The 72,089-nt window shown below is 35.5% G+C and overlaps 1 protein-coding gene and 1 pseudogene across 1 annotated transcript; one reads left to right on the forward strand and one right to left on the reverse strand.

The window, feature by feature from the left end:
• Positions 1-866: 866 nt before the first annotated feature.
• DGL1 (dolichyl-diphosphooligosaccharide-protein glycosyltransferase 48kDa subunit family protein) lies at positions 867-36,894 on the reverse strand. The gene is made up of 13 exons (XM_089827016.1): positions 36,480-36,894; positions 36,255-36,391; positions 35,461-35,586; positions 6,004-6,057; positions 5,763-5,876; positions 5,553-5,608; positions 5,414-5,455; positions 4,013-4,088; positions 3,770-3,841; positions 3,490-3,615; positions 3,214-3,318; positions 1,426-1,509; positions 867-1,306 (listed from the first exon to the last, which is right to left on the reverse strand). Exons 1-13 carry the CDS (start codon positions 36,745-36,747, stop codon positions 1,259-1,261), a joined length of 1,308 nt encoding a protein of 435 aa, XP_089683142.1. The 5' UTR covers positions 36,748-36,894; the 3' UTR covers positions 867-1,258.
• On the forward strand, positions 18,238-33,793 carry LOC149563901 (glyceraldehyde-3-phosphate dehydrogenase, cytosolic-like; annotated as a pseudogene).
• Positions 36,895-72,089: the final 35,195 nt, after the last annotated feature.

Genomic DNA, 72,089 nt, shown 5'->3' on the forward strand with positions numbered 1-72,089 from the left:
TTAATATCAGGGGTAACGATGCATTGGTATCATGCGAGAGGAGAATAATGACAGTAAAAACTATTGGAAAAGCGGGTAAATTAGTCACCAATTATTTTTCTTGAAGTTAAGACCCTAAACATGGAATGGAATGGAATTAGTACCCGGCCTGTCAACTGAGCCTAATAAGAGTACTAGTGCGGAGGAATACCTGTGAAATAGAACCAGCAAGTTTCCTAAAATATTTTGAACCTGCTGTCAGGAGAATATTTTACCTGTTCGGTGTATCTGACTAAAGTTGCCTAGGCTGCTTGTTTTACAACTGTATACTGAAATGCATGCATACTCTCTCAGATAACATTATTAAGTTAATTTACTCATCTTCAATATCTCTGCTTCTGATTATTACCATAAAAAGCAGCCAAATCACTAGTCTTCCAAGTTTGTCATTGTTTGTGTACTCTTTAACTTGTGAAGCTTCAATAGCATATTCAAAAATAATTTTGAAGTGCAATGCTTTTCAGTTTAGAGATTTGTGCATTATGCTATTCGATTAGGATCAAACATAGCAAATTGATTTGGATAACTAGATAGTTGTGCTTTAAATGTATTCTATGCAAAAACCAGAACTCCCAACATGCCAAATTTTTATTAAAAATTGTCTACTGCAGAGTTGAGTAACGGAACCATCTATGGGGTTAAAAGAGGTAAGTTAAAATATCAGAAAATTTATTAGGATCAAACATAGCAAATGTATTTGGATAACTAGCTAGTTGTGCTTTCAATGTATTCTGTGCAAAAACCAGAACTCCCAACACTCCAAATTCTTATTAAGAAATGTCTACTGCAGAGTTGAGTAACAGAACCATCTATGGGCTTAAAAGAGGTAAGTTAAAATATCTGAAAATTTATTTGCATATGTATGCATTTTTGTTTTGCTTTTTCGTTTTTGGTTAAGCAAGAAGACAATATCTGAAAATTAAACAGAGGAAAATGCAACTATCAGTTCGCTTTGACTTGAATTCTTCCCACCTTAATAGATGACTTTGCAAATTAGCAAAATTTGGAGTAATTACAGTGATCTAACCAAATTCAGACGAAATTACAATGACCAGAAATTCATTGTAGGGAAGCAGAATTAAATTGTACATTTCGAAGTGGCCATTCATAGCCAGTATTCCTATTGACAATTTAAATTTTACTTAACCACCTAAGCAATTGCCATGAGAAATTTATTTGTCATTGGCACTCCAGCGCAGGCATCTCACCTGATTCTTTTTCATTTATGATATAAGAAAACCAGACCAAAAATAAAGAAACCTGTCATCTGTGAAGAGGATAGGTAGAAAAAAAATCATTAATTGCTTGAGTTACCAGCAAACATAAATAAATTCGACCAATAAAGAACATGAGGTGTTGAGCTAGAGAACACGCAAGATCTTTTACCATGGAAAATGCACCCCCGTAGTATGGATATGCAGATATGATAAACCTTTCATATTCGTTGTGTCTGAAAGGCCTTACAGGAATCTGTAAATTAGAAGAAAATTAAACACTTTAGTCCAAGCCACACTCTGGTTTCCTAAATGAAAGCCCAGAAAGCCACACAGTTCTTGACATGGTAAGGCCTGTCAGTTGGGCGTATCATATTTCAGACAGATATAATCAGCCTTTTCATGATTTTAGGTATGCGCAAAAAAGGTTTAACTTTAAGGGAAGACAGCAAAAAAAAATCTGAATTTTAGGGATGGTGGGAAGATGACCACTAAAGGAAAATATAATTTTAAAAAACAAAACAAAAAAACCTTGAAAAATTAAATATCTTAAAATAAACTGAATGAAACTAAATTTTAATCATCCTTGAAATTTCTTTTCCTAATCGCTCAGACAATAGTGCACTATTATATTCTAAAAAGGAAGTTGTTACGAAAGGCAAGAACTTGCCACGTGCAGTTCTTTCTCATTGACACAACATCATATTAAATAAGTAGGAAACATATCCTTCAAAATATTATCTCTCTACCATGTACTAAGAAAGACAAGCTTGTCCAAGAGGTTGACCTCAATTGTTAAAGAATTAAGTTCTCACTGTGGAAATCCAAGTTCAAATCTCAATGAAACATTAAAATGAAATTCTATGTTATGGCTGTCTTCCGTAGTTTGAAGTTGTGACTCTTGGTCTTCCATAGGTGGTTTCTAGTGTGGTTTCTCTAAAGGAGCTAATATTAGTCTCATGGTTGTGCTCGCAAGAGCTTGTTATAGTCTCGTGTGGATACTCATAAGAGCAGAATATTTGTAAACAATAAGCGCTACAAAAAAGGAAGACAAGCTTCAATGGACAGTTAAGTTTTCTTATCATACAACTCAACTGTAACAACTGCCATTATCAAAAGAAAATCTACATGCCATTCTGGCATGAACAAAGGATTGATTTTTGCAGTGTGCATGACTACTACCAGAGAGAATTTATTGACAAAATGTTTCTTTACTAATTGCTTGCCATTTCAAAGCTCCTGCAAGAAGCTCCATAAGATTTTGACAGCAGAATTCTACCAAATCTGAAGTTCTTTAAGAGTTTCTCTGAAACTCAACAATGGGATTTATGTGATTTACTTTAGAATTTTATTTGACTTTATTTCAAGGGCCTTTTCCTCCCTTAACAAAATGCAGCTTGGGGGGCAACCTGACATCCCTGGAACAGTTAAGTGGTGGCAGGAGAGAAAACCCATTCTCAAAATAGTGTTAAAAGGGGGGAATTGGGAGATGTCCCCAAGAACGTCCCCCAAACTGTCCAATATTTTGGGGACAGGAGAGGGACATTTCATCCCCATCCCCAAGTCCTCTGAACACATCTAAATGGAGGATGTGCCAATACTTCTGGGGGCACATCAATGAAAAACACTTGATATGATATTATAAAACATGATAAGTTACAACAAACAGATGTTTGAAGTTTACAGTGTCTAACAATCAAACTAGCATATTCTACTCTTAAATTACGAGTTTAAATTTTCTTTTTAAGTATAATGGCAGTTGTGTCCATGTTGGTTCATGGTTATCCAGCAGAGACAAATTGCAAGATACATTACTAGACAATACTAAGCAATCCAGTTTTCTCTTTTTTAAATGTGATATGAGGGCAGGAATCCAGGAGGGGGCAAAAGTGGGGGAAAGAGAAGAGACGAGAGCATTCCTACAATTTACACAACACAAATTAAGCTGATAATGCCATACCTGCTTGCTAAGAGATAAACTTGTGTAACCGAGCCTTTGGTACTCAATTTTAAATTGGAAAACGCCATACACGTCAGGAACTTGGAACGAAGTAGAATATAAACCCTGCAACAATAAAGATCACAACATATCAAATGGTTTCTCCAAAAACATGGGAAACAATTGGAGTTAATTTTCCTAGAGTGAGAAATAATTTCTTTACTGCAAGGAAATTTCTGGCTATGGCAATAATTTTCCATCTATAATAATGTTATAATTTATCTATTCATTCCTAACCTTGTTGTTGTGAGACAGAGTCTTCAGAACATAGGGACTCATCATGTAAAACTGAACTTGAACATCATCTGCAACATAAGGCCTCCAATCCTTCCCAGTCCACTCATGGATTTCCACGGAGTATTCCTGTCAACAAAAGCAGCAATAGACATTCTATATTTCTTAACTATACCAAAAGTGGTAATAAATCAAGCATCACTCTATGATATAGAAATCCTTCAAATGGTTTGTAATTTGGCAAAATCAACAAACATATATACAAAAATATTATTTTACGAACCAGGTTATCAGTGATTCGATACATAGCAGGTTCAACATTCTCCCCAATTTTATGGTGCTTGACACTCACAGCCTGCTACATCAATAATAATTTACATTTACAGCAGAAGTAACAGTTGACATTTAAATGTGGCCAAAAGGAATCCATTAATATATTATAGAGCAACAAAATAGTGACTATTAATGGTGTTAATCCTCTCAGGTAGCATTACATCATTTAAAATATGACGCCCTATAAGCCCACCTTAAGATGCCCCCTTTCATGGAAGACCCACTTGCACAATTCAGATACAAACTGCTCATTACCACTTTTTGCATATCTGCAAGCATAAAATTTAAATGATCAACTTTTAATTGAAAGGCTAAAGAGGAAGTTTTCAAATATTTGTTAAAACTTATTAGTTTATAACATAACAAGAACCACACTCCTCTTCAAAAATGATGGTGCTTCTGCTACTGTGAAATATGCAGACAGATATGGAAATAGTATAATACCCTATTCATATTAATCAGTCAACTTTATACTACTTTTCACTTATGAAATAGTAGAATACCCTATTCGAATTAATCAGGTGACTTTATAAAACTTTTCACTTACATGAATGTTTAAATAATATTGGCATTGATCATACTAAAATTTAGTAAATCTTGACACAGTGACAGTATTGTTTGAAGGTAAAAGAACAAAAACACACAATCAAAAATCATTGACAGCCATGCTTCTATTTCTGATGCCTAAATGCTTTCAAAACAATCATAATACTTATGACTTTGGCCCACATCCATGCTTGTTAACTTGGAATCCTAACTAAAGTAAGTTACACAAAGGATAGTCACCAGACTACCTAGCATGACTTTCAATGCTGATTTCACAACCAATAGTTATCTTTCTTCTTTGTATTTTATATTTTAAGATACATCAACATAAACATACTGATTTGGCACTGTATTTGATAATGTGGACCTCAAAACCTAAGTTACCATATTCGGTCAGTTACCACAGAATTCGAAAGTTGATTCACCAGCCAGGATACCAAGCCAAGGAGACCATCCCAAGTAATTAATTCATCCTAAGATCATTTTCAATAATATTGTGACAGTAATATCTATCAATCAATATTTTACACCGTTAGTGCTGCCATCTATTACCAAGGTAGAAGTAATTATATACAACATAATAGTTGTTCCTGCAAAGGAGACAACAAACCCAATGGCACAGTACAGAGTCCCAGGACTATCTAGACACTAAATATATAAGCCAAACACTTAAATAATATAGACATGTAAGTGTGTCCTACTGAGATGTCTAAAGACCAAATGGCTGAAGCAACTGGACACAGATACCAAATGGCAAGCTTGGCTAAATTTGATCCCACATGTCATGACATAATTGGTTGACACTATCTTTTGCATCAAATCTTTATGAACCGATACAATGTTACAAACTTACAACCAATGTTGTACGTCAAATGTCAAAACAGGTTAGCATATATTATGATATGATGAAAACAAAGAACAGAAAACTGTAGGGATAAAATTAGTAAAATTTCACTAATTTTAATTAGCATGAGTTATCATTGAAGATTCAATGAATAAAAATACCATCACATTCAAACTGTAAAAATCGGTAGACTTAAATACTCACTCAGTTGAACTGCCAAATCTTTTAACTTTGGATTTCATATACCTGCATGAGAATTAACTCAGTGTCATTCAAGTAATTCCAAACCAGATGGAGGGAAAATAAAATGAGAGGCATATTAGTTATAGGTCAGAAAACATACTTATTGCTAAACAAATCTAAGGAACCAGAAATAAGAATCCGGGCATTATTTCTTGCCTGCAGGAAACAGTGAATAAAATTAAGATATCAGAGAATAAAATAAAACAAGGAGAAATAAAATAGTATTTGACTTATAATTAGAACATCAATCAACTAATATATGCAAAACGCTAAATGAGTTCTAGCTCAGAGTGAATAAATCTTTACAAACCTGCACAACTGAGACCAAAGAAATAGAAGATCCTATCAGGACCGGAGGACTAGACAAATCAGCTTTAGGATTTGCAGAATATGCAGAAGGTGAAGCAGATAAAACTTTCAGCACCTGACAAAAGCAGCACATATGACACAGATAATGCCTCTGGATAGAGAACTCGTGTCTTTTTCTGAATTGACATTAAACAGGTATCCAAATATAAATGCTATTTGGCACATTAATTGAAAAAGCTCACCAAGCTGTTAGAAGGATTCAATGAATGAGCAATGCCTCGAAAAAGAACAGGGGCCTGAATGGAAAAAACAAATAGATTAACCATTTAAGCTTGAAATATCCTCTCATATACACTCATTAATGCCAACAGACTAAAATTATATTTATTAAAGAAGTTGGACCGCGGCACCTTAAACATAAGTACCAGGTTACATAATAGCAAGGGTTAAAACCAAGTTGCTGATTCGGGTTCAGGTTCGTATTCGTGGTTTCCGGTAAAAAAAACATTCCATTTGGGATTGTGGGGGGATTCATGAGTGTGTGTGTGTGTACAAAACCAATAAGAGAAACATACATAATTGCAAAACTAAATCATTTCATAGTATAAATATATGTTGCTTGGTCATTGATCAATGCCAAATGTCAAAGATAAACATTAAATACTCACTCATTAATCTATGTTCACAATTCTAAAGAAAATCATACATTGAATTACTTAATTACAAAATGGAATTTCAAAACATAGACTAGTTCATCAAATATTAAAGTTTGAAACATAGTGATAATAGTGACAAGTGTTTTAATATCTCTACTCTACGAATATGGTGAAAAAGACAAATTCACGTGCAGTCTCAAATCACCCCAAATCGCTCCAATTCGCATTCCAGCAGCTAAAGAAACCGTCCACCATCCTGAACACAAGCAATAAATTTGATGCCCTTTCATCTCCAAACAAAGGTCGAGAAAACAAGAAAGCACAGGCACGAGCAAGTTCGAAAACCTAGTCAGGCAACACAAACAACGAAATGCAGAAATCCTCGAAAGAAAAATTGCAGAGACGAAAAAGGGTGGCAGATCGTGCAAAAAAAGAAGAAAAGATCGCAATTTCGGCAAAAACAAGAAGAAAGCTCAGCAAAACTCCAAATCCAAAAGGATTTCTTCAAGAAAACGAAGTACGCTCCAATAACAGAGCAAAACCCTAGCCCTAAGAGGTGCATATTACCTAACCATGTCCCTTTAGGGCCGGCATCAAAGAGTATGCCCAAAACAAAGGGTACCATAGATTCATTAAAGAAAACCCGCAACGTCAAACCGTGACAGGAATTATCCTACCAAGCAAAAGAAGTTTACATTCCACCACATCAAAAGAACTATCGAGCAACAGCAAATCAAGGACAGACTAGAAACCCTAAGCAAAGATTCCCAATCAAGAACCAAGACTGCGAAGAAATAATCATCAGCAATCCACATAGTGAAGGAAGATGGAAGGATTGCGAAGAAAAGGGCATCTATATGTATTGGAACAGTCTGCCAAGCAAAAGAAACAAGCTGGTACGCATCATATCAAAAAAAATGGAGCAAGAAAGTAAGTAACTTAACCCCCTTTGCAGATAAATATTGGTTTATTCTATGTCAGAATTCAAAGGATAAAGATGAAATTCTGAATTCTGATAATTACTTTTACAAAGGACACCATATTACTTTTTCAGCATGGAAACCTAACTTTAATAAAAACCATATTAAAAACATAAAATCTGTCAAGTGGATGGAAAGCTCAGAAATTCCATCAGAATTAATGGAGAATAACATCATTAAGAAAATTGGTGAATCATTAGGATCTTTGATAGGTTTTGAAGATAACACAGATAAAGCAAACAAAATTAGGATCTTGGTAAAATCAGATCTAAGCAACACAGTTAGTAAGAAAATTATCACTAACAGATCCATTTACAGTTTATCATTTAGAGAATATTCAAAAAATATAAACAAAATTAAGGATTCAAACTTAACTAAATTACATATCAAAAATAACATCAAAGACAGCATAATCTCAAAAAGGAACAAAGGTGAAAGGAAAGTACGAGAAGAAGAGGTAACCTCAGCATCGAATAATATCAAAGGAGGCTAGAGAGGAGTAGAAGAGATCAAAAACTCTGACAAAGGAAATCCAGAAAATGGCAAAGCAATAACACAAGAGGAAACGGATATGGTTGGTCAATATAAGTTACCAGCACGCTCTGAACAAATTCAAAAGGTGTAAGGATTGCCAAATGGAAAAAGAAACAATTGAAGAAATGGATTTCAATATCAAAAAGTTAAACAAGCTTTCCCATGAAATCCTTTTGATTCAAAATGATCTAATAGATCAAAGCTTATTGGCAGAAGAAGTTCACAAGGAACATAAAGGGAAAAGAATAAAAACTACAAAAACAGGGGAAACATCAAAAAAGGGAAATTATCAGAAAGAGGAACCAAGGAAAGATTAGGCAAGAGAGCAAGATGAAAATGCAGAAATCGGGCAGTTGAACAAAGAACAGATAAAGGAAATGAACAGACAATTGACAGCTTACAAGGAAAACCCCTCCAAAGAGAAAATGCAAAGCAGGAGGCTATTATCCCACCAGCAAACTCAGCCCAACGGAGCAACATAAGCATCAGGAAAAGAGGGAGAAAGAAAAGTTACAAATTCTAGCAAACTCCCAATGATGGAAAGGATATGTTCGCACTAACCACAGAAGGATCAAAATCAAAGTCAAAAATGAGAGGACCATCTTCAGAATCGTCAAATACATTAAACGAAGAGCAAATCATGTGGAATGAATCAAAGGATAGCCCTAATGAAGGAAAGAATAGTACAGAGGACAAGGATGCGGGGAAAGACCAAGACTCTGTAAGCAAGGAGGACCATATTAATAAACTGATAATCAAAGAAATTGTCACAGAAGATATACAAGAAAGAGAGAATTCAGTAATAGCAGAAAAAGTAATAAAAGAACAAAATCTAGAAAGAATAGGCATTTTAGTGAACCAGGAAGGAATGAAGGCTCCAAACTGTGGAAAAACAAAGCAAAAATGAGGAAGGAAATTGCTAAGAGAACTCAGAGAGGCAGCAGGGCAGGTAAAGGAACAAACTAAGATTTTCGATATTCTACAAAGTGGGAAGGGGAAGATCCTTCCCAAGGAACAATGAGAATCACAACTTGGAATGCTAGGGGCCTAAATGCCCCTAGTAAAAAACGCTTATTAAAGCATAACCTCACTTTGTTTAAATCAGATATATCACTATTATAAGAAACAAAATTAAACAAAGAAGAAGGAATAAAGTTAAGTCAGAAATTGGGGAAATGGAAATCAAAATTCAATCAATCACAGGGAGCCTCAGGAGGACTTGGGATTATCTGGAACCCTCGGCAAATTAATATTGAAGTAATCACCTCCCGGGCTAACTGGATGGGATGTAGAGCTGTCAGCAAAAAATCAAACTTGCAACCAATCATAACTAATGTTTATGGACCTACCCAATCAGCAGACAAACTAGCGGTTTGGAACGATATTAGTAATTTTATCAACTCAAAACCTCAAGAGATACTCATCTTAGGGGGAGATTTTAATGTTGTCTTAAGAAAGGAGGAAAAACACAGAGGATGCAATCCAATATCTAGAACCATGGAAGATTTTTAAAACTGGATCCAGAATGACTCCCTCATGGATATCTCCACCAAGAATGGAATATATACTCGAAACAACAGAAGGAAAGGATTCTGTTCCATAGCAGAACGTTTGGACAGATTTCTTATAAAAGGTGAGCTCAGTTTAATGGACAGTATAGTAAATGCTGAAATCCTACCAATGGCAGGTTCAGATCACTTCCCAGTAAAATTGGAAATCAAAGAGCAACATAAACCAAGCAGGAACCCCTTCAAATGTGAGAAAATGTGGTTCATGGATAAATCATTTATGAAGCAGATAAGAGGATGGTGGCAGGAGGAACAGTTCCAAGGATCCAAAATGTTATGCTTTGTATCCAACTTAAAAAGTGTGAAAGAAAAAATCTTAAAGTGGAACAATACACATTTTAAAAATATTTTTTTAAAAAAATTAGAAATTGAAGAAAAAATCAGTAATCTAAATAAAGAAATCATAACGAAAGGTATGAATAATGAAGCTTATCCACTAGAAAAAGAGTACCTATTAAAACATGAAGAGATACTAGTTAAAGAAGAGATCTTTTGGAGACAAAAATCCAAGGAAAAATGGCTACTAAAAGGTGACGGTAACGCAAAATTCTTTCATAACAGCACTATTCATAACAGAAACCATATTAACATATCCAAGATCAAGAATCCGAAGGGAGGGCAAATTGAAAACCCAGAAGAAATAGCAGATATTTTTGTTAAGTATTTCAACAATACCCTTAACAATTACGACTCGTCAAAAAAAATTGCTCAAGAGGAAATGCTAAAGTATATTCCCAGCTGATTTCAGAAGAGGATAACAAATTCTTAAACGAATCCTTCACTCTTCAAGAAGTTAAAACTGCACTTTTTAATATCAATCCAAATAAATCACCAGGACCCGATGGCTTCTAGGCATTCTTCTTCTAGCAATGCTAGGACATATTAGGAGAAGAACTATGGAAAGCTCTGGAAGCAACTCGAAATGGAGGGTCAATATTAACAAAAATCAATCACACTTTTCTTACACTTATTCCAAAAAAAAATGAAAGTGTAGTGTTGGGGGATTTTAGACCAATTGCCTTATGCAATACCATTTATAAAGTTTTCTCAAAAGTCTTGTCTAATTGCCTCAAAAGGTTCCTCCCAAAGCTTATTTTGGAAGAACAAATGGGCTTTGTCCCAGCTAGATCTATATTAGACGGTATATCTATTGTTCAAGAAACTATACACTCTGCAATTAAAAATAAAGAAGCTTGTATGTTACTAAAACTAGACATTCAAAAAGCATATGACAAAGTAGACTGGAGATTCCTATGTAAAACCTTGGAGGCCTTTGGTTTCTCTAAACAATGGATAAACATCATCTTCCAATGTATCTCTAACCCCAAAATTTCTCTTCTCATCAATGGTACCCCAGAAGGATTCTTCAGTATATCTAGAGGCATTAGACAAGGAGACCCGATATCTCCATTTTTGTTCATCATCGTGGCAGAATCATTTGGAAGGGCAATCAAAGCAGCGCAAGCAGAAAACAAGATTAAAGGTGTTAAAGTCAATAAAGACATAGAAAACACGACTCATCAACAATTTGTTGATGATACTATACTAGCAAGAATCAGCACCTTGGATGAGGCAGATCAAATGCAACATATCTTAGAAACATATACCAAAGCTTCAGGGCAAATTATCAACACCAACAAATCAGAAATCTTCTTCTTAAACACACCCAAAGAACTAGAGGATCAAACTTGCAATAAATTTGGGTTCAAAAAAAGTACTCTATTTAAGTACCTAGGAATATACCTGGACAAAAGTAACAAATCCAATCCGGATTGGGAACACACTCTCAGAAAAATCGATAATCAAACAAAATCATGGAAAGGAAGATGGTTGACCAAGGCTGGGAAAACTACAAAAATCAAAGCAGTCTTATCAGCAATTCCCACCTACCAACTCGCCTACTCACAATTACCCTAGAATATAAACCTTAAAATGGAAAAGAAACTGTGTGATTTTTTTTGGAATGGATTAAAGGACAAGAAAAAAGCGACCTTAATCAGCTGGAGCAACATTTGCAAACCTAAAGACTCTGGGGGCCTAGGAATCAAAAATCTAGAATGGCAGAACGAAGCACTAGGTGCCAAACAAGTATGGAGATTGTATTACGAAAGGGATAGGAAATGGGCTAGAATCCTATTCAATAAACCCCTCAAACAGTACATCTTTATTTAGAATCAGAGAACCCCCCAAAGGTTCTGCGGGATGGAATTTCCTAATTAATAGCCGAAATCTAATATCCAAATACCTTACTTGGGATATAGGGAAAGGTGACAAAGCTTTATTTTGGGAAGACTCATGGAACGGATATCCCCCCCTAAATTGTTCAGACTTAACTCCAAAAGCAATATCTCATCTCAAGGAAATATGGGGGACAGAAGTGGAAAATTATATAGAGGAGTCCAACTCTGACTCAGGCAAGATATGGAAATGGAAATCTATTTCCAATTGTGGATTAAACTAGACGGACAGGGAGAAACTTGAAATCATCCTAAAAAGCCGACCAATTTCAATCAAAAATAGGGAGGACAAACTAATTTGGGCAGCCTCTAAAGATGGAATTTATAAAGTCAAAGAAGGGTACAGATTGATTACAAATTCACAAAGATGAGAAGCTAGCACCCTCCCACTTAATCTATGTTGGGACCCAACAAGACTCCCCAAAGCAAGCATTTTTCTATGGGCTGCCATGCAAATGAGAATACTAACAGCAGATAGAATTTTAAAAAAGGGCTTTGAAGGACCTTCAAGATGCATATTATGCAAAGATAATGAAGAAAATGCAAAACATCTCCTATATGATTGTAAATTTACTCAGGAATGCTAGAGGTGGCTCCAATGTAAACTGAAATGGACTGCCCCACTAACTGGCAAATGGTTAGATCACCTATTGGGCTGGCCTAAAGACACTTCAAATAAAGAACAATTCTAACATGGGAGATTTGGAAAGAAATCGCCACATCTTCCAAAACCAAAGTCTCGATGAGCAAGCTCTCATTGCAAAGTTAGAAGTGGCTATCACGGAAGTTATGAACAGTGGTCTTAGGAAGAGACCTAGAGAAGAAGGAACATTTTCTGATTGGGATGCAGAGATCAAAAAATCATGGCCACTGCTAATTAATCCCGCCCTATATTATAAAAAGAAAAACAACCTAGCTAGACAAACCTGCAAATGGGAACCTCCACCGCCTGGATGGAAGAAACTGAATTTCAACGAGGCTTCAAGAGGAAATCTTGGTAAGGCAGGCATAGGATGCATCATAAGGGATGAATCTAGTAACTGGTTAGCAGAAAGATCTAAATCTCTGGAAATGTCAACTAATAATGTAGCAGAACTCGAAGCAGTAGAAGAAGTAATTAAACTATGCATTAGCCTTAATATTAAAAGGATTATGATTGAAGGGGACTTTCAAATCATAATTAATGCCCTCAAAAAATTAGAAACCCCTAACTGGATCCTACACACTAAATTAGAAATGATCACCAAACAATTAAAAAAAACATTTGAAGAAGTAAGATTCTCGCATATATACAAAGAAGGCAACAAGGAAGCAGATAGGCTAGCTAATAAAGGAACAGATGGAATAAATTCATTAAAGTATAACCAAAGTATATTAACTCCATAGTTTTTGGCTTTTATGCATTGCCACTATATTCCCCTCATGAGAAATCATAAAACATCAATCGGGCCTTGTACCGATGATGAGGAATATCTTTCTCCCATGTTAATTTACCTTCGCCATTATGATTTTGAGAGGCATCCCCGCGCTCATTAGGGCATTATAGTCGATATTCGAGCGTCTAGAGCTTTCTGCCTTTTATCTATATATAACAGTACCGAAGTTCATTTCGCATCTTAGTTTAAGCCCATGGTCTACAATTCCAATCCCCCATGAATTCTAACATTTGCCTCTTTCATGCTTTTGAAAATCGAACTATGGCTTTCTGCGGCCCGATTAAGCAAGAAAGGTGGAATAGGTTGTTTCGGCCAATTGATGATATGAGCCGATTTGCAATCAATCGAGCACTGGGAGAAGGGGTATTTAACTATGAATATGCATGGAGGACCAATAGTGATATCATAGGGCTCTGGGTAGGATGCCTAGCAAGGGCAGGGGTGGAGAAATGGGACACTATAAGGCTGACCTATAATGTTTTCGATCCCTACTGGTTAATAGGGCTGGAAATTGTGGTAGCCAACATCGACGCTAGGCTTCGGATTCCCCTCCCGGAGGCATACATGGAACTCGAGCTAGACAATCAAGAACTTGCTAGAAGCCTAAGGCGTCCTTGTCTGGTTATTAGGGATAACATTCAGTTCTTTAACAAGTGGCCTAAAATGGAAACGAGCATCAATTTCCTGCCTAAATGGAGAGGTATTATTGAAGACCCGAGTAGAGATTGGCTCATAAATTACTTAAGGGCCTTTAATGCATACATTCACCTGGATGCTGATCTTTCCAATTTGGAAAATGTGGAATACTGTTTACCTAATTATGATAAATCTAGCTGAGGAAGGATGGCTTATGAGTTTCCTCCAGGCTAAAATGCCACTAATCTGCAGGAGGCTTCGGAGATAATCATGGTTTTTAAGAAAACAAATTGACAAATGTAGTATTTGGTCATTTTGGTAGTAAAAACGATCCAATTACAATAGGCTCTAGTATTCGCAATAGGTATGGGTAATCACATACTGTAATTAGTTGGATGTATCGGCATATCTCTCAAATAGCTGGTAGTAAGGACACATTTTACAAGCTGTCCTCATCTCAAATCGAATGCAGCATGTAAATGTTTTAAAATGTACATATTTAAACCAGCATATATGAAGATAATATTAACCTACATTTCAGCTTCTCTATCTGGTTTTTTATCTCAGTATTTGGATGCGTAATTCATTTCTGTCATCTATTTGGGGTTCCCGTTGTTTGCTTTTTGGTTTCCTCGTTTTTTACTCCCTAACACGTGAATTCGACATAAATTATTTTTCAATCACTTTAAAAATGTGGAAGAGATACGAATTCAGTTGTTTTTGCCCACGTTCCCTTTCATGATTACTCAATTTAATGTCACAATTTACAAGTACCTGGAAATCTTTCAAGTATCTGTGTTTTTATGGAATTTGCTCCCTCCGGATTCCACTTAATGATATTATTAATCCACTTTAATTTTTCACTAACCCCTAACAAACCTTGCTGTTTATTATGTAATGCTGCCAGATACTAAAATTGATAAACAAGTACTTAGCTGCCAGATACTCAAATTGATTTATAGAGATATCAAAAGCTCTGTTGATGTAACAATTTTGACATGATATAAGATTTATTGAAACTGGGGTATGCCCCTTTTATAAATGTATAATATAGGACTATGGTCCCGGGTAAGACTGGAGGTTTTCTTTACCCGTTCTTTCCTTACCAGTGCCCGTCATAACGGTGGAATTCTTGTACTCTAAAATTTTTATTAATAAAATAAATCAAGGCTACGGCTGTTTACCGATCAAAAAAAAAATAGTGACAAGTGTTTTAATTGTTTTATCATTGTATCAAGGCCCTTTAAAGGTTAAATGGGTCATCAAAATATGAGGGATAAAATTATATTATTTAATGTGGTTTTTAAGTTGCTTTTTGGCCCCAAGGGCCATGGGTTCTTGCAGGTTCCTAGGGGTCTGCGTGGTGTCTGCCTGGCTCCCTGCCAAAAAACCCCAGGTCCGTGGCAGGTAAACACAGGATCTGCACAGAGCAGACCCTGCACAGACCCGCCACTGACGCAGCTCAAATCCAGACAGCGATGAACCCGGATCCGGCTGGCAGGAAACAAATGCTGCAACTTAGGTTAATGACTAACAACTATTCATGCTGGCAACAGGCTAGCATTAACTTTTTAATGACCTCTCAAAACCAGCCAAATATTGTAGAATCTTTGATTATGCTTATAGCATGCACAGTGGTAAAATCATATCGATAATTGGATTGTTCTTTTAAAAAATTCTATAGGAGCTAAACTTTATTGCATAAATCATGAAAAATACATTGATTAAATTTATCAAAGGCCAGTTTTAATAACGGAAATCCAGAAAATCTACTTACATGTATGTCTCACTCTTTCTAATTTTCCAAAATTAAAGTTTGCAAAGAGGTTCAGGCATTACACGTACTGTGAACCAACAGCCATTGCAGAAAACTTAAGGAAGGTACTAAAGGTAATGTTGGGGTTGGTGAGGCCGGTACAGTAAAAGTATTTTCATATGAGGATATAAGAAATCCTGTTTCTTTTTCTTTAGGGGTAATACCTCTCAATCCTGCTGCTAATCCCTCTGAAATGATCCTCTTGACTAGGTGTGTTATTGATCAACTTGAGACTACTTATGAGAAAGGAGATAGATCACTTATTTGCTAATTTGAATACTCTTAAACTAAAATGTCTGAGCAGAGTTCCTAGGGGATGCAGAGTTGACTACCAAAAAAAGGGTAACCTGTGAAGACACTGTGTGGTGGACAGTAGAACCATGGATATTTGATTACACACTGAAACACTGGTTTTTGGCGAGCATGTTACAAGATTCAAGAAGAATTGGTAGATTAACGGATTTCCGGATGATTCATTGATTAACAGAAGAACAAATGTGTTCCTTATAAAGAATTACAAGGACGTTGTTTCTAAAAGAAACAACGTAGACTGAAGACGGAATTAGAAACAAAACTAGAGACAGGATAGGAAACATTCCTATCTGGACTGAAGAAAAAAGAGACGGGATAGGAAACATTCCTATCTAGACTGAAAGACGGACTACAAACAAGTAATTGACTATTATAGAAAGTATAAGATATTATCTTAATACCCTCCCTTAATGGTCAACGTACGGATGTCGGAACATTCTGTGATAACTGAGACCCTCCCTGGATCTACAGAATGCTGAAACCAAGAAGCTTTGCCAGAAGAGTGCTATGACTCAAAATAAGTTGCATTTACAAAACTTCGTTTTTGTGGAAAAAACGGTAAAACCCAGAATCTCACGCAACATTGCGTATTATAGACAACTTGAAATGATTTTTGAGGAGAAAATCAACAAACCCAAAATCTCACACAACCTTGCGTATTACAGACAACTTGAAATGATTTTTGAGGAGAAAATCAACAAACCCAGAATCTCACGCAACCTTGCGTATTACAGACAACTTGAAATGATTTTTGAGGAGAAAATCAACAAACCCAGAATCTCATGCAACCTTGCATATTACAGACAACTTGAAATGATTTTTGAGGAGAAAATCAACAAACCCGGAATCTCACGCAACCTTGCGTATTACAGACAACTTGAAATGATTTTTGAGGAGAAAATCAACAAACCCATGAAAAACAGAAACAGATTCAGAAGGCGAAAAATGCAACTTCACCTTGATCAGGAAGCTCGACAACTTGTGTTGTTGGCTAGGAAGCATTTTGCCTTGCTTGGGCAGCCAAACGTTTCCGGCACTCGAACTTCATATGGCCGAACTTGTGACAATAATTACACTGCACATTTTGCTTCGTAGAGCCATCCAGGGATTGAGCAGAAGGTTGATGCTAGAAAGGCTGAGAAGACTGATGGTTGCTGATGTTCTGTTGAAAGGATTTTGCAGCAAATGCCTGCTCTGAGGAGGCTGTAGAAGCACTGCTGCCAAACTGTTGTTTCCAACGATCTTGCTGCAGAAGTTTGGTGCATAATTCTGGAAACTTCAGATCAACATTAGTTGACGTAATGTTGAGTGTTTCTATGAAGTGCTCATAGGATGATGGTAGACTTTTCAGAGTGATGACTACCATATCCTCTTCCTCCATTTTCCGACCAATAGCTTCGAGCTGATCACGGATGTCCTTAATCTTTGTCAGATGCTCTTGTAAGGACATACGGTCATCCATCATAATGGAGAACAACTGATTCTTTAGAAAGAATACCTGACTTTTGTCAGATGTTTCATGCAGCTCCTTCAGATATTTCCAGATTTCTGCAGCTGACTTGCCTGAAGGAATCTGTGGTAGCTGATCATCGATAACAGAGAGCTTAAGAAGCATAACAGCCTCTCGATTGCGATCATCAAACTTGTCTTGTTCTGCTTGGTCAGAGGTCGGACGAGTCTTTGTGCCTAGAACAAGCTCATCCAAACGACGATATTCGAAGATGGTTAACATGCGCTGCTTCCAATGATTATAATTGTGGCCATTGAATCGTACACTGCCCTCCAACATCAGATTAGTCAAAGATGCCATTTGCACGAAGTTCGAGGCAATGTTGAGGCTGACCCAGAAAAAAAATGACAAGTGCCCAGAAGAGTAGACAGAAAACCCAGAAGGAATCTACAGTCGCAATGTAAATCCGCCGGCTTGAAAATCGAGGCACGAAAAATGAGGTGCCCAGAAAATTCTGACGAAGACCCAGATGAGGTCTCGAAAAACCCACCAAGAATCTACAAACAAAAAAAATTTCCGACCCCAAAAATTAGGGTTTCAGAAAAAAAGGCCCTGGCTGAAAAATGCTTGAAAAATCTTCAGATTTCTTGATAAAAATGGTCGATTCTGCTTCCCAAGCACGATTATAGACTGAGTATGCAAAAAAAAGACTCCAAATATGAAGCAAACAGTGGCCAAAAAGACAGAGGACTTTCCAAAAACAGTCGCAAATTTAGGAAAATCGCAGAGGCCGGATTGAGAGCCATTTTGTTTTAAAAAACGTCAGAAAAAAAAAACAAGAGCTGAGAAGCATGGCAAAAACACCATTTCGCTGTTACAAGCGCATGAAAGCTAAAGCCCGGCTGCAAGAAAAACGGCAATAAAAAACGGCCAAAAAACGCACGACTTCAGGCCTTGTAGACTGCGGCCGAAAGTTGGCACATTCGAACCACGAACCAGGCAGAACACAAGCCGACCAGAGAAAATGTAGAGCCGTGATTTGCAGAAAAAACACCCTTTACTAGTCTCACAAGCCCTAGCCAAAAACCAGGAGTTCTATGACTTTCTCACAGAAAACGGAAACCCTGCTCTCGATTTACAGTGAGATTTCTCCGAATGGAAAAACCCAGTTTAAAGCAAAATATCACGGATACTTAATTTCGAAAATAGCTACTGATAATTTCTGAAAAGAAATTATTATTTTCAAAAAAAACTTCGCTCTGATACCATGTTACAAGATTCAAGAAGAATTGGTAGATTAACGGATTTCCGGATGATTCATTGATTAACAGAAGAACAAATGTGTTCCTTATAAAGAATTACAAGGACGTTGTTTCTAAAAGAAACAACGTAGACTGAAGACGGAATTAGAAACAAAACTATAGACAGGATAGGAAACATTCCTATCTGGACTGAAGAAAAAAGAGACGGGATAGGAAACATTCCTATCTAGACTGAAAGACGGACTACAAACAGGTAATCGACTATTATAGAAAGTATAAGATATTATCTTAATAGAGCATTGGGTTCACCCTTGGACCATGCTGAGGATCTCCATTCTTCAGTGTAGGACTTGTTGCAGAGTTCAGACGCTTTGATATATCGGGATTGGATCACTAATTCTGATGGTGATAGAGTTAAAGAGAGAGAGAGAGAGAGAGAGAGAGAGACAGAGCATAGTTTGCTTCTTCAGGAGCTCCACTCGGAACAGGGTGTTCTGGATTGCTTGGAAGGACTTGCCTCTATGGAGAAGCCTTTACCTACCAATAAACCCAAGACACAGCAAAGTAAAATTGGAAGTGGAGAGACTTCAGGTAGAAGCCAGGAAACTCTTCTCCTGGAGAGCAGGAAGGCCAAGAGTATGTAGACGTGTTGTTTAGGGGTTTGCTACCTTTATTAGCCGATAGGCTTTCCTCCTGGAGTTGCCTCCAGCCAAAAATTGTCTCACACTTAAAAACAGCTGCCTAAAAATGGTTTTTGAGTATGGTTTCCAATCATGTTTTTTTACCTCATATTTTGAGTGACTCACAAGTTGAAGGTGCCCCACATCTTCCGATGTATTTTCTTTTCAATGTAGCCTTCCCATGGCTTGCTTTCTGCAATGCAAGAATAAAGCTGTGTGTACTTTCAGCCCTAGCCAAGTTTTTATTTTTGTTCGGAAGCTCAATTTTTGTATTTGACAATGGAAGAGTTTATGATCTTTGGTCTTGACTGGTTTTGTTTTGTGTTTTGGAAGAATGGAAAGGAATTTTTGTTGAATTTCTCTGTGTGTTTTGTTGTTTTTGTGCAGGTTCTACTGGAAAGATCAAGATCAGCATCAGTGGTAATCACTTGTTTAAAATCTTGTCGATATTGTAATCAATGCATCAAATATAGCTTTTCATCTGGACATGCAAGTATTTTTGCGAAATTCGTGTCTGTTTTTTATATAGGCGTTCTGGATTATTAGAATTTGTGATATTTTTCAACAATATCGATGTAAAAATTCATATACACATTTTATTTTAAATCTATTTTTCAAAGTAGGCCGCCTCACTTACACTAGATCATGGGGACAGAGGATTCTGGTATTCTCTTTTTGACTTAAGCAAAACTTTCGTTGATTATTTATTCATTTGTTTGTTTGTCCAGGGTTTGGGCAAATTGGGAAATTCATAGCCCGTGTAGCTCTGCAGCGCGGTGATGTTGAGCTCATTGCAGTGAATGATCCTTTCATTACAACCAAGTACATGGTATGTGACTCAGGGATTGATAATATGTCGATTTAATTCAGGGTTTCTGTAGTCCAGATTATTTGTTTTATGAGCTTCATCCGTGCATTGAATTGAATAAATTTTACGTTTTTCTTTCTTCGATCGAGGGATCAGAAACAGCTGAAAAATGATGAAGAAAGTTTTGTAGGGAGAAAGTGGATTTTTTGGCGACAAAAGTTCTTCTGAAAAAGCTGTGTTTTTTCTTTTGTGTGATAATATTATAGATTGTTTGGCCCCAAAAGCCTTTATGATCAAGCTCTTTTTTCTCATGATTTTATTCTTAATAATATGATTATAGGAATTGGAGGAATTTTTAAACTAATCAAAGTGCTGATAGTGGGTACATTCTGACATGGAGAATATTTCTTTATTTTCTAGAGTTCATGATTCTTAGTTATCTAATCAAGCCTGAATTGCAATTGAAATTAAAAAATCACTTTATAAAGTCAGGATTTCTGTAAGGTCTTCTTTTATTGATTGCTATCCCTTCCTGACTATTTACCCCCTGTATTTCTTTACCTCTCCATATTGATTACTGTTATAATCTATACTTCATATTGAAGAGGGATTTTGAGCAATTTCTCAACTTCATTAATAATTCAACCATTGTGCTGTTCACAGGCTACTGTTTCGAGATTAGAGGAATTCAACCAATGCTACTTCAAATAATCAATAGGTACATTGTTGTCAATTTATTCTACATATAGGATTGTTATAGCAAATGAACAGTGAAGATTTCGAATTCTAAGTAAAGTTCTGAATCTATCATTAGATATTGGTTTCAAATTTTGTGGGCATCGTCATAACTCTTTCCTGCAGGATAGGTATATAGGAAATTTAGATTGTTTGCTTTTGGTGATTCCTTTACTACAAGGATTTGCACTTTCCATAATGAAGTATGTTATGAGTCTCTGTATATTTCTTCAACTTATTACTGGCATAATTAGATTTTGAGTACTCATTATTGTTTTCTTGATTTATGTTACAATCAGACCTATATGTTCAAATTGACACTGCCCATGGTCAGTGGAAGAAACATGAAGTTAAGGCCAAGGATGAAAATACTTAACTTTTTTGTGAAACACACGTAGCTGTATTTGGCAGCAGTTAAGTTGTTTTAAAATGTCTACTGATAAGCAGCATAAAATTCTATGAGAGTTTACAGGAAACCATTTTTGTGTTTATCTGATTTGATGTTATACGTGTTTATTTACATATCTAATCTAATTCAATTATCCAGAAATCTGGATGAAATTCCCCAGGGTGCTGTTGCGGCAGGGTATGTGGTTGAATCAACAGGAGTCTTTACTGGTAATTTGATAAAGAGAAAGCAGTTGCACACTTGAAGGTATCCCATTTTATGAGTCTCTGTATATTTCTTCAACTTATTACTGGCATAATCATATTTTGAGTACTCATAATTGTTTTATTGATTTATGTTACTATCAGAGCTATATGTTCAAATACGACAATGTCCATGGTCAGTGGAAGAAACATAAAGTGAAGGTCAAGGATGAAAAACTTCACTTTTTCGTGAAACACACATAGCTGTATTTGGCTGCAGGTAAGTCATTTTAAAATGTCCTACTGAGAAGCAGCAAAAGAATCTATGAGAGTTTATAGGGGACAGATTTTGTGTTTATCTGATTTGATGTTATATGTGTTTATTTACATATCTAATGTAATTCATTTCTCCAGAAATCCAGAAGAAATTCCCTGGGGTGCTGTTGGTGCAGAGTATGTAATTGAATCAACAGTTGCCTTTACTGATAAAGAGAAGGCAGCTGCAAACTTAAAGGTATGCCCTTTTTTGACCTCTAATTTTGAATCAGCCAAGCTTTTGGTAAAAGATTGTGTGCAGATTTTTTTATTAGCATTTAGGATCATTCGACAATCCTTTTGGCAGATTGCTTTTTCCATCTATGATGAAGGATCAGAGAATGTGATTTGAAAGATCATTACAACTAAATTGTTTTCGTTATCTTGTTGTAGGAGTCACAGAATGTGATTTGACACACTGTTAGAAAATATTGCACACAGTTTTTTACCAGAAGCTTGCTAATTCATTGTAATGTACAATAAAATATCAGTGTCTTAATTTTTGTAGATTAAGTATTTAATATTCTTTTAAAGCAACTATTTAGCTATATTGAAGTTAGGTTCTAGAATTAGGAATGTAATTGTGGATAATCTTAAAGTTAGGTACAGTTCCTATGTAGGATATTTTGGTTCAATTCGTATATATCAATTTGTCGTTTTATAGATCCTAAAGACTACACCTTGGATAGTAATATAGCTATTTTTTCTCTATTGAGATGTTTTTAAATAATTCTCTATATTGATGCTAGAGAGTTGAACCTAAGTAGTGATTTTAGGGTGACTATTTATGGTAGCAGGAAATAGTAATTTTTTTCCTTGCTGGTCACTCTCAGGGAGGTGCTAAAAATGTAGTCATCTCAGCTCCTAGCAAGGATGCTCCCATGTTTGATTATCGAGGTTAATGGTACTCCTATGTTTGTTGTCGGGGTTAATGAGCACGAGTACAAATCTGATTTGAACAATGTTTCAAACGCAAGTTGTACCACTAACTGCCTGGCTCCTTTGTCTAAGGTTAGTAATAATATGTTAAATACTCGAATCATTCAATTTTCAGATGTTTTGTCTTTACATATGAACAACAGTGTAGTTCTACTCGAGATTAAAATCTAAGGTTTGACAATTTTAAATTCTTTCCTTTCCAGGAGATCAGTGATAAATTTGGCATTGTTGAAGGTCTTATGAAAACAGTACACTCCTCCACAGGTCTCCTACACTATCTCTCATTTATGCGAAAATAACTTACCTTTTTCTCTGAGTGCTAAGCCTGTGCCGATGCAGTGGAAGCATTGATTCCAATCTTTTACTATCCCATACTTTTAGTCCTAAGTCAAACTTCGTCATTTATTTATCAGGTTATCTGCAAGTTGCACTGACTCTTTCTATTTTTGCTTGTGAACAGCAACCCAGAGAACTGTTGATGAACCATCAAATAAGGATTGGCAAGGTGGCTGAGGTGCTGGATTGAACATTATCCCTAGTAGCACTGGAGCAGCCAAAGTAGGATGTGAAAACCACATTGCTATGAGCACATTGCTGAATTTAGAAATTTACATAGAAATTTGTGGAATTGCTCTTCTGAAAATATTTTGTGTTTGGTATGATATTTTCAAGTTTGCAATGAAAATTATGGGGAAAACGAAGTTAAGATAATGCTGTCTGCAAGGTTAACAGTATTTATTGATTTTGTATATCTAATGCCCATGATTGGCATGCTGCCACATCCAAATGAACTATGCTCAAGTATTTCTTGCTTTAAGGGCACTCCCAACTAATGTAATTCCTACAAGACGCAGCAGAAAAAATATGATACTTGTTCTTTGCGGACTCAGTATGTGCATTGAATAATATCTGATTTAGTTATGATAACTCCTTTCATTTCTTCCTTCTAGGATACACTCTGCAGTCTGGCTTTGATGTCAGGATTCAATGCAATCTAGCTATGTTTCTAAAATTGAAACTTCAAGAGTTGGCCTTTCATCAGTCTTGTTATGATAAATTCTTCTTATACATGTCCCGGGAAGCCATTCTCTCTTATAATCTATGAGAGGCTTTTTGTTGTCCTGTAAAGCCTATCACAATATACCTGCTTTTTAGGTAATTTTGTATATGAGTCTTAGGTTATTTTTACAAATTTGAAATGTCCACGTGGTTGTGCTGGTCTTGATTGCAACCGGATTTTTGAAGGCTGTTGGGAAGGTTTTCCCAGCTCTGAATGGAAAGCTGATTGGAATGGCCTTCCAAGTGCCCACACCAGATGTATCAGTTGTGGATTTGACTGTGAGACTTGAGAAGTCTGCCACTTATGGGAAGATAAAGGCTGCCATCAAATAAATTTGTTTTCTTCAAGGGGGAGAGAAGACATTTGAAAACTGATCTTATGTGATGTCTTTGGTTGGAGGGAGGAATCTGAAGAAAAATTGAAAGGAATCCTCAGTTACACAGAGGATGATGTTGTATCTACAGATTTTATTGGAGACAGCCGGTATGTTCCGTTTATTCAATCCAATCCATTCCTTTTCTGTAGTGGATTTTGATATTGCTTTTATGACAAATACTATGTTTTATGATTGTAGATCAAACATATTTGATGCAAAGGAAGGAATAGCATCGAGTGACAATTTTGTGAAACTGGTATCATGGTATGACAATAAATGGGGTGTAATGTCCCCTATTTTAAATTAAACTAATAAATAATATTAATTTTATTAGACATCAAATTAATGTAATATAATATTATATCAACTGATGTGAAGGTAACATTTAAATAATATAATATAACTGACTATATCAATAATATAATATTGATGAATTCTTTATCATTTTATTAATAAATAAAAGATAATTAGTTAATAACACAAAGAAAAAACTATAATAGATGATTGAATTAGTACAATGCTATTATAATCTATTATTAATAATAAGACACAGTTATAATTAGGAATAGTGAGAGATTGTTTATAGGTGACCCACCTAAAACATCATCCCGCGAGGTGCCCAAGTAGTTCCTAAAACTTATTACTACTCAAGGTTAGGCACATAGTGGACCAATGGAAACCCAAGTGGATAACCATGTTGGCAACTACGTCTGATGTAATATCCTCCCCTGATTTGAACTTTGACTTGCAGAAATTTAACTTAAGGAATATTGTCAAACACTTTGTATGCAAACTCATAAAGCTGATTTCCTCAATAAATTGCTTTCCAATGAGTAGATTTACGAACAACTATGAAGTGACATTAAAATGCATAATACACATCATAACATTTTCACAAACACTTGGTACACATTCAATAGTATATGAAAAATCTGGAAACTCTTTTAATCTGCTAATAAAGGGTGATTTTTAAATGTAGATGCGCACTTACAGCTGCCTTAAAGGCTGCAACAACTATTCAGCCTTGTATTCAACAATTATTATGCAAAATATCAAAATTTGACAGAAGAAACCTGGAATTAGTGGCCGTAGTATTTTGCAGATGTAGTCGGCCAGCCCTCCAAACTTCTAATCAGCTGGAAAAACAAGTAATCTTGATACCAACACTGTTCACGCCGTACTGTAGCAAACTACTGTTCATGCCGACTGTAGCAAAAAACTAACTTCAGATCTGCACCTCAAACCCTTGTAAATTTCTTTATGCAAACGCCCCAAATGAAACCCAGTGTATTTCCTGAAGTGAAAACACCCTTGATCCTCCTGACTGTGTCTTCCAACAGCGAAGAGAATGCTAGCAAAGAGGGATTCCGTCCTCCAAGCCCGATAATCAAATATCCAGCAACATAACATTAATCTTCATCCAAGCATACAAAAAAAAAGCTCTTCCATTTCTTTTATAGTGTTCTCACAAGAGCTCAATCCTTCGTTTTCTCAATGTGGGATAAAACATAACTCCCTTTATGTATCTTATGTCTCCAATGTGTTATAAAAATAAAGGGAACTCTTTTAATTTAAATATTTCCCACAAACTATAGTCTATGCATTAATAAAGTTAAATATTTAAATTTAACTTTATAAAATGGCTTTATCAATGCATAACAAATCTTATCAATGATAAATAAATCTTCTTGTCGATTTTAAACAATTACCATCGACATACCACTGTGACTGAATGTCCGGCCATGTCCAAGATGACTTACTATAAATAGTAAGTATGCCCAAAGTTGCCTCAGAACCCCTCAGAAAGACCTACAACTGAAACTGCCTAGGCCAAATGGCCTCTAAGCCCCTTTAATGTCCTAGTTAGCCTACGGGACTGTGGGGAAATAGGCTAACGACAACATCATGCTATGAATGCTAGAAAGGGGACATTACAGTCCGCCCTTCCCAAAATTGCTTGTCCTCAAGCAATTTCAGCTCTGGATGCTGCAATATCTGCTCATTTTCCCAAGTAGCATCCTCGGCAGGTAGGTTCCTCCACTTCACTAGATACTCCCTGATAGTCCTCCTGCGAAACACCCTCTCCCTGGAGTCAAGTATGGCCTCGGGAACCAAGATAAGCTTCCCCTCATCATCAAGAGGTGGCAATACTATTGAAGGCACCACATTGTGACCCAATGCCTTCTTAAGGTGTGACACATGGAACACATTATGCACTTTACTGTCTGCAGGCAACTCCAACTCATAAGCTACTTCGCCCACTCTCCTGATTACTTTGAACGGTCCATAGTAGCGTGGTTTCAATTTCTCTGCTCCACTCTTCTTGAGAGAGGACTGTCTATACGGCTGTAACATGAGGTACACCATATCTCCCACCTCAAAAGACCTCTCAACCCTGTGCTGATCAGAATATTGCTTCTGCTGATTTTGTGCCTTTTGCAAATTTTCCTTCAAGGATCGCATAATGTCCTGACACTCCTGCAAAGTATCCTTGGCCTTAGGCACCCTACTATCCCCAAATAACAAATCCAAAAAATTAGGAGCATCATACCCGTACAGTGCCATAAAAGGGGACATTTGAATAGACATATGGAAAGAGGTATTATAACAGTACTCCCCTAGATGTAGCCACTTCACCCAAGCCTTCTGCTCTCCTGCAATGTAGTTTCGAAGGTACCCCTCAACCCATTTGTTCACTATCTCTGTCTGCCCATCAGTTTGGGGGTGGTAGCTGGTACTCGAAGTGAGCTCTGTTCCACATAACCTGAACAACTCCTGCCAAAAGTGGCTCATAAATCTGCTGTCTCTGTCACTGACTATGCTCCGTGGTATCCCATGTAGTCTGAATACCTCTCGAAAAAATAGTTCTGCTGTTTGTGTTGCTGAATATGTAGACGAAATTCCAAAGAAATGTGCAAATTTCGTCAATCTGTCTACCACAACAAAGATACAATCCCGACCCTGTGCCTTGGGGAGGCCTGTGATAAAATCCATGGAAATGCTATCCCACTTCTTCTCTGGTATGGGTAGGGGCTGTAGTAAACCACCCGGAAAAGAATGTTCCTGTTTGTTCTGCTGACACACAGGGCATTCTCTAACAAACTGAAGCACCTCTGATTTGAGTCCTTTCCAAGTGAAGCGCTCTCTCACCTGCCGATATGTCTTAAAGAATCCGGGATGTCCTGCCATTGGTGAATCATGAAATGCCCTCAAAATCTTCTGCTTCATAGCAAACCCGGGTACTAAATAAATCCTTTCCTTGTAGATGATCAGATCATTTACGACAGTGTATCGACTATCTTGAATAGCTCCCTCAATAATGCTAGATGCCCAACTATCCTTAGCATATTCTGCCAAGATCATCTCTCTCCAATCATCCATGACTATCCCAACAGCAAGCAAATGAGGCCTTCTAGATAAAGCATCTGCAACAATATTTTTCTTCCCTTTGACATAAGCTATGTCAAAATCATAGGCCTGTAATTTACTCACCCATTTCTGTTGCCTGTCATTAAGGTCCTTCTGTCCAAGGAAATGTTTCAAGCTATTATGATCTGTTTTTACTGTGAATCGGCTTCCCACTAAGTACTGCCTGAACTTAGCTAGCGCGTGCATGATTGCTAGCATCTCTTTGTCGTAGATGTTGTAGGTTCTCTCCACACCTCGTAATTTTCTACTCTCATATGCGATGGGATGTTTGTCTTGCATGAGAACAGCTCCTATGCCCTCTCCCGAGGCATCACACTGCAGCTCAAAGGGCCTGGTGAAATCTGGAATGGCTAAAACAGGACATATACTCATCAACTCCTTAAACCTGTCAAAACAATCCTGAGCCCTCTCTGACCACTTGAAACTATCTTTCCGTGTCAAATCTGTAAGTGGTGTTGTTATCTGTGAAAATCCCTTCACAAATCTACGGTAGAACCCACAAAGCCCGAGAAATCCCTTGAGTTGTGAAGTGTTCCTCGGTGGTGGCCAATCCAGAACGGCCCTGATCTTGTCTGGGTCAACCCGAACACTTCCTGCACTAATAATATGCCCTAGATAGAGCAACTCTGTCATCCCAAACTCACATTTACTCATCTTGGCATATAATGACTCCCTCTCTAGAATACTGAGCACTGTATCAATATGCTTCAAATGTTCCTCCCAAGTACGGCTGTATATCAGTATATCATCAAAAAATATCAACACAAACTTCCTCAATTGATCTCTGAACACTCTATTCATACAGGACTGGAAAGTGGCAGGGGCATTTGTCAACCCAAAGGGCATGACTAAGAACTCAAAAAGTCCATAGTGGCATCTAAAAGCTGTCTTCTCCACATCCACCTCTCTAACCCGTATCTGATGGTTGCCGGATCTCAAATCAATCTTGGAGAAGTAGCATGCACCATGCAATTCATCAATAAGCTCATCGATGCGCAAGATAGGGTATCGGTTCTTGATTGTCTTCTTGTTTAGCTCCCTATAATCAATGCACATCCTTATTGTACCATCCTTCTTCTTCACCAATACTACTGAAGAAGCGAAAGGACTTTTGCTTGGCCGTATGTGCCCCATGTCAATCAACTCCTTAATTGCCTTTTCTATTTCATCCTTATATCTCTTCGGATGGCGGTAAGGTGTGATGATAACTAGCTTAGCCCCTTCCTCTAATTCAATAACATGCTCGATTCCCCTATCCGGGGGTCTCCCTGGAGGTATCTCACCAAACACCTTAGTATGTTTGGTTATTATTTTTTGTACATTAGGTGGATACTCTAGTTTATACTGCTCTGTCATCTCAGGCATTACTCTAAACTCTGCTGCCCACTGCACCTGATCATGTCTAAAGAAACTCTGCATCCGCTTGAGTGACACCACTCGAAGTCTCCCATCTGACAAACCTCTGAGCACTATCTTCTTACCATTTGCCTCAAACCTCATTTCCATTTTCTCAAGGTTAAATGTAAACTCTACCAGAGACTTCATCCAGTTCATCCCAAGCACCATATCCTGATCACCAATGTTGACCACAAAGAAATCTCCTGTCATGTCATAATCTCCCAAACGAAGCTGCAAGTTGGAGATTTTCTTGGTACATTCAATTTTGAAGCCATCGGCAACCATCACCTTAAATCCCCTATGCTCCTCTATATGTAGCCCTCTGCATGTCACAAACTTCTCATCAATGAAGTTATGTGTCGCCCCTGTATCAATGAGTGCCACAACTCTCTGTCCATCCAAGGTTCCCCTAACTCTGAAAGTGACGGCCTCCTGTATACTTGACAACTGAGCTATCGTGCTATCACCACGTGCTTCCTCCTGTGAAGAATTATCATCATCTCCATCTGATTCAAATGACTGCTCTGAATCTCTATCTACTGACTCTTCGGCTGAAAAGTACTCCATCTGCTTAGCTTTTGCTTTCAATGGACACTTATGTGACAAATCCCAAGGCTCCCTGCAATGAAAACAAAGCTTCTTCTTCCTGAGATCATTAAGTGTCTCATTGTCCAACCTCTTACTTTCCTCCTTAGCTGGCTGAACCTCTTTATGAAAAGGTTTCCTGTCCTTATCTTTCCTTGAAGGGAAACTCTTTGCCTGGAATTTATTTTTTGAAGATGAAGAGGAATCCATGTCACGAGCTTTCTTAATGGCTTCCTGCAAAGTGGGAGGGTTGAGAGCTTTAATCCACACTCTCAACGGATCAGCTAACCCATCCATAAATAGAACTAGTATCCTCCGTTCAGATACATCTGTTACTAACACTGCAAGTTTCTGAAACTCTGAAATGTATGTTTCCAATGAGCCCCACTGTTTAAGCTGAGCTAACTCCTTGAAATGGAATTCTGGATCCTTCCTATCAAAACGTTCAATCAACCTCTCCGTAAACTCCACATATGAGGTAATGTGTGCATGTCCCATAGTGACCATACCATGATGCCACCACTCGTGTGCTAACCCATCCAAATGAATTGCTGCGTACTTAATAGCTTCTTCCTCGGGCATAGGGTTCAATTGAAAGTATGTGTCAAGCTTTTGAACCCAAGCTCTTGCTGTAGACTTTCCTGAGCCATCATAATATGGTAACTCAAGTCTCCCTACTTTCTTCCGTAGCTCATAGCTCTGGTTCCTGTCATGTCCACGTGGCATATGTTTCATCCGCACATCCATATACTCCCTAAAGGTAATTGCAGCAGTAAAATCTGGCCCTCCGGCTTCCCAATCTCTCCTCAACTGGTCCTGTATATCAGTAATCTGGGGCTCTGGTACGAGCTGCTCTGGAGCTCTAGGAGGAAATGTAGGAATCATGGGCCTTGAACTCACTGTCCTAGCTCGCTGGGGTGCATGACCGAAATTGTTCCCAACTTGTTCATCTCCATTATGTGTCCCATCCTGATCATTTCCATTCTGATTGTTACCATTCTGATTATTTCCTCCACCCATGTTAGCATTCAACCCCATTTGACGAGCCATCATCTGCATCATAAGATCCAATCTCTGATTCTGTTCCTGTGCCCTTTGTTCTGCTACTCGCTGACCCTGTACCAAGGTCTCTAACAACTGTAAGAATCTTTCCTCTCCAGGCTCTGGACCGGCATTCCCGCCTCCACCTAATCTTGTATTCCTGTCATCTCGGTCACCCATATTGCTGTCTTGATCAAAGAATACCTCCGCTGTGTCTGTATGGCCGGATTCTATACCCCCCTGTACGGATGAACTAGACTGTTTGCTTTGCAGGTCTGAACTCCTACTTTGTCTTGCTCTGGTATTGCAGAAATTATAAGGCCCCTGTCGCATGCTCAAACATAAATGCTCTGATTTTAGTGTTTTGACATTTCATCAAACACTTTCCACTCTATCCACCAGTTCCAAATTTCCTATAAGACCTCCACAGGATGGCAGGACTTATAGCTCTGATACCACTGTAATATCCTCCCCTGATTTGAACTTTGACTTGCAGAAATTTAACTTAAGGAATATTGTCAAACACTTTGTATGCAAACTCATAAAGCTGATTTCCTCAATAAATTGCTTTCCAATGAGTAGATTTACGAACAACTATGAAGTGACATTAAAATGCATAATACACATCATAACATTTTCACAAACACTTGGTACACATTCAATAGTATATGAAAAATCTGGAAACTCTTTTAATCTGCTAATAAAGGGTGATTTTTAAATGTAGATGCGCACTTACAGCTGCCTTAAAGGCTGCAACAACTATTCAGACTTGTATTCAACAATTATTATGCAAAATATCAAAATTTGACAGAAGAAACCTGGAATTAGTGGCCGTAGTATTTTGCAGATGTAGTCGGCCAGCCCTCCAAACTTCTAATCAGCCGGAAAAACAAGTAATCTTGATACCAACACTGTTCACGCCGTACTGTAGCAAAATACTGTTCATGCCGACTGTAGCAAAAAACTAACTTCAGATCTGCACCTCAAACCCTTGTAAATTTCTTTATGCAAACGACCCAAATGAAACCCACTGTATTTCCTGAAGTGAAAACACCCTTGATCCTCCTGACTGTGTCTTCCAACAGCGAAGAGAATGCTAGCAAAGAGGGATTCCGTCCTCCAAGCCCGATAATCAAATATCCAGCAACATAACATTAATCTTCATCCAAGCATACAAAAAAAAAGCTCTTCCATTTCTTTTAGAGTGTTCTCACAAGAGCTCAATCCTTCGTTTTCTCAATGTGGGATAAAACATAACTCCCTTTATGTATCTTATGTCTCCAATGTGTTATAAAAATAAAGGGAACTCTTTTAATTTAAATATTTCCCACAAATTATAGTCTATGCATTAATAAAGTTAAATATTTAAATTTAACTTTATAAAATGGCTTTATCAATGCATAACAAATCTTATCAATGATAAATAAATCTTCTTGTCGATTTTAAACAATTACCATCGACATACCACTGTGACTGAATGTCCGGCCATGTCCAAGATGACTTACTATAAATAGTAAGTATGCCCAAAGTTGCCTCAGAACCCCTCAGAAAGACCTGCAACTGAAACTGCCTAGGCCAAATGGCCTCTAAGCCCCTTTAATGTCCTAGTTAGCCTACGGGACTGTGGGGAAATAGGCTAACGACAACATCATGCTATGAATGCTAGAAAGGGGACATTACATCTGATATCAACAGCCTGGACTAGGCGACAGTTTTGGTAGAATGTATACACATATAAATAGACATATTTACAATCCCCTTAATTGGTAGAGAGGAAATATTAAAAGGAACACCTTGCTGACATGTCAAGTATCACACACCGTTTCCCATGGCACAATAGTAGTTATCTACAAGTCGATATGTTTCAGTAATCATATAGCTCAGACAATTAACAAACTTCTGGACATGAAAGTTTTCCATAACTGTGATTCATTAAATTAGTCAAACAATGATATAGTTGCTAACAAGAGAATGATTTTAAAAGAGACATGAATAGCATAATGAAGAGACATGTCGCCAAAGAAACATCACTCTTCCTGCTATAATATATATGTGCAAAACAATAAGAGGAAATAGGGGGGACGAATGGAAAAGAAGAGGAATTATCAGTGAATCATATTACATGGCAGAGGAAGGAGAATATTAAGGAAGAATATATATTATATAGAAATCATTCTCTATAGAGAAGGTCGGTATAGTCTACAGTACACAGGAGGGCAAAGCTCAACATTTAATTTTTGGAGAAAATAACATAAGCAGCGACTATATGGAATAGAAAAAGGGACATACAGTCGGTCATTTTTGACAGGTTAGACACATGTGTACCGAATGAAAGGACAGACTTAGTCAAGCATGGGGACAGAGGAATAAACAAAGATACACACACACACACATATAGTAAGGAAATTATATCGTACGAACAAGAGTTCACACTTTTCCATATCCCAGAGAACAAAGGACTAAACAATGATCATAAGCTCAAACACACATTAGAACATTATCGCTGCAATCTTATACTTCTAATACTGGATATACCAGTACAATTATTTTTGCAAACATATAATTCCGTTAAGTTATCACTAAAGATCCATACTACATATCACTAATTGCAAGAGTTGGAAGATAGTTCTAATGTAATAACGTGATTGCAATAAAGTTTTGACAGCCATTCAGTGCATACATCTATGGATTACTTCCAATATAGAATCATAATTACCATAATAGATTATAAGAGAAGATGATCTTCTAAATTAACATTCCATATCTAATATAGTCAGGATTGTTGTGATCGTTGAACTGAGTGTAAGTTTAACCACAAGAGAACTCATTATCAAGAACATTTTTCAAGTAATCTCAAGTTTCTTATGAATTGTAATCTTATAATTAAGAAATAATTCCAGATTGTAAGTGATCGCCTCAAGGGACATTACATGGGTATACAGGTGACTATCAATTTTGCCTTACTTTAACATCAAGGCTTGTAAGTTTCTGCTTATGGACATTAGTATTAGTAGCAGATTTGAAAGCTCTGGAATTTTTTATAAACAGCATTATTTCACACACTTGATCCATCTTGTTTTTCTTTGCCTTTGAGCAACGAAATGCATACGGTGGTAATTTTAAGTTTATGTTTTGTATGCAGTTCACGAGTCATAGATTTGATCGTGCACGTGGCTTCAACTGCATAATTGTTGAATAGACGGTTCTCTGACTATGGAACAATAGATATAATTTTACTTACTCAATTCTTGTCATTTGCTCCAGGATATGATATTCTGATTAAATTTATAGGTCATTTAAGCCGAAGCTTTTGAGAGATTTTCGTCTAGTTGTCTCCCTGCCGTAGCAATAAAACTAATTCTGTTTATAGAGAGTATTCCAATTTATAATGTTGTCCTGCCTATTCTCCCACAGAATAGTTAAAAAGGAAGTAAAAGATTCCTGGTACTTCCCTATCGGAAATAAGTGAGTATTCTTTTTATAACAAGACTAAGACATTCTGAGAATATGATACATTTATTTAGTCATAGGGATTTTCAACAAGACTTTTATTTTTGCTTGTCAAGCAATTCTTGCAGATTGCAGTTAGTATTTTTAAATCGTTTCTATTCCTTCTGTATTCTGCTGAATTTAGCGCACATGTTTGGAGATTGAAACTTTAATGTACTTGTACTTTTTCTATGTAAATCTTTATTTATGCTTTCAAAGCAAACAGCTATCGGTGTATCCCTTGCTGAGTGTTGTGATCTGAACCTGAAAGCTCACGATCACAGTATGCAGACCTTTATAATTGCTACAACTTCTTTATTTGTTGTCTACAATCAATGCACATAGCTATCCTGGGTGACAGTGTGATTGGGATTTGGTACAGCTGATGATCGTGTCGGTGCACCAAATGTGGGCTTTGATATGTTAATTCACCACAAATAATCAATATATGATCACCGCCAAAGATTGGCACAGACTCCTCCAACATGGCACTCAAAAAATCACATGAAAATGATGTTGAACAATGTCCAACAGCTCTAGAAACAAGTGGTGAGACCCTTAAAATATATATATATATATATATATATATATATATATATATATATATATCCGTGTGTGTGTGTTTTTGATTTGAAAGCATAAATAAAGATTTACATAGAAAAAGTACAAGTATATTAAAGTGTCAATCTCCAAACATGTACGCTAAATTCAGCGTAAAGAAGGAATAGATAATGAACAATGTTGAACAGCTCTAGAAACAAGTGGTGAGAGCCTTCAAAATTCCCCTCCCCTCCAGCAATAATGAACTTCCCTAACTATAATTGGGGGATGGGGATGGGGGTGGGGGTGGGGGGTGGCCCCTTTAGCCCCCCAAGCAGAGTGGAGGTGGGAGGCTATAGATTGGGGTGGGAGCCCTATTAATCTATTATTCCCCTATGGCACTAGAATACACTAGCCTCCCTCCAGTTTGTTCTGATTGATTGGATTGGTTTGATTTTCATACAGATTGGCTAGAGATTGTTACAGATTTTTAAGTCTCTTTAGTGTGCAAGGATTTCAAGGTTTTTTATGAAATGTTTGTGGTTCTCTACTATTTAGTTCACATTCTCATTAATCCTGGTGTATTTAATCACTTTTTGTATTTTCTGCTCATAATATGTTTTGGCCTCCTGATGTGAGCCCCAACAGAATGCTGATTTGGAAAGCCTTAATTTTCTTGACAATTGCTTTCTTAATTTCATGCTAAATCTAAGAATTTGAGCTCGAATTTAAACATCCATTACTAATAAGCTATTCTGGCCCTTTAAGATGCCTTATTACCATGAACTGACCAAAATCATGATGAACAAAATCAATGCAAACTCACCTCAAGTCTTTTGTCTCCCAATATAACATTGGAATCAATTACATCATCACTAACGATCAATGTATGATCAGTGTCTGTTTTAGAAATAGCATAGCTGGTGTGATCAATAACTAAAGCTGCTGGGTCCTGAAATTGATCAAAGCCAATATAATATATAAGCAATTTCCCGAGTTGTTTTATTAAGACAATTCAATAAAACATTCATTCAAGAAATTTTCTACTCTTCAAAAATAATAAAAAATAACTGCTCGCAAACAGAACAGTGAAAATTAAAATCGAAAACAAGAAAAAATGATGACGGAATCCAGGTTAAGAGCTAAAGAAATATTTTGCAATGGAAACAAAACATGTCCACTCGATGAAAAACAATAATTTCAAGAAAGTTAAATAGGATAATCTGAAAGGGTACATCAGTGCGACTGCTAAGAGGAGAACCTTCCACAAGTTCCCAAAAGACAAGTTATATCCTAAAACTTACAAATGATAGACTGTTTAGGTGGGTAAATTACAACATCCAGTTCTTAAAGTGTCAAAGAATGTTTAATCAGGGAAACTACCAAATCGAACTCTAAGTGCTACCGCTGGGATCAGGATGACCCGATAACCAATCACTAATATATATGCTTAATTTATTATGCTAAGAAACAGATCAGTGAAAATAAACACTGGCATCAAGGTGAAAACTAAGTCAACAACGGAATATAAGGAAATACAAAATGGAAAAGAATCAACTTTGAATTTTAAAGATACGATTAAGAGATCGGCTACAAAAAAAAAATCCGAATTTCGCTTACTTCATCAAAATCGACCCCACATTCGGCAGCAATGTCGCGAATAAGATCCGAAGCGCTTGTATCCGCTGCGAGGATGAGATCATGACCCGAATCCACAAAATCCAAAACCGCAGGCATATCGAGGGCACCTCCCAGCCCTGAATTCACAAATAAGTTTAAACCGAAGAAAGTAGAAACCCTAGAAGATATGGACACTCGGGATACACGAACTGTGAGAGTACTTACTGTCAACGGAGGGAGCGAAGAGAATCAGACCATCGTATAAATATTCTCCGTATCTCTGCAATGCGAGCTTGGGATCGTGCGCCAGCTTGAAGTCGAGTTGATAGCCTCGATCTGTTAGGGATTTGAAGAATAAGGAATGTGAAGATTTTATCGCGAGATCGTCCAGAAGAACGAGAAGTCGCTGATCTGTTGGGCTCTCTGGTGAAAATGCCAGAGAAATCATCGGTGAGAATAATAAGAGCGTTGTAAGCAGCAGCAAACCAGCCATTTTTTCCTTGCAGCAGGGTTTTGGCAAGGGTTTCGCAAGCGCAATCTTAGTTATCCTTGCTGTGTTTTACCCTGCAAAATTTCGCAGTTTTGACTTGCCGTGACTTGCTGTTTAACCTGTGTTTCACTCGCATCTTGGTCAAGAGGTTTCTATTTTTTAATTTGTCAATGTTTTATCACGATCATAGGGGTTCAGGTTTGATAAGCGTTTTCTTAATGGTGTTTAACTTAATAAATGGTTGGATAAACTTTAAAGACTATTTTTTTTAAAAACAAAAAAAACTTTTTAATGATTTCAATAGTTTCATAAGTTTTCAATCAAGTTCAATCAAGAATAGAGATTTAATTTCAATTATGCTAAAATAGACTTCTTTCAATTTTTGGTTTATATTGGATATTAAAATCACCAATCTTACATGATGGAGGTTACTTCTTATACACTAACAACTAGCACTTCACCAAATAGAGGTGCAATGGTTAGATCCATAGTAATATATATTCTATGATTTGTTGTAGAAGAAATATAAGGAAAATGATTTACGAATCTTAGTAAAGTAGCCTAAATATTAAATGTTGTTCGTTTTGGGCTAAACATCTTGAGGTTAATAAGAACAATGCAACATGAGACCATCCAATTTCAAGCCTCGCATATAGATTCTTAGCATTATATTTTGAATTTTCAAAATGGTTTGAAATATAAGATTATATGGATAAAATTGGTGAGTTATATTTGTCATAAAGGTGCTGAAAATTGAACTTTTTATTGACACTTTAAATTAAATATTTTATATTTTATATTTTATATTATTGTTAATTATTGTCTACTCTTAGTTTCATAAGTAGGAGATAATTTCCACAGCAAATCAAATTGTGATATTGCCATCAGGATTTAACTATGTGATATTTGGGTCAAACTCATTGACCCATATTTCTGACCTCCCGAGAAGTCCCAGTGCTTCACCCTTATGAGCATCACCTAGATCCAATGAGTGCTAAGTGTTCCATTTATTCTCATGGGAGATGGATTCATGTTGAATCACTACTCATGAAATGAGTTTGACTCAAAAATCACACATTCAAAGCTCAAGTTGGAGTAAAAATGGGATGGGTGACCTCCCAAGAAATCTCAGTGCTTCACCCCTGTGAGCATCACCTAGATCTAATGAGTGCTAAGTGTTCCATTTATTCTCATGGGAGATGGATTCATGTTGAATAACTACTCATGAAATATGGGTCAATGAGTTTGACTCAAAAATCACATAGTTAAATCCTAATAGCAATATCACAATTTAACTTGCTGTGGAAATTATCTCATACTTATCAATTATTGAGCTTAAGGGGTTTTCTAATGAATTGTTCATAAGGCACAACATTGGTGAAGGTTTTGCAAGTGGGGTTGCAAGCTTTGGGTTTAACCATGGAGGAATGTAATGTCCCATTTTTGGAGGAATTAATTATAAATTTATCAATTAAAAAATATATATTACAAGGTAACTTTATAAATTAAATTTAAAAAATCTTCTAGAGGTTGCTGGAAGAAGCTGAGAAAAATTAAAAAGGGAGGCCGACCTATCAAGGAAAAAAAGAATAAATAGGCATTGAGGACTCATTGCCTGTCATCGAGATTTATTATTTCTTTTTGTTGATGTGCGTTGTGGAGCCTAGGGTTTCTGCAAGTAGTCATACTTGGCCATTGAGAACGAAAACTCTCAATTGGTACGCAATTTTGAGGGTGTGAAAAATCACCTGAATTATTGCAGCTATGGGAAGGATATTTCAATCCTTTCACTTGTGCTTAATTGTTGGTTTGGAGTTTTAGTTGGAGTTGCACTTTCATCATATCATCTTCAGCATTCAGTCTCCACCATTTGATCAATCCAAGTTCTTCATTTCAATCTGTAGTTGCAACAAGTTCTCAATTGTATACAGTCAGTTAGGGTTTCTCTGTAATGTGATATGTCATAATGTTTTGGTGCTGAAATTTGCCATATCATTTGTAAAAACATTTGGTTATCATTGAATGAATACATTGGCACTATTATTTCTTTTATTTCAGCTATATATTTTAGCAGTGTATTAAATTTAGGGTTTTGTTTAGTGGCCTATTGGTACGGGTCATTACAGTGGTATTAGAGCGATTTTTTGCCAACCTAATAGGGTTACCCAAACACCATTTAATTTAGTTTACAAAAGAACCAACATAATTGAGAATATGGCTGAGAGACATTCTCAAAGCCCATCCAGAAGTGTGCGAGATGATGAGACTTTACAGCAATAGGAGAGGCTTCTATAGTCAATAGAGGCAAGTACATAGGAAATGATGGTTATGATGCAACATTTGATTGGGGAAAATAGGAGGAATAATCATAATAATGACTAGGATGATAGGAGCATAGCAGGATCACAACATAGGCCACGGTCTAGAACAGCTAACAGACCCACACGTCCTGCATTCAGAGAAGAAACTCCAGCACGCACACCTAATGCTATGGTAACAAATATTGTAGATGAACTCTGACAAGTGAGGAATGAGTGGGATTCATTACCAAAATATGTACAGGATGGATGGACATTTGACAGGTACTTGAATTATAGAGCTGCCAGGCAGAAGCAAGTAGATAAACACAATGAGTTGCAACAGGTCACCAACAAGTTGGTATTACCCACATTTGATGGCAGTGGAAAAATGACTGCTCGTGCTTCGATTCATAAGGTGGATACTTTCCTATCTTTGAAGACAATGATAGAATTTGAAGCACTCAAGTATGCCACTTTACACTTAGATGGGGCAGCACATGATTGGTGGACACATGGCATGATCACATTGCAACACAATCAGGTAACCACTTATCAGGAGTTTGTGGATAGATTGATAGAAAAGTTTGATAAAAAAAATCCTGAAGTTTATTTCTAGGAGTTAGCCTAGTTGAGACAGTCAGGAGGCTTAGAACAATTTATCAATGACTTCTAGAAGCTTGCAATGATGGTGCCTAACATTTCAGAAAGGAGGCTAGATATTTTATTCACAGAGGGATTAACTAAACCACTCAAGGGGTGGGTAAAGGGCTTTGATCCTCCTATATTATAGGAAGTCATGAAGAAAGCCCGCAGTATGGAACTTACAGCTCCAGCAAACTAGTTTAGTTCAAAGAGTTCTTCATCATTTAGAGATAACAAAGGGGAATTCAGCAAGGGTAAAGAGAAGGTTAGTGACTCAAAAGACAAGCTAGCTGCACCTTGGGATAAGGAAACACTTAATGACCTACCTAGGAAGAATCTATGCTTCTTTTACAAAGGTCCCTATGAGTTTGGTCATGATTGTCCGATGAAGCCTAAGGGGAAGGCTAACTGAGTGATGTGGGCTTATTATGAAGGTTCAGATTTAGACATCTCAGAGCACCATGATGAGGATCCTAATGAGGCAAAGGGTGATCAAGAGGTAGATAGTGCCGAGAAAAAAGAGGCTCCAGAGATACATTTACAGGAGGCACGTCTGTCTAGTATTCAAAGAGAGGGATCTTTCAAATTTTGGGGAGTCTTGGCAAGACAAAAGATTATTACTCTGTTGGATACAAGTGCCACACATAATTTCATTGATGCACAATTTGTGGAGAGGCATGGATTCATTACTGAGGAGTTTGAGGGACTAAGAGTTAAGGTAGCTGATGGATATACTCTTCGTTGTGTAGGATGGTGCGAGATCTACCTTTGCACCTGAACAACTATGAGTTTAAGGCAGACTATCATGTGGTCAACATGGGTGACATGGACATATTACTTGGGATGCAATGGCTACATTCTTTGAAGGAGATTACCCTGAGATTGGAGGATATGGAGATACAATTCGTGGTGGATGGTAGGACTCATGTGCTAAAGGCTATCCGTAATGGTGATGTCAGGACTATCTCATTTAGGCAGTTGGAGAGATTAGCCAAATATAATAACATAGAGTGGGCAGCAATATGTGCTTTAATGCCTACCCAGGAGGAGCAACATAAGACTGAATATCATCCAGATATTCAAAAATTGAGAATCAAGTATGGGAAGGTATTCAGTGAGATTCCACTAGGCAGGCCACCAAACAGAGGTATTGAGCACATTATCGAGTTGGAGGAAGGTGCTAAGCCTGTCATGATCACACCATACTGGCACCCAAAATGACTCAAAGATGAGATCGAGAGGACCATCAACGAGTTTCTAGCAATGGGATACATTAGACCAAGTAAGTCACCCTTTGCATCTTCTGTTGTTTTGGTAAAAAAGAAGGATGGTACTCTATGAATGTGTATTGATTATAGGGTGTTGAATAAGAGAACTATAAAGAACAAGTATCCCATCCCACGCATCGATGAGCTGATAGACGAATTGCATTGGGCTTGTTATTTCACAAAAATTGATTTGAGATCAGGCTATCACCAGATTAGAGTTTGAGAGCAGGATATTGAAAAAACTACTTTTAGATGTCATTACGGGCATTTCGAGTTTGTAGTCATGCCTTTTGGTTTGACTAATGCACCTGCCACTTTTCAATCCACTATGAACAAGGTCTTCCACCATCAGTTGAGGAAATTTGTGCTAGTGTTCTTTGATGATATTTTGATCTATAGCAGGACATGGCAGGAACATTTAGAGCACTTGGAGACAGTATTAAGCATTTTACAGAGCAAGTCCTTGTATGCCAAGGAGTCCAAATGTGATTTGGGGATGACAAAATTGTTGTATCTTAGACACATCATTAGTGTGGAAGGAGTGCAAATGGATCCTAAAAAGATCTATGCTATTGTTGATTGGCCATCACTAAAGAACCTTACACAGTTAAGAGGGTTCCTTGGTCTATGTGGATTCTATTGCAGGTTTGTTAGTGGCTACTCACGACATGTAGCACCCATGACAGATTTGCTGAAGAAAGGGGCATTTGTGTGGACTCGGGAGGCATAGGACTGTTTTATGAGGTTCAAGGAAATAATGACTACATGCCTAGTATTAGCATTACCTGATTTCACAAAGCCATTTGAGCTTCAATGTGATGCTTCTGGAGAGGGATTTGGTGTTGTACTCATGCAGGACAAGCATCCTAGAGCTTATGAGAGTAGGAAACTCAGAGGGGTTGAGAGATCATTCAGCATATATGATAAGGAGATGTTGGCCATCATGCATGCCTTGGCCAAATTCAAACAATATCTTGTGGGTAGCAAAATTTGTAATAAAACTGATCATAATAGTTTGAAGCACTTTTTGGGATAGCAGGACCTGAATGATCATTAGCAGAAGTGGGTGAGTAAGTTACAAGCATATGATTTTGATATCACATATGTTAAGGGGACACAGAATATTGTTGCAGATGCTTTATCCCGTAGGCCACACCTCACTTCTATGATTCAGACATCAGAGGATTGGTGACACTTGATTGTAGCAGAATATGCCAAAGACACAGAATAGTGGAGGGGACAACAATTGACACCAGATACACTCTCATAGATGATTTGATCATTTACAAGAACAAGATTTACTTAGTCCCAGGATCGAAAGTGAAGCAGTTGATTTTGAGAGCATTCCATAATTCACCTACAGCAGGCCATTCTGGGTATTTCAAGACTTACAGGTTAGTACAGGAATGGTTCACTTGGAAGGGACTTAAGGCTGATGTTTTGCAGTATGTGCGTGAGTGTCATGTTTGCCAGCAGAACAAACAAGAGCACACTTATCCAACAGGGCTCCTACAGCCACTTCCTATTCTTGACAGGAAGTGGGAGTGCATCTCTATGGATTTTATCACGGGCTTTCCCAAGGCCCAGGGGCACAATTGTATCTATGTGGTGGTGGATAGGCTGAAAAAATATGCTCACTTCTTCCCTATCACTACTACATACTTAGCAAATCAGGTGGCAGAGGTCTTCTTCAGGGAGATTTTTAGATTACACAGTTTGCCTCAAAGCATTGTGAGTGACAGGGACATTTACTTCATGAGTCACTTTTGGTAGGAGATATTTCGATTGTGTGGCACTAAGCTTACACCTAGTACCAGTTGTCACCCATAGACTGATGGTCAAACACATATTGTAAACAAATGGGTGGAAGGGTATTTGAGGAATTATGTGGCAGATCAATAGAGCTTGGGTCAGATGGATATATCTCTGTGAGTATTGTTACAATACTACATATCATATGACTATATAAATGACACACTTCATGGCACTTTACGGTTATGAGGCACCTAGTTTCTTAGATTTGTTGTTGGGAGACAGTCGAGTACCCCATGTAGGTGAACTGTTACAGGAAAGTAAGGATATAGTTGCTACTCTTAGAAACAACATTACTAGAGCTCAGAACCAGCAAAAATAGTATGCAGACAAGAAGAGGACTAAGCGTAGTTTTGAGGTAAATGATATGGTCTACCTCATGTTGTAGCCATATAAGCAGTCCACTCTCAAGAAGAGTGGTACAGAGAAACTCAAGCCACATTATTATGGACCACTCAAGATCATCAAACGAGTTGGTGAGGTGGCTTATGAGTTGGAGCTTCCCACAAATAGTAGAGTGCACAATGTGTTTCATGTATCACGCCTCAAAAAGGCGTTGGGTTAGAATTTGATGCCTTCTGCAGTATTACCTCCCTTGGATGATGAGGGGAAATTGATCTTAGTGCCAGAATCCATTCTGGATAGTAGAGAGAAGCAGCTTCGCAGAAGAGTAATCAGAGAGTATCTAGTTAAGTGGAAAGATTTACCTATTGAAGATGCTACTTGGGAGGGAGAAGTGATTTTGCAGCATCCAGCATTAAGATTGCTTGAGGCCAAGCAATTTTAGGAGGGGCGGATCTGTAATGTCCCATTTTTTATTTTTTTGGAGGAATTAATTATAAAGTTATCAATTAAAAAATATATATTACAAGGTAACTTTATAAATTAAATTTAAAAAATCTTCTAGAGGTTGCTGGAAGAAGCGGAGAAAAATTAAAAAGGGAGGCCGACATATCAAGGAAAAAAAGAATAAATAGGCATTGAGGGCTCATTGCCTATCATCAAGATTTATTATTTCTTTTTGCTGATGTGCATTGTGGAGCCTAGGGTTTCTGCAAGTAGTCACAATTGGCCATTGAGAACAAAAACTCTCAATTGGTACACAATTTTGAGGGTGTGAAAGATCACCTGAATTATTGCAGCTATGGGAAGGATATTTCAATCCTTTCATTTGTGCTTAATTACTAGTTTGGAGTTTCAGTTGGAGTTGCACTTTCATCGTATCATCTTCAACATCCAGTCTCCACCATTTGATCAATCCAGGTTCTTCATTTCAATCTGTATTTGCAACAAGTTCTCAATTGTATACAGCCAGTTAAGGTTTCTCTGTAATGTGTTTTGTCATAATGTTTTGGTGCTAAAATTTGCCATATCATTTGTAAAAACATTTGGTTTTCATTGAATGAATATATTGGCACTATTATTTCTTTTATTTTAGCTATATATTTTAGCAGTGTATTAAATTTAGGGTTTTGTTTAGTGGCCTATTGGTACGGGTCATTACAAGGAAACTCTATAGTTAAGTGCGCTTAGGCTAGAGTAGTACTGGGATGGGTGACCTCTTGGGAAGTCCTCGTGCTTCACCCCTATGAGCATCACCTAGATCTAATGAGTGCCAAGTGTTCCATTTATTCTCATGAGAGATGGATTCATGTTGAATCACTACTCATGAAATATGGGTCAATGAGTTTGACTCAAAAATCATGCAGTTAAATCCTAATAGCAATATCACTACTCTTAGTTTCATATTTCTATAGTTACTAAAATGTGTAGTATCGGGTTATTGATTGTCTCAATAAAGACAACTAAATAGTGGTACATATTGGATTCATCCATGGCCACAAAATTAGATTTGAGGATAGGATAAAAATGCTTATTCTAACTTTCTCTTTTATTTTTAAAAATATGTTATAATAGGATTTACTATAAGCATTTTGGTGCTTATTTTAAGGTTATAATTTTTTCCAAAGTTCATATTATTAACTCAAGTTGTGTTACAAGTTCTTACATTAAAATAATGTGTACCTAGCAATCTTGTATATATTTTATGAATCTCTAATTCTCTTGGAAAAATAGTCTTTGGTGCTAAAGGTATAATTAAAATATAATGTATGTACTATAATGGTTCTCAACCCAAAGATGGGATTCAATCATCTATACTTGTATATAGGTAAAGATGGAGGAACTATAAAGGAAACTTAAAATGTATAAATTGAAATGTAATCTCTAGTGAAGTTGTCGTACAAATCAATATTATAAACATTAATTATGAGACTATAGAGTTATATTCTTTATGGATATAAACAGTTGACTTGTAGAGGAGCAATGTCATTGAGTAGGTAGAAAATTAATTATACTATAGCTTTTTATCAAAGTTTTGTTTATTTGAACCTTTTTATATGTAAAAAGGTAAATAAGAACACATGCACATGCTATATGGATGAAGGTATATTGAATGTTGTCTTGTTGATCTTTTCCAACTTGGATATATGATTGAATTTATTAGTCAGGAACTAATGTTTTCATTAGCTCTCTTTCAATTAATTTTTAGGGTTAAAACAATCTTATAGTCTAAGGTTTAAGATGCTTTATTTTTAAAATAGATTTATGTACATTAATTTCTATTTTATCATTGGCTAGGACTAATTTTTGTGGGGGTTTAATTGATTTTTGAGTTAAAAATTTTGAAGAAAAATACAAGTCTCACAAATTCTGGAAACTTCCCTGTCATTCTGGAAGCTTCAAGTCTAATGGCGAACTAAAGAACTAGCAACAGCTCTAAAAACTAGTTTTATGTCAAATTAAAGAATTGACAAGTCTTAAGAGAAGATGAAGGCTTGGCTCCTACTCTTCAGTTGTTCTTCATCTAGATTCAAACTCCATTTCCTCTACATCCAAGAGGATTTTTCCATTTTGTAGACTAAGAGCGTGCCCTAAACTCTTGAGTGGTCCATCAAAAGCCAGATTGTCACCATGAATTCCATTGAAAACTAGATTTAGACATCTGTAGACTCAAAATCTTCTGTTGCATTAAAGGCCAGTGAAATAATGCTACAACAATAGTTCACATCTTGCAAAGCACAAAATTAAGCTAGACATCATCGATTCTGAGGGATTTATCCAATAGAACGAACGATTTTGCTCCTATCACGACCACCAAGGGTTTCATTGAAGAAAGTAAAGTTTTTTGAGGGATCTACTTGGAATTAAATTTGGGACTAATTTTACTAATAGATTACTAATTTCCCTGTAGAATTAGCTGAGATAATCTATAATTTTAGCTAATTTGTGACATAATCTTGATTTCTGGCTAATTTGTGAGATAATCTATAATTTTAAAATCATGGAATCAGTAGTCTTCTAAAATGGATGCCTCAATTTTCTATAGGCACACCAATTTGGAATCAGTAGTCTTCTGAAAATGGATGCCTCCATTTTTTACAGGCGGCACAGTGACAATTTTAGGAGCAAATTTAGAGTGAATTGCTCATTTTCCTGTAAAATGATTCATGCTAGTTTTGAGAACCATTTAATTCCCTACAATATTTTATAATATATATTTATAGTTGTTGAGTAATTCTGAAAAAACAATTAAAGATCATTTGTGAAAATATCTTCCTACCAAACAAAAGAGTGATTCTACCTTGCTCTAAAAGTTATGGCAAAACTCATTTCAACAAAATTATCGCCAAAATGCAAAATATCTTCAAGAAAAGAAGCATTGGGAAACGTCCATATTTAAAAAAAAGAAGAAGTCCACACCTTGTTTTCCACTTCCTACTTTAACCGTTCCCTAACTCTGAGGAAAGTTACAAAACTTCTTAAAAGAAGAATAGATAAATGACACAATCTGCTCATTAAAATTAGGCACTAGTCACCTGCATGCAACCTCTCCCTAAGAGGGTTAGCAAATTATAAATTAAAATCTCTTGCAAGTTTTGACTTGGAATCAAGATATATATTACAGAATTACTCTGTTCTATTCACTATTCTAATATTGAATATAATTATCTTAAGTTAATCTAATTAAAATTTAATTAATATTGTACAATAATTCATACATTAATTAATATTGTCCAATAATTCATACATTAACTTTAACTTAGTTTTCACTTAATAACTAAATTTGTAAATAATTATATTTTTAAAAAAATCTATCTAATAGTTTTGACTATAATTTAGATTATAAAAAATATTATTTTCATAATATTAGATTGATTAATATATAATAGATATTATTTAAACTATGTTAAATATATCAATATTGTAAGCACCAACCCATCACTCACCAACTTCTACCAAATATCTCATACTTATGTGTATTTAATATTATACAATAAATCATAGAGCAACTTAATAATATCTTACAATATTTATTATCAATTTAATACTATTTAGTAATTATAGAAATAATACTTATCCTATTTAATAATTGAATTCATAATTAGTATTATAATATAATATAATATAATAGATTGGATTAAATAAATTAAAAGTTTGATATAATTATAAATTTGACAAAACACTTCATCTTTTTCAAAGGCCCAATCAAGATAAGAAGATCATCCATGCATTTAGAATGCTCTTATGTAGGAATGATTCCACAACCTTCGATAACATACTCTATCAATAATAGGAAAAGCTACTTAACATTACATTCTATGAGCTAATATGGTAACAATTAATTTTTCCATAAACAATAATATTACAAATCTACCTTCACTAAGGTAGGGACTCTAGCTCCATCAAGAGCTCTTGTTTCTAATTGGGTAGTTTTTTTTCATGAATACTAATTTTTCAAGTAGTTGTCTCATCTACAAGTCATTAATATTTCATAATATAAATCAATGCATTTTTTGTGCTTTACATTTCAATTAAGGTTAAATTGTACTTTTATAATGGTAAATATTAAGTAATCTATTAATAGTTTAATCAAAAGATATATAATGAAAGTACTAAATAGTGCATGAGCAAGCCTTGAACATACCATCAACCTAAATAAAAAATATTCACCATTAACTCAAACCCAGCCAAGACCAAAATCAAGTAGATTTAAAATCAGCATAATTAATTTGTTAATGCATCACTCATCCACTTTTCTTTTAACAATAGCATTATTGATAATGAGAGAGTTCCTTCTAGGTGCACATGAGAAATGCCCAAATATTTTTCCATTAATGTAACCAAGAGAGCTTCTCTAGCTTCAATAGTGTTATTAATACTAATAGCCATTTTTTTTGTATACTAGGCTAAAGCACGACCTCTCTAATCTTTTGAAATACACCCTACACTAGAGGGGCCTAGATTCGCTCTAGAGGCAAGAACACTTTCACCAATTATTTTCTAGTTCCTTCCAATCTAATTACAATTCCTTAGCGTTATGGATTATCCCATGTAGATGCATTGATAGGCCTAAAATTAAGAAGAAGCCAACTTTATTGGATGAACATATCCTTCATATTGTAGGGGTGTGCATCTAAACTCAATGTGGATTCTATTACAAGCATTAATTTTGAGATGGCCATTTTAATTTTGCTTCTTGCTTGATTAAGGCTTTCAACTTCTCCAAAAAAATTATCTGATTAGTTATTTCCATGTTTCCCAAATGAGGGCTAAAGGGTTCACTTTCCAGACTCTCAAGAAAATAGAATCATTTGGAGCTACTCTCTTGCTTTGAAATATACCTTTGATTATTGTTCGGAATGCAATCTGCTAGTTTTGCCAAACAAAGGACCAACCGCTCCATTTAAAATCATAAGGTAAAAGTAGATGATCAATGATTTCCTTGTGATTCTAACAAAAGGGACTTTTGAAAGTACTCAAAAAGCCTTTATTCCTCACTATGTCTCTTGTGAGGATATGACCATGAATGGTCAGGCAGGGGAAGGAGCCTACTTTCAAGAGGACTTGCATGCTCCAACAAAGCTTAAGAGGCCAAGCTTAATATTCAAGCTTGGCTTCAAAATATTTGTATCCTATTTTGATTGTGTACATTCCATTATTTGGCTCACATCAGATGATACATTAGGGAGTATTTAATAGAAGAGCCATCTTCTCCCTAAAGACAATCCTCAACCAATCTTCTAAGTTTTGGGGTCAGTCCAATTCACTGGTATCTCTCTAAACAAAGCTTAAACTGTGCTTATGTCGAAGAAGGTTGTTACTCATTTTTTTATAGTCAAGTCTTTTAATTTGTGGTTTTTTTTTTCATTAGCACAATATCCAACATTAAATACAAAACAAAAACAAAAAACAAAAAACAAAAAAAAACAAAAAAAAAAAATTTAAGTTTTTTGAGGGGGCATTTTTTTTTAATCTTTACAACATGCCCTTTTTCTTTTAAATTATGGGACGTCGTATCCAAATCAATCTTATGTTTTTAAATTCTACTTCTTTTATTTGACATCCTTGGGTGCATTTTGTTGTTTTAATTGGTCACCTTTTCTCTTGTTTAAGTATTTACATAATTTATTTTCCATTCAATTTTTGTGTAGTTGTTTCTCTTGGATGTCTTGATGATCACTTGGTTGTATTTTAGTGTACAACAAATATGAGTTGCAAGGACACAACACACAAGTAAGTTTTTCTATCATGATAGAGTCCACTTTGTGTGTAGGAATTTGTTGCATATTGGCCATATACGCTCATGTATTATAGATTATTAAGCACTTGAATATCTTAATTTGTCTCTAGTGGAATTTTTAAAGTTTATTAGCATTTGAATATCTAAAAATCATCTATTAGATTTTGATAATCAGATCAAAGGTCGAATGAGTGAGCTTCAAACACTCACTATAAGATTGCAGTAACCAGAGGCAAACATTAAAGACCTTGGAACAAAGATGGAGAAAATTCACAATGTTATCAAAGGCGTTGAATTTGACAAGAAGAAGGTAATAAAGAGATTCTCTATCTTTAGAGAATGTTTATCTCCTAAAGTTATCATTTTGCAAAGGAAATTGGAGGATTGTCTTGTAGCAAAGGCATACTATGATAAATTTTCCTATATTGACTTGAGCGCAGTAGAAGTGGCTTCCTATGCACTTTGCACACTCATTAGTATTATGATATAGTAAAAGAAAACTAGAAGAAGGATTTTGACAAGCTGAGACATGAATTTACAGATTGCATATCCAAAATGTCAAGTTGATCAAAGGCAAGCAACAAAATTTTTGTGTGTACAAATTTTTGACACCTTTTTCATTGATGTCAAGGGGAAGAAGTATGTAAGGAAAATTGTAAATGTACATGATTGTGTATGTAAAGGGATAAGTATGAAAAAATTTATATGTATATGTAAGGGGGAGCTTAGCTATGTATCATTGTAAAGGAGTGATAAGGAATGTAACGATCTATCAAGACATGAATAACAAAATTATGCTTTGAAGGCATTTATTTTTGTCTTTTTTTTTTTGTATGACATCATTTTGGGACTTAGCCAATTTTTCCAAATGTTGCCATCAGTTCCAAATGGGGAGATTGTTGGCAATATGGTTAGGTAGATGTATGAGTGTTGTCATTTATGACAACATATACCTTTGATATTTCATGATGTTATTAGAGTTAGAAAATTGTCTAAGTGTTAGACAAATTTCAACAGTACAGAGATAGATACAGTATGTACATATGATAGAATTTGAGTTAGTTCATGCACAGTTGAGGATTGATAGTTGACAAGGTCACAATGACATATGCCAGTGCGTAGACCTGTATGGATAGTATGGTGCAAGCTACAGTTAAATTACCAGTTCATGTAATTGGCAGAGCAGAACAGAGCACAATAGCTAATTGAAGTGTATAACTTAAGGAATTATTTTGCAAATAAAAATTTGATCATGTTGGGCTAACATTCTAGATGTTTACCGAATTATTTTATATTTGATCAAGTGTGTGAAAGCATCAAGGATGACTAAGCGGAGATTTATTAATTTGTGAGATATAAGTAAAGATCATATCTTGCACATATAACATTGTGAAGTATGAATGTGATGTGAACTATATGTGAAGAAAGATTAAGTGATATGCAAGCATTATGTGATGTGAAATATAATGTTTGATCATAGCTAGTGCGAGATACAATAGTAAGATAGTATTGTATGTATATCTACGTTTGTGAAGGAACTTAATTGTATATTGCATGTTAAGGCAGTGGGCTCTTCTTGCATACATTGTATTTAATCGACCAACTCCTAACAGGTTTGTGGCTTTTAACAGAGCCTAGTCCTCTAACAAGGACTCAAGACACTATATGTATTTCATACACTCCTAACGGGGTCAATATCCTTAACAAGATTCTTTTGTTTAGTGGATCATCTTGTGGGTATCATCCCCACAGGGGTTTTCCGTTGGCTAGGGTTTCCCTAGTTAACAAATAATGGTGTTATGAGTTCTATTTGTGTATGGTTATATTTACTATTCAACATTGTTGGTTTACTTTCATATGCAAGTTATAAAGTAATTAACAATATCCAATTGTAGGAAAAAGTTTGTAGAATACTAATGCACCCCCCAGTCCCCTCTTAGTATTATCTATCTCTAACATCATCATCCAAATCTTTGCATTCCTCACCATCATGTTCAAATAGTCCTTCATTAAGCTCCATCTTTTCTCTAATCTACATACGTTCGCTTGCTCGATCCTTAGCTTCAACATCAATGATACCAATACCAATACCACTACTTGAGTTAGTTATCTCATTGTTTGAAATGTTTTCCAAACCTCTTCTTTGACATTTCTTCCTCCACAATTTTAGTGCCCTTTCGTAAGGAAAGTTATTGACTTCATATATAGATGTATAGAGCCTCAAATAATTTTTCACATTCTTATCTAGTTTATTTCTTACCTTTGACTTTAGGAACCCCAAAGCACTAAAAAATATTTCATCCTCAACATACTCTGATATCATGGTCAAACATAATTTAGAAAGCTTGAAAAATTCTAATATTGAATCTCGCAACACTTCACTCTAAGCTAGATTTTTCCAAAGTTTGGTTACCTATCCTTCTTCTCTAGGGTTCAACATAAGATCGCATTGTCCCTTCATTGTAATGGAAAAATGATGAGATTTCTGTCTCAAATGAGATTCACTAAAACTCTATTTATAGTTACCCCATTGATTTGTTTTCTTTTGTAGAATTGATCTATTAAAACCAATAGCTTATCTCTAAAATCTTTAGGACTTCTTAAACTTCAATAATGGGGAAACACAATACACATTGATTCAAGTAATTCATGTCGAGGAAATCTTTCTCTAATTTATGAAGAAATATCCTTCATAGAATCCATTACAGATTTGACAATCTATTCAAACACTTCCTTTGTAATAGTTAATTTTGGTTGCATGGGTTTCTTTCTTTTTCTCATGGGCATGAGCCTTCCATAGTAGTGCATTGGTATATTAACACCTCGTATATTGGCACTTAACTCCCCCTTTGCAATATCCTTGAAAATTTATCAAGATTATCCAAATATGCGATTCTCATCCACCTTAAAAGTTTTTCATCCACAAAAAATGAATCTGGATTTCTATAGAAATTATTGAGGGCTATGTATGTCATTTTATGCAACATATTATATTCTTCAATATACATAAATATTTTTTGGATCTTCTTCATTATATTTCTCATTTCCTTTATTATTGTGAGATGACTACTAACATTAAGAGTGTCTCTACATTACTTCACCTTTCAAGTAGCTCACCATATTTCCATTGATCACTTTGATCATTGTGAGTTGACTCCATTGTACCAAGCAACGATGGATATTAAAAAAAAAAAAATTGATGAGTTGGCCCATCCAAAGAGATCCATCTGGTATCATTATCCTTAAGAAGCTTTCTCCCATTAGTTAGTCCCTCAAAAAACTATTGAAATTTCCTAAATTGTTTAGGACTTCGATAAAAGTGCCTATAGATTTCTTTGATTAAAACTTCAATTCTATATATTTCTAAAGAGTTGTTGATAATTCCAAAAGGTAGATTCATTATTTGGGTAATACGGTGAATGCCAACAACATAAGGTGCAAGAGAATCTTTTAATTTTGTGACAAGACCATTATTGTGGCCTTGCATTATTGAAGCTCCATTTGCTCCTACACACACCAGCTTTTGGTCAATCGTCATTTCATCAATACCTCCATATTCAATTAGAAAACTCTTTGCTAGTTCAAATATGTTTTTCGTTGTTGAATTATCCTTCATTTTAACAATAGTTAGTAGATTGAGTTGGAAGACAAAATAGTGTATAGTATAGACATGCATGCATACCCAATAAATATTGTCTATTGTAGTCACCTCATATAAAGATAATGCAATGAAATTTGACTCTTTAGATTTTTGCTTTGATTTTTTCTTTTTCAACCTCAACAAAAAAATGTGCCCATTCCCATCCATTGTTTACGAGCCAGTGACTCCTCAAATAATAACAAACTTTCACAAAGTGTAATAAACCACTCAATGGTGGGTAGTTTATCATGGCACATCCTTTACTTAAAATATAGAAGATAACACTTAAATGAAGAATTGTACCCATTTCTTCAACTTCCATTGCTTTTCCAAGAAGAGATTCAATGGAGCATTTTATTTTAGCAGGCTTCATCTATATTTTCTCCTAAAATTCTAAGATTTCTACAATCTTAACATGTTGACATTCCTCAGTTTTCCATCTTGTCACTAATTTTTTCACTCAACCTATGATTTGATTCTCATAAAATTTACCCATATGCTTTTCTATGTTATCAATTTTTAGCTACAACCTCTTTTCCTTTTATTTATCTTTGTGCATACAGTGCATCTACATTATACTAGAGGCTCACCTTCTTTTGGACTGCGTACACGTTTAAAGAATGAATATTTTGAGGCTAACTCTATTTGAAAATTCTTGATTGATAGATCCCAGTTCCAAACTTTTTTGGATTTTGCATTACATTTCCTTTTTCCCTTTTCGAGTCATGCATATCACCATCTTTGGAATTCTCATCAAAGTCTATTATATTATTCTAGCTACTATGGGTATTGACCTGAAGATCTTGGCTACTTTGTGTATTTACCTAAATATCTTCTTCAAGTTCATCATGATCAAAGATATCAAGTTCGCCAACTTCTTCAATATGTGCCAATGGAACTGATAGTGGCACTAGTTGGGAATATTGTAAATGTACTGGTGATGTTTTAGCTTCATGATTTTGGCCACTAAAATATGATGAAAAGGTTTTGTGAGTGCATTTGGATGGCCTTTCTTGACTTCCACCACATGTAGGACTCTTACCCTTGTTCATGTTTGACATCTCCCAAGAAATATAGGCTATCATAAAATGAAGTTGTTAAAAAAGTGGCAGTCGACTATAGTCCATTACATATATTTATCTAAATAGTATTCATTGATTTTATGACCTACACTAAAAAATATAGATGTCTTAGGTCTCCCTGTTTATTACATGACTCAATGGTATTGGTCACTAGTCCTAGTTGATAATTGACCACTAACAGTCTAACTTGTATATACTAAATAAGAATGAACTAAAACTACAGAGAACAAGTAGATAGGGGCTTGAGTTACTCACCTTTGCCAAAACTACAATGCTTGCACTCATGACTTGCTTGGCAATGATCTTAGCAATTGAGAGATTGAGACTTCTCTATTGATTGGAATTGAGAAAACCTATTGATCTATGAATGTATTTATACCACTCTTTTTTAGCAAAGTCTATGAGAATATTATAGTGCATATAAAATATTTGGTGATGACCGCATAATAAAAACATGTCTTCTAGGATTTCTAAGGTGGATATGGCTCGTCCATTATATGGCAATGCATAACATAGTTGGAAAAATTGAATTAATGTGTGACACACGTCCACATATTTGTGGGGAAAATGTTGTTCCTCTCCTAAAACATTTTTTAAAACCAAGGGTGAATCGAGGTCATCCAAAAAGTTTTGCTTCAGAAATCATAAGAGAATGTGTTTAATTTATCATGTGCAAAAAATATTTCTGATTGCCTATTTTATTTTGAAAGGATATCTGATGGCACATATCATGTGATAATGGGCCTAGGGGTGTGGCCCATTTTTGGTAAACTTGGGGTGACACACCATACCACATATACAAAAACAATTCACCAAATTGATGTTGGTCACTGAGCTAAATTTGCCAATTTGTGAATATTTGCCACTAAAGTGAACATTGGTGCTGTCAAGTTAAGAGACAAAGATACTATAGAAGAATTTTTTGAACAATAAGTGAAGTATATCCTAAAGGGGAGAATATGGAATATATGAATGGAGTTATAAGATGCAAACAGAGTAGAGAACTTGATGAAGATAGAACTATTGATTGAAGGTCAAGTTGGACAAAACTACTAAAGATGTACATGTTTGGTATTGGATGGTTTGTTTCATAACATGATAATATGTTTCCATCAATTATGTTGTCATCAATTCCAAAGGGAGAGATTGTTAGCCAAAATTGATCATGCCAAAGATAAGGGAGATAATGTATGCAAACGATTCATATCAGTTGTTATGGTGTCATTAATGCCAGGCCTGAAATGGTAAGACATTATGAAAATTTAGTAAAATGCCAAATCATATGAAGGATGGAGTTTTGATTGATGAAGAGGATTTGACAAAAATTGAAGAAAGTATTTCAATGGGAACTTGATGAGTTAGACTTTGGCAAGATAATATTAGTTTGATTGACTTTTATGATTTGATTAAGTGTTGAGATCATGTATAAGCAAGTCATGTTGGGTGATAAAGAAGGAAAGAAGTCATGAAGTGGAAATACAATGAAATAGTAATTTACACTGACTAGATAGTGAGGTCAATAAATAAAGAAGTAATAGACACCAAGCACATATTAAGGAAGTAAAGAATGCATAGTATTAATCGAGAAAGAACAATGTTAATCAATCTTAGTATTGACCGAGTGAGTACAGTGTTATCTAAGTAAGGGAAAAGAAGAACAATTTCTAGAAGATTCAATTAGAGGCCAACATTTGATGAAAATAAGAATGATCAAGAAGTTTCTAAGATAAGGATGAAGTTTTTTAAGAGATCTATGACTAGAAAAATTCAAATAAGATCTGATGATGGAGATTTCATGATTTGAAATGAAGCTCAAAGTTCAAGGAGAAAGTGTGATACTCGAGTCTCTAGATTCAATGTATCTTAGTTGGACAAAGATCAAATGATTGTGATTAAGCAAAAAAATATTGGAGAATCTAGTGAAGTGAAAATAAGTTGTCTATTTAAGGGATGAACAAGATGTTCATTATTGATGATCAAGTTGAAGTTGAAATTGATAGATAAAGGATCACTGAGTAGAGCAACATTGTAAAATATAGAAGAGGAAGTGTGACATTGATGTGTATGTGAGTGGATCAGATAGAAGGAAGAAAGAGGAATATTAGAAGGGAAAGGATGAGTGAAATAGAGATATAAACCAACAAAGGTAGTTGCATTATTCTCAAATCATTTCACTGTTATTTTATAATCATTGTAGAAAAAAATCTCTTAACCGAGTGGACCTAGCAATATTATTTGTAAATCCATTAGTATGGTATGATCCATTCAATATTTATAAGTCCTTTTTTGAATTATACATAAATTAAGGAGTGATAAGGTTTAGATGATCTTTGTTGTAAATTTCCTAACAGAGTCAAATTAGCAATGTGCATGTAACCTTTAAGCAGGTCAACTCCTAACCGAGCTCACTTCATAAGAGTGAAATTTTTGGGATGTGGTTTTTCTCTTAATACGGTTTCCACATTAAAAATACTTGTGTCAAAATGTTTGGATGTTGATTTTGTTGCATGTTATGTCATGTTTACTATTTCATATTATAACCGAGTATATACATAAGGCTAATGAAGTTTACTTTGATACTCGATATATAAGTTAACAATTTACTTGAAAGATTTAATTGAAGATTATTGTGAAGTTTGATGTTGTTACCAGGTTTGTGAATTGAAAGTAAAAGTTTTTAAGTTTCTAGAAAAGTTACTAAGGACATGAGGATAATTGATTCACTCCCCCCCCCCCTCCCCCCCACACCTCTCTCATATATCTAACAGTTAATAGAAATTATGTTCATAGTGATGAGACCAAAGAAGAATAGAGAACACCAATATATGTTGCTTTAAATAATCCTAATGAATAGATTATTGAAAATTCAAGTAGTGGGGTAATAGAAAGAGGTAGAATGAGAGATGGAATATGTTTGATTTCACAATTTTATCCTAAGAAGACATAAGAAGCATAAAGATGAATCGTGGATTAATGCTATAAAGGAAGAGTTGGAAAAGATTGAAAAGAACAATACATGAGAATTAGCCCCTGGGTCTAAAGGCAAAAAATGTTATAGGAACTAAGTGGGTATTCAGAAACAAAATGAATGAGCAAGGAGAAGTGGTAAGAAACAAAGAAAACTGGTATGCAAAGGTTACTCACAACATGAAGTTATTGATTTTGAAGAATTTTTTCCTCCTATAACTAGATTAAAAGTAGTTATACTATTTTTGGAAAATACAACTAATAAGATATTCAAAGTGTATTAAGTGGATGTTTTATCAACTTTCTTGAATGTAGAATTAAAGAAATAAGCATACAATGAAAGTCCAACTGGGTTTCTATTGACAAAACAAGAAGATGTGCTATGCAAATTGAAGAAATCCCTTTATAGATTAAAGTAATCCCCAAGAGCTTGATATGTGAGGTTAGAAAAACACTTGTTGTATTTGGAATTCAAGAAGGGAAGTGCAAACAATAACTTATATCTTAGAATTAATTCATATGGATTGTTCATCATTGAAGTTTTTGTGGATGACATTATCTTCAAAGGAAATGGTAAGGCAAGAAACAAATTTTCTAGCGAAATGAAAAATAAATTTGATATGTTTATGATAGAAGATATGTGTGTGGGGTGTAATGTGAAGCAATAATTAAAGGTTTCAATTACTTCACATTTTAGGATTGGCTTTACACCTCAAAAGGGAGTTAAGGAGATTGATTCTTTAAATTCCATCTTCAAGGTAATTAGATCTAAGAAGATTAGTGTCAATCAAGTGGTGAAGGAGCCTTAATCCAAACAAATATCTAATGAGTATGGAATTAGAGAAAAAAATTAAGATCCTTAAAACCCTAATATAACAAGAGCTACAAAATGACTTTAAGATTATAGATATAGAAAGGGGATATGCTGAAATAAAGAAAGTAATTAAATAACTTAACTTGAAAAGTGAGGTGGAATATGGAATCTAATTTTTTGATTTTTGCATAGCTCCAAACAATGAGAAAATCTTGTTTTGAACTTCAAATAAGTAAATCTTTGAAATATAGAAATCTTTAGGCTCCCAAGGTGATCAAAGTCGATATGGACTATTAGGGTCAATCTAGTAGAGTCACACATTGTCCTTGATCACCAGTGTCCAATCACAAAACAGATTCCAAATCTCTGAAGTTCTGTGAAAAGGGTATCTAGATTCACACTCTAATTTTCCATCTAAAATCTACAACCTAGAAGAAAAATGGTTTTGTTTTGTTGATAGGGGGTTTGCCTTGGTCAAACCCCAATTTAGGAATTAACCTTGAAAGTGAAATAATTGAAATGCTAGAAATGTAAAGTAAATGCACAAATTAACCATACAATAGTAAGATATCTCAAATTAAATGAAATATGCTCACTTTACCAATTGAATGGATCAAGAAGATGTGAATTTAGAAGAAGGATGAAAGAAGGAACCCTCTCTTGATGACAAGTTTCACTATCACCAAATGAGGAAGCCAGATCATGAAAGAATTTGGTGTGAACATGAAGATATGATGAAGCCCCCAAATGAAGTCCTTGAAGCTCCTTGAAAAAACCTTGAATGCAAGAGATCCCTCTCTAATGGCTTGCAAAATTATCTCCTTGAATGTACTTGAAGATGGTTTGAATGCATGAGGGCTTGAGTACTCAAGTGCTTGTGCATGTGAATGATGAAATTTTTGGTAATTGTGGATACAAAATGAGGCAAATGGATGGGCTTATAAAGGGATCAGAATAAGATTTCTCTTGCTAGTTGATTAGACTCAAAATTAACACCTTGGATAAATTTAGATACAAGGCCTAAGAAGTGTCCCAATCAGGGATGTTCTATATTATCAAGGATGCATTGCATTCTTATTTCCAAGATCTCGAAACCCTTGGGATTTCCTTGGGGTCCTAGAACAGGTCCTGACTTTGGGAAATCAAGTGCAAATATCGAGAAAACCCAATTTTAGTGTGAAAAAGAGATTTAGAATGATAAAAGGAAGAAAAGGGAGTAACCATAATGTACTACAAGGTAGGAGAATCCCAAAAGGAGATGTCCTAGCCCCCAAAAAATAACCATGCAATGAAAGGTAAACAATAACATAAAGATTTTGGTCCAAAATAATGCCAATTCTCATAATAGAATCATAAGATTACATCCAACATGCCCGATTGTAAGGCCTTCTGAGTCACGACTAAATACATCCACAATTACAATAACATTTTTGCAAGACCTCACAAGATCCAACACTTAGCTAGCCTAGATCTATAATCTAGTAGAAACCTTAAGAAGAATCTAAACTTGTGCTAGCAAGCCACGAAGAAACCTTCTTGTTTCCCAAGTCCACACTTAGCTACTAGCTCTACCTAACCATAAATAAATATTTCCTTTCAACTTAGTATTTCCAACCTTACTCTAAGTAGATATCCAATATCCTCTAACTCAAAGTAGTATTCCAATTCATCAATCCAATCAATCAGTTCTTCAAGATTAAAAGTACTTGAGAAATAAAAAACATCCATCTTATGCTTCAACTTTAACTAAGCTCCAAATCTATCCAATCTGCCAGTTCTATCTTCCATAGGTCTCTCCATGTGATTAGTTTTGTCTTCACCACTATATCTAGTAGCCTCAAAGTCTTCAACAACTTTATCATAACCATACTTTGTACCCAAATTCCTTGGTATACCATCTATAGCTCTCATGATCTTAGCAACCATAGTATTCTTCATCAACTCGATCTCAGATCTAAGATCTGATCTTATCTTCTATGTAATCCTCAGCTCTACAATATTACAGAGATCTACAATTGCCCTAGGGTCCAATCTTCTTAGAGGAATCTTCCAAGATCTTTGCAAACCCAAAGCAACCAAGCCACAAGATCAAATGAATCTAATACCACTTGATGCAGTAAAAGGTAGGAGAATCCCCAAAGGAGATGTCTTAGCCCCCAATAAATAACCACAAAATAGAAGATAAACAATAACTCATATATTTTGACCCAAATAATGCTAATTCTCATAATAGAATCACAAGATTTACATCCAACATGTCTAGTTATAAGGAGATTTAGGTTACGACTAAATACATCAACAATTATAATAATAGTTCTACAAGACCTCATATGATCTAAATCCTAGCTAGCCCATATCTACAATGTAGTAGAAACCCCAAGAAGAATCTAAACTTGTGCTCACAAGCCACCAAGCAACCTTATTGTGCCCCAAGCCCACACTTATCTAGTAGCTCTCCTCAACTTTTCTCCTCTCAACTACTCCCTCTTCCCATGTTGAATGAATAGTGACTCTAGACCTCACAATGCCCTCTACTTATACTAAATCAAGCCACACATTGGCCCAAAAATTATATTAAATAAACACTCATATATTAAATAAACCCTCAAGCCACAAGTTGTTTTGGCAACAAACATTAAATACACAAAATAACTAAATACTTAGGACAAGCCCCAAGTTTACAATACATAACTAAATCAAATGACATAATGAAAGTATGTTCCATTAGGCATAGAACCACATGCCATCCAAATATATAAATCTAAGAGTGGATGAGTCAACTCCCTCAAATTGAAGCTCGCAGAAATAATCTCCAAAGTCTACCAGTAAATTAAGAACACATTACCAACATCCACCAAAAAAGGCTTTAACTCTAAGATGATTACTCCAAACATTATGTGCACTTAGGTCAAGATTCCCTAATGTATCTCAAACACATCCTCAATTGTGCAAAGAAGAACTTCACAAATTTGAGCACAAAGCTTCTGCATACATGATTGTTGACTATCCTAGGATTCTCCTGCATCAAACCAAGTGTATAAGTCCTACCTCAAGCTTTGCACCATGAAATAGGAATATCGATGAGGATAATTAAAGCTTACCTTGATTCCATCAAGTAGGAATAAAAAGAGATAATAGAAAGGGGAAAATGTGAATTAAATGCAAGCCAATATTAAACCTCACTAAATACTTGCTAAACCATCATTAAATTGAAGTGCTTCAAATTAAAGATGGTACAATATGAAATACTTTCTTGGATTTCTAATAGCTTAGACTGAAGATGGTATTTTTATATCTCAAATAAAGTATCTTAATGAATTATCAGTAAGATTTGGCATGGAAGATTGTAAACCAGTTGGGACACCAAAGATTATAGGTTGTAAGTTGACTACTACTAATAATTCCCCTAGCACTATCTAGATGAGGTATAGATCTATTTATGGTGGTTTACAATCTAACTCATAATAGACCTAACATAGCATGCAGTTGGTATTGTGTAAGGTATCAAGTATAACCAACATCTATTCTTTGGTAGTGCCTCTATAATTCTAGTTAGGGACCGCACATAGTTACCTCCTACGATAAACAAGCCTATGTATGCATCATGTTCAACTCACAAATTATTGTGGGACTGATTACAATAGTTGTGAAGTTATTGAAGGATTTGATAAGAACAAATCCACAAATCTAGTAGAATGCCTGCATGCAAGAGCCTGCTAGCGAGAAGAAAAAGACAAGAGAAGACAAGGGTTTGTCTCTAAAATATACAAGAATATATTATCAAAAAAAAATAATAAGAGAAATATATAATGGATCAATCTTATAGAAGGAGATCAAAAAGCCTAAAATGGAAACCCTATGAGGTAAATGACATTGAATAATTAATATTTAATTAGTAAATGGGAATGCATGCGCACAAAGGAAAATATTAAGTAGGGAGTAAAGGTAGTTTAATAAATTAAATTAAAATAATCCTTTACTCTAAGACCCCTCTTAAGATGTGCAAGAATGCATCTACAAACAATGAAGAAAAGAAAGGAAATTACAAAGTTGAAAGCATAAATAGGTCTCGATAATCATGGCATGATGATGTACCCAACACAACCAAATCTCTAAAAAATAAAGAAATAGGGAAAACTACATGAGAAAAACCCTACTCCAAAAATAGATAGAAGAAAGTTGAAAAGAAAAAGAAGGAATGAAAGACTCATCATTGAGACCCCCCAAGGAAAACTTCCTTCACCCAAAGCACAAAATGTAGCTGGAGATATCGTGAGGATGCAAAATTTTTAGTGAAGAAATCTGCAACCTACTTAGTAGTGGTAATATACTCCAAGCTAAAAGTACCATCTTGAATCAAATGCTCGATGAAGTGCATATGAAGCTCAATGTGCTTGGTTTTTTGATGCTCAACTGAGCTGCAAAAAATATCCATAGCACTTTGATTGTCACACCAAAGATATGTGGAATTATTAGCGGGAAATCCAAACTCTATCATCAACTACCAAAACCATAAAACCTCCTGACTAGCTAGCATAACAACCCTATATTCTACCTTTGTAGATGATAATGTGTGAGCATGTTTCTTCTTACAAGACCATTTGATAGGACTAGAACTAAGACAAAAAGCAAAGCTAGAAGTAGACTTCTAATCATCAATATCACTAGCCCAACCTAAGTCTATATTGTAGACACCTAAAAACCTTTAGAAAATAAAGTATTTTTATTTTCTGAAAAAGTCCTGATGACATCATCATTTATTAATTAATTAATTAATTAATTTTTATGCCATTAAATCCCTTTATCTTAATTAAAAATATTTAATTAAGGAATCCCTCCCAAAAATGTTTAAATCTTATTTAAACATTATTTCCTTATTTATTAATTATTTAATTAATAAATTGACCAAAAATCCTAAAATAAATAAAAAAATTATTTTTTGCCCAAAACTTGGCCAATTTCCTTATGACCAATAACCTCTTCCAAAATCATCTAATCCTTCTTTAATTTCGATTAAAGGCTAATCCCATCATTTCCTACCCCTAATCCCAACTCAAAATATTTAATTAAAATTAAATATTAATCCTCATGTTTATTAAAATTTTTTTAATAAATATCTCCTCAACCCAAACCCTTGAAATAAATAAAACTTTATTTATTTTCTAAAAATCTAATTTATCCTCATCCTAAGAAATTCTAGACTCTTCTAGAAAGTCTTCATCCTCATCCTAGAAAATTCTAGACTATTCTAGAAAGTCTTTATCCTCATCCAAAATCTAGACTCTTCTAAAAAATGTCTTTAAACCTAATCCTAATCCCCTCCTAACCTTGTCACATTCCCTAAACATGGGTTAAAACTTACTAACCCAAGCCAAAGTTAACAAATATCTCCTCCTTCACCCACCCTCATTAAATGCCATCCACTTGCCTATCCCTAAGCTAATCCTAAACCATCCTAATCCATCCTCTAAACATTTGCACAAGCCTAAACAAGCTTAAAACCTTCCTAATCAAGTCCAAGTCAAAATTGCTCTCATCACCCTCAAAATATCTCAACCATAAAACTTTATGAAGTCCATTAGGTCATAAATGACTCTTACAAGCCCTTTTATTGCTCTTACAAGTCATTATGAGGGTCTTTATGAAGATTTTATCCCTTGAGCCTCCTTTGTTGACTCATCCTTCCCCTTTCCTCCATCCTCTCACCATGTGACATGTGTCACTCCTTGATTGGCTATAAGGAAGCACAATCCATGTGCTCTCCTCTCATGCAATCTGAGCCCTCCATAAGCTTTTTCCCATCCTTGCATCTTAGCCCTCAAACCCTCAAGCCTCTTGCCTATAAATTGGATCCTTCCCCTTTGCAAAATAACACAATCCATGAAGTAAAGTTATAATGCTATTTTGAGAGCCAAATCCATACTAAAGCCATCTATCCACACCAAAAATCCACAATCATCCATTGAAGCCTTTGGAAGCATATTGAGCATACATCCTATCCATTTAGATAAAGCCACTCAACAAGAGAGCTTCTCATTGAGAGAGCCCATTAATGGCTCATATTTTCAATTGAGAGCTCATCTTAGTCTATCTTGAAGTTTATGAATTTTTTTTAGTTTGTAGAATCTTTATTTAAATTTGGTTTCTATTAGCATACTAACATTGCTCATATACATATATAACCAACAATATGAGGATCCCCTAATGTATAGTGAATGTCATAACATGTAGTACCCCAAATGTACCTAAAAAATTGTTTGGTAGCTTGCCAATGCCTCTCAGGAGGATCATGTGAGAATCTAGTGACAAGGCCAAGTGTGAAGGAAATATTAGGATGTGTGTGCATCAAGTACAATAAACTACTCATGAATTGTCTATATAAAGTGGAATCTATTGTACGAAAAGAGCAAGTGGTAGATAAAACAACACCCGATTGAAAAGGTATGGGAGTAGGCTTGCAATCAAACATGTTGAGTTTATGAAGCATATCGAGATCATACTTGTATTAGAGTATGGCTATCCCATACAAAGAATGAACAACTTGTAGGCCCAAAAAATAGTACAAAAGTCCAAGGTCTATCATCTCAAATTTCTCTCTCAAAGCTCGTTAAACACTCTGAATCATAGAGGGTGAGCTACTTGTAATAATAGGAGCATCAACATGTAGTACAAGTATTAATAGATTATCCCTATGACATTGAATGTATAATGTAGGGTCATAATGATAGTGTGTGAAGTGTGATGCAAGAAAGAAGTAATCCATCTTCTCATAGCAGGCCCGAGGGGCTTGTTTGAGACCATACAAGGACCATAAAAGTCTATGTACCATAGAAGAGTCCTACACAAAACTACGAGGCTACTCCATATAGATCTCCTCATGTAGGTATCCATGTAATGTAAAAAGGCACTCTTCACATCCATTTGAAATATTGTCCATCCCTAAGAATTTGCAAGAGAGAGTACAAGGTGAATATAATTCATCTTGGCGACAAGAGAATGGTCTCAAAGTAATCAATACCCTCCACCTATGAAAATCCCTTCTCAACAAGATGTGCCTTGTACCTATCAATAGAACAATCTACAACATACTTGGTACAATACATCCACTGGCACCAAACCAACTTTATTCCTTTAAAAAGAGGACAAAGATACCAAGTGTAGTTCTTCGTCAAAGAAAAGTATTCCTCGTCCATAGCCCTATCCCAATCAGAGTGTCCTACTACCTATGAAAAACTATGTGGATAATCTAAAATGGAATGACTCAATAGTCTAGAACTAGATGTTTGAGCATGAGTGCGATGAGAATATGAAGGATCTTTTGTCATAGGTCCAACTACATTAATAGTATCACAAGCCCATTTGGGCATTCATGAAACATTAGGGGGAAGAGGGGAATGTGGATCATCATCAAGATCTTCATCATGTAGATAAGAAGAGGAAGTACTAGGTAGTGAGGGAGAAGTTGGTGATGGAGGCTCCATTAGAGGATAAAACTCATCAAACTAGACATCTCATCGAAACAAGACCTCTCTGGAATTAGGATCAAACAACCTGTATGCTTTCACATCCTCACAATAGTCAATAAATATAAGTGGCTGACTCTTCCTCTCCATGGCTTTCCTCAGAACATCTAGAATAAATGTCCAAGCATCACTACCAAAAATATGGAATGTAGAAACATTGGGCTTAACATGAGTCCAAGCCTCCTCAAGAGTCAAATGTCTCAATACTTTGTGATGCATTTGATTTCGAATATGATTGGCACAATTGATAGCCTCAACCCAAAAAGAAGGACTCATATCTCAAGACTATATCATATAATTAACCATCTCCCATAATGTTATGTTCTTTCTCTCAGTAACCCCATTCTATTGAGGGGTATGGGGAAATGTGAATTGATGATGTGAACCACACTCAATGAAAAATATCTGAAAGACTAATTCACATATTCCTTATCATGGTTAGTATGTATACGCCTAACAGAAAGACCAGAATGCTTCTCCACATATGTCTTAAAGATTCAAAATGAATCAAAAGCATCAAACTTGTACTTCAAAAAGTACATCCATGTATATCTAAAGAAATTATCTATGAAGGTAAACACATATTGGACACCTAAAAAAGATGGAGCAGGGAATGACATAAGATCATTGTATATCAAATCCAAAGGTGCTTTAGCACGTGTAGATCTACCTATTAAAAAAGGATCTCTGTGATGTTTTCCAAGTCCACAACCTCGACAAACACTGTCAGTAATAGAGATCTGAGGTAGCCCAGTCACTAGCTCCTATGTACTCATATTTTGTAGATATCTATAGTTGACATGTCCAAAACACTCGTGCCAAAGTTCGCTCACTATGTCTACATGAGAGACAAGAGAAACACATATATAATAAATTTTGTCAAAGCCATCAAACTAATATAAGTGAGACTATAAATACCAAAAGCAACAACCAAATCAAGATTTTAGAGGTCTCAAATAACCACATCATGTGGTGAGAACTCAACTGTCTTACTAGAGCCAAAATGACAAATCTGATAGAAAGAAAAGAGGTTCATACAAGTGGTTGGAACCAATAGAACATCATGTAGGGAACCACCCTTCAAAGAGATAGGTGCCTGAACTTGAAACTAACAGTTGATTAGAGTCACCAACTGCAATCTATGTAGTAACACTTTGAGCAAGTGAGGCAACCGAATCAGGTGAATGTGTCATATGGTGGGAAGCACCTGAATCAATGATCCAAGTAGTAGAAGAAGACAAAGCTCATACAGAAAGAGCATGTCCTTTCCCAGAAGGAGGAGGTTGTATATTGAGAGAAGCAATGCTATTTATTGCATGGCCTCCTCTAAAGCCTCAAGATGTTTCAAACACCTACAAACTGGATGTCCTTCCTTGCCACAAAAATTGCAAGGATCAGCTGTAAAATTCTTAGTCATGGAGGAAGACTCACCAGAATTAGAAGGTTTACCCTTTGGAGTGGATTTTCATGAATATGATCTAGGAGATGGCTTGGAGGAACTCTCACTGCTAGTTGAATCTATTTTAGGTTTCGGTTTCTACTTCGGCTTCCCTCTAGATGACTAAGCAACCAATGTCTAGTTCTTTGATCTTGTTAAAGAGTACAACTATATAAGCTTGGCTTGCTCTCTAGCCAATCGATCACATAATACCTTAAATGTGGGCATGGTAAATTTGGGGCCCAAAGCATCCATAGTGGAATGAAAGGTAGAAGAGAAAATATAAAACTTTCCTCGAAGCTTTAACAAAATAAGATACATGTACTCCTTATTAGTTTTTACTTTCCCACGATCATGTTCTATGTTGTTTATATTTCATCAAAAAGTCCTCAATGGAGGGAAAAGCATTAGGTACAAGTGATGTAAGCTCTGCCTCAATCTGAAGTGCCCTAAACTCATTGATAGTATCAAATAAGCCCTCTTACTTTGTCCACATATCTCAAGGAGTAGTGCATCCTTGTCCACATATCTCAAGGAGTAGTGCATCCATCAAGATGAAACTGAAAATTGTAAGATACCAAAAAAGCAATCAACCCCATGGCATCATTCATCTTCTTCATGTACTGCATGATCTCAAAGGACCTCTTAAAAACTATTTGCTTGTCATCTAAACAAGACCATAGTCCTTCTAAATGAAGAAGTCATGTCATCAAGGTTTTCCATGTGTGATAGTCATGTGGGGCTAGAAGTGATAAACAAGAAGAGGTCTTGTCCATGTTTTTAGAAGGTGTTTATATTGATATATTTATAGTTAACTAATGTAAATGATATAAACAAGAATATAAAACACCTCCACAATGCAAAAAATTAAACCCCAACAACTAGAAGAAAAGATATACAATGAGAATAGAAAAAAAAAGCTTCAGTTGAGTATCATGTGTACCTTTGAAAAATTCTGATGAAAATAACAGATAATTTATAAAGAGCTCAAAGAGACCTTTCTGATGCTTCTTCTAGATAAACAAAATGGAGCACAATTCAGAACGTTATTCACCCAAAATGCAAAAATAATCATTGGACTTCACCAGTAAAAATATGTATCATACTAGAAAAAAAACTAGACAAAACTTGCACTAATGCGTGTCTCAAAGTCAACTTTCTGACGATATCTTGTTTGCCCAAAAATGCCTTCATATACTCAAGATATCACAAAAAAATGCACAAGGCCTCTAGAAAGAAAATAAAATGATACAACCCCATTAAGTCTTAAAAATTAAGCCCCTTGTCCTTGCAGATGACCATAGGCAGGCTTAAAATTCTACTGGTGGTGGACTGGTGGTGTGCGTCAATGAAGCTTATGCATCAGTAGTGATTCAATGGTGCTTGGGTTGCAGTGGTGGATGCAGTAGAGGTGGCACAAAGGTTGGGCAATGGTGGCAGGATGTAGTGACACTGACAGGGTTGATAGAGCGGGACCACTAGTAGGTTGTAAACCATGGCGATGTTTTAAATTGTTGCATTATTAATAAGTGCGCGCATACACACACACACACATAGATTTTGACCTTGTTTTGCATGTCAAGGGTTGTACTACAAATAAAATATTGCCTCAGAGTTTCCCAGACTCCAAAAATAAAGTGTTTTATATGGAAATAGGGATTTTGATGTGCTTTGAATCCAACCACGACATTCATTTGGACTCAAAGTGCTCCAAAATTTAGAGATCCCCCAATTTCCACAAAAGGATACCAAAAAATGCCAAATCTAAACCAACAAACCCTTTTTCGTACTTTCTTCAATAAACTCAAATAAGATACAACAGATCTAGCTCTTATACCATAAAGGATTTGATAAGAACAAATCCATAGATCTAGTATAACACTTGCATGCAAGAACCTGCATAGAGAAGAAAAAGACAAGAGAAGAAAAGGTTTTGGCTCAAAGTTGTGCAAGAATATATTATCAGTCAAAAAGAATAAGAGAAATATACAATGTATCAATCCTTATAGAAGGAGATCAAAAGACCTAAAAGGGAAATCCTAAGAGGTAAATGAAATTTAATAATTAAATGGGAATGCATGTGCATAAAGTGAAATCTTAAGTATGGAGTAAAGGTAATTTAATAAATTAAATTAAATTAATCCTTTACTCTAATAGTTAGAAACCATGTTCAAACAACAACAAAAGTCTACAACACAAACACATATTCTTTAAATGATTTAGACCATTTGTTAGCATACTAATAGTGCCCAAATTAAATCTTTTAAAACTAAACCCCTCCTATTTATGTATCCTTCTTTAGTTAAAATTTTCTCTCTAAAGTTGCATGTTAGCTTTCAATAAGTGGGAGAAAATGCCTTAAACCTCCTTGAACTAGTCTAGTTAGGTTCAATATTAGAGGTTTAAGATTGAAAAATCTCAAAGGGCTCAAATCTCATTGGCTCAAAGTGACTATGATGATGCAAGAAGTGGGAATTGCTTGATTTCTATGTGGGGGTGATAATATGAATTTTATCAAATATCAGAGATTATGTTTTACACAGGAAATATATTTGTAGGTATTTCTAATCCCTTGATTAATTTTGAATTCCCAAGTCATACATGGACCTGATTTCAAGTTGCTAAACAAATGGGCTTAGAAATGTTTAAAATCTGCAATAGAAAGGCATTTGAATGTTTATGGAAAAATTGTTTCTATAATGTGAACAAGTAAGGCAAATCCCTTTGAATATGATAAATCCATTTTTTTCATAAATTAATCCATGTTATGGTCTTTGTACCTACTGTTACACCTTGCAACAAATTTAGGATTTAAATATTAAGTTTATAGGAGTATGGATTATTCTCTTATAATGGCTTGATCTCATAGAGAAATTGGTAGGTATTGGGGACCATATGAAGATGGATCATGGTAGATCATGCATAATGAGTTTGGGGAGCTAAATTACTAACAAAATTGATGGAATGGTAATGAATAACAATGTTGATAGTTCAAAACCATACTAAGATGACACCTATATATATATATATATATATATATATATATATATATATATATATATATATATATATATATATATATATATATATATATATATATATATATATATATATATATATATATATATATATATATAATATACGTATGTATGTACATATGTATATGTATATGTATATGTATGTATGTACATATGTATATGTATATATATATATGTGTGTGTGTGTGTGTATGTATATATATCATATAATAATTGAAGGAAGATCACACACACACACACACACACACACACACACACACACACACACACACACACACACACACACACACACACACACACACACACACACACACACACACACACACACACACATACATATGTGTGTGTTTGTGTGTGTGTATGTATATATATCATATAATAATTGAAGGAAGATCACATTGAAATTCAAAGCGTTTCCCAGATGTGAAATCATGAGCTCAAACTTGAGGATTATTTAAAACTTATAGACAAGTTGTTTCTTTTCATTTGTGTCATGTCAGTAATGGGCCAGGATGATGTAGGCCATTCTCAAGACATTGAGTCCTTTGGAGTTAGTTTACATGCAAGTGATGGATGCAAATATTCCCAAAAATTATAAAGAAAATCATTGTGAACTAAAGTAGGCTATATACACCAATATATGTGGGAGACTTTAACATGACAATATTATACCAAATGTTTGTTCCCTCTTGTGAACTTTGGGATTAATGCAATTTTGGAATCTCCAATTTCTCATAAAGGGTTGATAATGGGGACTATTGAATCAATTATTCCATATAAATTTGACCAACAATTCAAATGATAAAACATGTTTTACCTCTAGTTATTCTTGCAACATTTAGATCATGGTAGATCATGCATAATGAGTTTGGGGAGCTAAATTACTAACAAACTTGATGGAATGGTAATGAATAACAATGTTGATAGTTCAAAACCATACTAAGATGACACCTATTATATATGTGTGTGTGTGTGTGTGTATGTATGTATGTATGTACATATGTATATGTATATGTATTTGTATGTATGTACATATGCATATGTATGTGTATATATATATATGTATGTATGTATGTATATGTGTGTGTGTGTGTGTGTGTGTGTGTGTGTGTGTGTGTGTGTGTGTGTATGTACATGTACACATATGTGTGTGTACATGTACATATACATATATGTACATATATATATGTACATATATGTATATGTACATGTACACACACATATGTGTACATGTACATACACACACACACACACACACACACACACACACACACATATATGTATGTATGCATGTACATATACATATACACACACACACACACACACACACACACACACACACACACACACACACATATGTATGTATGCATGTACATATACATATATACATACACACACACACACACATATATACATACATACATGTGTGTGTGTGTGTGTGTGTGTGTGTGTGTGTGTGTGTGTGTGTGTGTGTGTGTATCATATAATAATTGAAGGAAGATCACATTGAAATTAAAAGTGTTTCCCAAATGTGAAATCATGAGCTCAAACTTGAGGATTATTTAAAACTTATAGACAAGTTGTTTCCTTTCATTTGTGTCATGTCAATAATGGGCCAAGATGATGCAGGCCATTCTCAAGACATTGAGTCATTTGGAGTTAGTTTACATGCAAGTGATGGATGCAAATATTCCCAAAAATTATAAAGAAAATCGTTGTGAACTAAAGTAGGCTATATACACCAATATATGTGGGAGAGTTTAACATGACAATATTATACCAAATGTTTGTTCCCTCTTGTGAACTTTGGGATTAATGCAAATTTGGAATCTCCAATTTCTCATAAAGGGTTGATAATGGGGACTATTAAATAAATTATTCCATATAAAATTGACCAACAATTCAAATGATAAACATATTTTACCTCTAGTTATTCTTGCAACATTTGGCACAAGCATTCATGAAGGAGTAGACATGTTCTCTCTTTTTCTTGGTCCACAACTCCCTCAACTAAAATAACTTGCCTCTCAAGGATTGAGATTTCCAAAACTATAGGGAGGCCACATCAAGTTCTTGGATGTTTTTTCGAACAACCCTACAGGACATGCAATTCCCACCTTGCAAAATGTAAATTTATCAGATTTGGGCGAACTAATTGCATTGGTTGGTTTTAGTGGTGGTGGTGAGAGTACTCTGGTTAATTTATTTTGTGCATGTATGATCCAACAAGTTGAATGA

Source organism: Cupressus sempervirens, chromosome 4 (genome assembly GCF_028749045.1).
Source record: "Cupressus sempervirens isolate cs-2001-9-10 chromosome 4, ASM2874904v1, whole genome shotgun sequence".
Classification (NCBI taxonomy): domain Eukaryota; kingdom Viridiplantae; phylum Streptophyta; class Pinopsida; order Cupressales; family Cupressaceae; genus Cupressus; species Cupressus sempervirens.

Coding starts and splice junctions, on each gene's coding strand:
- DGL1 (XM_089827016.1), bottom strand. CDS start 36,747: ATGGCTGGTTTGCTGCTGCTTACAACGCTCTTATTATTCTCACCGATG. Junction 5,609..5,762: donor CTTTGGTCTCAGTTGTGCAG/GTTTGTAAAGAT, acceptor TGTTTCCTGCAG/GCAAGAAATAATGCCCGGAT. Junction 3,842..4,012: donor ATGAAAGGGGGCATCTTAAG/GTGGGCTTATAG, acceptor TTGATGTAGCAG/GCTGTGAGTGTCAAGCACCA.